The sequence below is a fragment of the Prunus dulcis genome, chromosome 2 (assembly GCF_902201215.1).
Source record: "Prunus dulcis chromosome 2, ALMONDv2, whole genome shotgun sequence".
In the NCBI taxonomy this organism is placed as follows: domain Eukaryota; kingdom Viridiplantae; phylum Streptophyta; class Magnoliopsida; order Rosales; family Rosaceae; genus Prunus; species Prunus dulcis.
In genome coordinates this window covers 18,748,651-18,818,330 of record NC_047651.1, presented here as the reverse complement: position 1 = coordinate 18,818,330, position 69,680 = coordinate 18,748,651, and the positions used below count along the sequence as shown (strand labels likewise).

The window sequence follows — 69,680 nt, the reverse complement described above, 5'->3', positions numbered from 1 at the left end:
CTTCAGATCCGCACCTCACATATTGTCTCCAAAATATGGCACACCCTGCCAAGAAATTTCTCAAGGCACCCAGCACCCTCCATCACTTAAATTAGAAGCTTGGCACACTATCATTCTATGATTTAAGGGCTAGTGAGTTGAACATAATTCAGCAAATGTGGATAAATGTACTACGAATTGACAGTGGCAGCATGCCGTTCGGAACTTCATCAGCCAAGTCAACCAATTGGCCAAACCTGAAACAGCAAAGAAGAAGAAGTAGCTCTCTGCGATGCTATGTTTCTCCAAAAACCAGAGCATGGACCGCCGCCACCTCGCACTATCTTCTCCCCATCTCTGCCACAACTTCTCAAGGCACCCAAAACCTATTGGTGATGCCTTATCCTTCGGCAAAACTATGCAAAGGCAAGAAGGCTCACCAAAATCGCTAACTCGTGAAGCCCAGCTCCAAAGCAGGCCCGGCTCCAAAGTAACAAAACCTTCCCAATTAATCTTGCCGAACGGCAAGTCCGATACGAGTCTAGCAGTAACCTCAATAGAATTGCTTCAACGAGCTCACCACTTGTCGAACGCTGGGACTTGTGAACCCACAAAACCAAAACCGATCCATGTCCTCCTTACCGAAGCAAGACTAGCCCCAAGGAGCACCCGAATTGCAGGCTTAGGCCCAACCCTTGCGAACCCAGCTCCACCAGCTTTCACCCTTTGCGAAAACCACCAAGCTCCAATCCCGGCTCGGCTCCCTTCCCGAACGGCAAGGATTGTGCTGAAGCTGCGAGGCTCTCCAACAAAACTCCTTTCGAAGATCAAGCACGACAATCTGCCACACCCATGAGACTACACGGTCCTCTCACAAAATCACCTTTGCCGAACGGCAAGGGCCGTGCTGAATTTATGAAGGCCTCTCGACTTCCTCAGCTCCAAAAATCTCGCAGAAGATCTAAATGCCGAACTGCAAAAGCTGTTCAACCCGAAAGTCTTGCAGAAAGCAAATGCACGAAAAGAAAAAGTCACAAAACTCCAAATCCTGCCGAACGACAAAATCCAGCTCCAAGCCTCACTCCTTGCCAAAGCCAAGGTTTATGAAAAGGCCTCAAAAACTTTCCAAATAACCCTTGCCGAACAGCAAGGGCTGTGGAGCACAAAATCTGCTTCAAACCTTCTCTGCCGAAGATAGAAGCCCTTCTCGAGAATGATCTTTTTTCAACACTGCGTTGCCAATGGTCCAAACTCAAATATAATCTGTCTTCAAAAATCCCAGGTCCAAGAAGCCCTCTTTCACGAAAAACCCACCCTTGCCAAATGGCAAGGGCTGAGCAAAGGCAATTGGCAGATCTTGAAAAGTCTTACCGAATATACCTTGATGAGGGCCAAGACCAAGGAAGCTCGCAAGACAGCCTTACCGACCTCACAAGCTCACAACATCATGGTGCCGAAGTTGGGGAACCTCACGAAATCACCCTTGCCGAAGCTTCCTTGCCAAAACTTTGACGAGAAAATTTCTTGCCGAAATTCTGGTGGCCTAACCCCGAGCTCTCGTGCCTACACAAAGAGCCCAGTTAGAGATGTCCGGCTCAAAATCACAGGCAACCCCGACTACTCCTACCGAAGATACGAATGTGAGGCCTCAAAAACAAAACTTTACTCACCCCAGTCGAAAAGGTACTTACGTCAACACTTGCCGAAGCCCCTAGCTGAATAGTACCCAGACCAACTTGCCGAAGACATCACAAGCTCTACTAAAACTTTAAATCAACCCTTGCCGTTCAGCAAGGGTTGTGCAGACAATAGAAGGCCCAGCTCCAACTAAGGCTTGGCTCCAAAACAAACTCCTAAGGCAAAGCTTCGTACACAAGCTTGGAGGCCCACGAAGTTGCGCCACGCCTCCTTTTTACCAAAGGCCCAAACCCAACCTCCTTTCAAGAAAAATCTTGCTGAACACCAAAAAAAACAAAACAAAACAAAACAAAAAATATAAAAATATAATATAAAAAAAGCCTCGCCGAACAGCAGGCACTGTGCAGAAGGAATAAAGGGACTCGTAAAGTACTCCCCAGGACACCCTTGCCGAAGCTTTAAGGCCGTAGCCCCCTGCTGAAGGTACTTAGGCCCTAGAGAAAATCATTCCCACTGGACCATGCCGAACGGCAAGGCCCATGCTTAGGCCATGGCTTACATCACGGCAAATTTCTCTTGCCTAACCCCTTGCAGCCCAGCTCCACAGAGCACAAACCCCTAGCCTTTGCCAAAGCCCAGCTCATGAGGCCCACCTACCAAGAACTTGGAAACTTGCAGGATCAAGCCCTTCAAGTTGTTGTCGAAGCCCTGAAGGCCAGCTCCAAGGACCAACCCTTGTCAAAGCCCAACTTGCGCAGTCTCGGCCCCCTTTACTGAACGACAATGGTCATGTACATGGCCCACCTGCCAAGCGCTCACTACTTGCCTCAACTCTCCACACCAGGGTTCACGCAAGTTCAAGCGACCCAGCCACCTTGCCAAAAGCCCAAACTTTGGCCACCATGGTCCCAGCCTCTTGCCATACGCCAAGCCAACTAATGCATGGTACCCTTGTCGAACAACAAAGGATTCGCTCAAGCAAAATGATGTGCTCACAGGTCTCAACCATTGCCGAAGCCAAGACCAGGCCCAGCTCCATGTGGCCCAGCCCATCCCACTTGCCGAAACATCGAGCCACAGCCACAAGGTACCCAAAAAAAAAGAAAAAAGAAGAAGCTATTTTTATTATTATTTCTCCAAATAATAATAAAAAATGCACACTTGCATTTTTTCCTTCAGCACCCTTGGCAACTCCCTTTTTGCCTTCGGCACCCCCCGCGCCTAGCCACATCGCCTTGCGACATGCAAGCTTTGGTTCGCCTTCGGCACCCCCGTGCCTAGCCATATCGCCTTGCGACATGCAAGCTTTGGTTCGCCTTTGGCACCCACGTGCCTAGCCACATTGTCTTGCGACATGCAAGCTTTGTGTTGCCTTTGGCACCCCTGTGCCTAGCCATATCGCCTTGCAACATGCAAGCTTTGGTTCGCATTCGGCACCCATGTGCCTAGCCACATTGTCTTGCAACAAGCAAGCTTTGTGTTGCCTTCGGCACCCTCGTCCCTAACCACATAGCCTTGCGACATGCAAGCTTTGTGTCCCCTTCGGCACCCACGTGCCTAGCCACATCACCTTGCGACATGCAAGCTTTGTGTCCCATTCTGCACTCATGTGCCTAATCACATCGTCTTACAATATGCAAACTTTGTGTTGCCTTCGGCACCCACATGCCTAGCCACATCGCCTTGCGACATGCAAGCTTTGTGTTACCTTCGGCACCCCCGTGCCTAGCCACATTGCCTTACAACATGCAAGCTTTGTGTCGCCTTCGGTATCCCCATTTCTTTCGGCACCCCCATGCCTAGCTACATCGCCTTGCGACATGGAAGCTTTGTGTCGCCTTCGGCACCCACGTGCCTAGCCACATCACCTTGCGACATGCAAGCTTTGTGTCCCATTCGGCACTCATGTGCCTAGCCACATCGTCTTGCAACATGCAAGCTTTGTGTTGCCTTCGGCACCCACATGCTTCACATCGCCTTGCGACATGCAAGCTTTGTGTTGCCTTCGGCACCCCCGTGCCTAGCCACATTGCCTTGCAAAATGCAAGCTTTGTGTCGCCTTTGGTATCCCCTTTTCTTTCGACACCCCCGTGCTTAGCCACGTTGCCTTGCAACATGCAAGCTTTGTGTCACCTTCGGCACCCTTGTGCCTAGGTACATTACCTTGCAACATGCAAGCTTTGAGCCTTCGGCACCCCGTGCCCTTCGACATTTTATCTTGTGACATGCAAGCTTTGTGCCTTTGGCACCCTCTTGCCAAGCCACATCGTCTTGCGACATGCAAGCTTTGTGTCGCTTTCGGCACCCTCGTGCCTAGCCACATTTTGTGTCACCTTCGGCACCCTCGTGCCCAGCCACTTCACCCTGCGACATGCAACTTTGTGCCTTCGGCAACCTTTTAACCTTCGGCACCCTCGTGCCAAGTTTTCTCCCTCCAATGTCCTTCTTACTCGGGGACTTAGGGGACTATGGGCAGTGCACTATACAGCTTGGAAGATGAATTATGGTGCTGCTCGGCCAGTGCACTTAAAATTACAAGTCCCCAATGAAGAAGTACCTTCTTACTCGTGAACTTGGGGGACTACTGTTGGTACCGTAACTGAACGAGCAACCAGCTAGGCTAGATCATCCACGTGCCATGCTGAGTCAACTTTTCAAGTGAAACAGTAAATTGACTGTAACATTAATCTCGGAAGGGATTACCCACGTAATTCTCCTTGAGTCCAACAAATTTAGCAATCCAAGGCTTTGGGTTGATGTTTTGAGCCATAAACGACACGACTGCACTTAAAAGTTAACATCTATCAATTGATTGTGCTACCAGTAGCAATGTGATAAAAAAAAGAAACATAATCAAGTTTTCTTCTGTGTAGGAAAATCCATGAAAAAGAAAGATACTCAAGTTATCTCAGCAGCAAGGTGAAGACCGATCATACATGAAATGAAAAGAATAGTAGAATCATTCTCAATACATTTTTAACTGCCTATTTAACTAACAAAGTTCATTTTTGTTTGTTTTTCCAAAAAAAGACTAATGATGTTCCTTTGCACTGTTGAGGCAGCTTCTCAATTTCTCTTTCAGGTTGCCTTTTTGATCCAAAGATGAAGTCTTTCACTCAACCGTCAGCAGACTCTATGCCCTCTTAATCTGCAATCACAAATTCGGGTCATTAGCCTTCAAAACAGTTACCGTACACCACGTTTAGAAATTATTTAACAAAACCGATATCTATCAAAAGAAGCTATGACAATGGCCAATTACCAAGGAAGAAATTGAAAGTTTTCTAAGACAGAGAAAAAAGGAACTTGAAAGAAGAATCTCAGCTTAGCTAAAAGGCATCCTGCCTTATAATATAGATGGAGGGACAAAACGGCTTTGTATTAAACAATCTAGTCTTTAACTACCTATACCTCACACATTCTTTCTGTCGTTCCTTCTCCCCAAATTTAGTCTGATATTATATCCTCAAATCACATGTCATATCCTCTAATATTCTCACTAAGAAACTCCTTTCATGTCTGCACCTATTGCTTTCGTAAGACCTATGTCAAGCAAAATGTATTTGCTAAGGTGACTATACAAGCAAATACAAACTGGTTAACATTATCATTTTCATAATGCGATATGGCAATCGGAGGGACGTCATATATACAAGCCAGAAACACTAAAACAGAAAACAAGAACGTAAGCACAGCAAATACACAATCAGTTCAAATCACATAACCCTAATTTGGTCCACAACTAGCAACTGGAGTTCGAGGAGAAAATTAATTGTAACACCAGGACACCAGGATTGATTTCTCATTATCTCCCTACCATTTCTCAAGAAGATCCAGTAGTCATTTTACAGAAAGAAATCACGAGAAGAAGAAAGAACATAAGTCAATGAGGGAAAATAAAAAGTACAGACTTTGACACTTGTTGGTTTTAGACAAAACAAAAGCAATAAGACAAAAATCCAAATCATGATCAACAAGTCACGGAGAATAAAATAAAAATAAAACCTTGATTTTCGAAGAATAAAATAAAAATATAACCTTGATTTAGGAACAAGATTTCGCCGCTGTCGATAGCCTGGTGGATTGTGCCTTCAGTGAATGCACTGTGGCGTTCTATAACAACTCCGAACCAGGGCCTATACCTGTCGATGAAGAAGCCACGGAGAATCATTATGACACCGAAGGCTGCCACTGATCTCTTACCACCTAGCTCATTGAAAATCTGACATAATTCACGTATTATACATGTATAACTGAATAAAAATAATACATTTTTTAAAAATAAATTAATAAAAGGTATAGCCGCACGACTGTACTCAGTTTTCCTTAATTGTTTTTTAAAAATAGTATAGCCGGGCGGCTATACTCTTTTTTGCAATAAAAAATAGTATAGCCGCGCGGCTTTCCCGCTTTGACACGTGGGCTTAGGCCTCGTTGACACATGGGCTTAGGCCTCTTTGACACATGGGCTTAGGCTATGGGCCGGTCTTTATATATATATATAAAAGTATAGCCGACCGGCTACACGATTTTTTTGAATTTTTAAAAAAACTGGTATAGCCGGGCAGCTTTACCTCTTTGACACGTGGGCTTAGGCCTCTTTGACACATGGCCTTAGGCTATAGGCTGGTCTTTTATATATATAAAAGTATAGCTTGACACGTGGGTTTATGACTCTTTGACACATGGGCTTAGGCCATGAGCTGGTCTTTTTTTATATATAAAAGTATAGCCCTATTTTTTTGAATTTTTTAAAAATAGTATAGCCTTGCGGCTTTACCGCTTCGACACGCGGGCTTAGGCCTCTTTCACATATTGGCATAGGCCATGGGCCGGTCTTTTTTATATATATAAAAGTATAGCTGTGCGGCTCTACTCTTTTGACACGTGGGCCTATGCTCTGGGCTGGTCTTTTTTATATTATAAATAGTATAGCCGTGCGGCTATACCCTTTATTTAAAGAAAATCTTTTTTTGTTTTGGTTTTAAAAAATCTTCACAATATAAAATTAGTTTCTTTACTCTTTATTTTTTGGGCCTACCTCTTTAATTAAGTAATATCTTATCCTTTTTGAATTACTTTATTTAGTAATTATATTTTAATTACTATTTGATGCAAAAAAAATTAAAGAAAAAGTGCACAAAATAATTAATTTCTATTTATTAAGTGTTTTGTGAAATCGTTTGAAATTAAATTTCTCCATAGCCCAAGAGCTCAATCCGTTACTATTAGGCCATTACTCGAGTAACTATTGTCCCTTTTCGAATTTTTACTCTTCTAGAATTATTATACGTATAAATATCTTGGTACTTTCACGTTTAATAATGTATTATACATGTCTGCACGTATTTCTCATGTTTAATATGCGTATTTTTTACAAAAATTTCAATTAGGCACACAAAATTCACGTATTATATACATATTCTCACATATTATTGAATAAAAGTAATATATCTATATTTTTAAAACAGTATAGCCTATACTCAGTTTTTCTTAATTGTTTTTAAAAATAGTATAGCCGTGCGGCTATACCAGATTCCACGGCTATACCAGATTCTTCTTCCTTTTTTTCTTTTTTTTTTTCAAGAAATAGTATAGCCGGCTATACTCGTTTTTCCACTTTTTTTCAAAAAAATAGTATAGCCGCGCGGGACCCTTTCGACACTTGGGCCTATGCTCTGGGCTGGTCTTTTTTATATTGTAAATAGTATAGCCGTGCGGCTATATTTTTTATTAAAAGCAATTTTTTATTATTTTGGTTTTAAAAAATCTTCACAATATAAAATTAGTTTCTTTACTCTTTTTTTTTTTTTTTTGGGCCTACCTCTTTAATTAAGCAATATCTTATCCTTTTTGAATTACTTTAATTAGTAATTATATTTTAATTACTATTTTGATGCAAAAAAAATTAAAGAAAAAGTGCACAAAATAATTAATTTCTATTTATTAAGTGTTTTGTGAAATCGTTTGGGTGTCTCAATTAAATTTCTCCCAAGAGCTCAATCCGTTACTATTAGGCCATTACACGAGTAACTATTGTCTCTTTTCGAATTTTTACTTTTCCAGAATTATTATACGTATAAAGATTTTAGCCCTTCAAGATCTCCATGATACATCAATCGACCCTTTTTTATTTTTTACTTTTCCAAAGTTATTACCCGTACAAAGATTTTAGCACTTTCACGTTTAATAATGTATTATACCTGTACACGCACGTATTTCTCATGTTAATACACATATTTTTTACAAAAATTTTAGTAAAACACACAAAATTCACGTATTATACATGTATTACTGAATAAAAATAATACAGTCCTTAAAATAAATAATAATAAAACGGTATAGCCGCATGGCTGTACTTAGTTTTCCCTAATTGTTTTTTAAAAATAGTATAGCCGGGCGGCTATACTCGTTTTTGCATTAAAAAATAGGATAGCCGTGCGGCTTTCCTGCTTTGGCACGTGGGCTTAGGCCTCTTTGACACATGGGCTTAGGTTATGGGCCGGTCTTTTTATATATATATAAAAGTATAGCCGCCCGGCTACACAATTTTTTTGAATTTTTTTAAAAAATAGTATAGCCGCGCGGCTTTACCTCTTTGACACGTGGGCTTAGGCCATGGGCCCTTTTTTTATATATATAAACGTATAGCCGCCCGGCTATACTATTTTTTTGAATTTTTTAAAAAAATAGTATAGCCTTGCGGCTTTACCTCTTTGACACGTGGGCTTAGGCCTCTTTGACACATGGGCTTAGGCTATGGGCCTGTCTTTTTTTATATATAAAAGTATAGGCGCCCGGCTATACTATTTTTTTGAATTTTAAAAAAAATTGTACAGCCGTGTTGCTGTACTCATTGTCCCTTTTTTTATTATTTAAATACGCTTTACTCTTTTGACACGTGGCACCTAGGGGCTGGGAGTGTCCTTTTTTTAAATATATACATTGTATAGCCGCACGGCTATACCCTTTTTTTATTTTTAATACTTTAAAAATGTATAATGTGTTTCTTTACTTTTGTTTTTTGACCTACTTCTTTAATTTACTGTACGTAATCAAGTAATAACTTAGCCTTTTTTAATCACTTTGCTTAGTAATTATTTTTTAATTATTATTTAGCATAAAAAGATTGAAGAAAATGAACACAAAGTAATTAATTTCTATTTATTAAGTCTTTTGTGAAATCGTTTGGGTGTTTTTTGAATGTAAAAAATTTGTTTCTTTACTTTTCTTTTTTGGCCTACTTCTTCATAGCCCAAGAGCCTCAAGGCCCAAGTCCCAAGTCTTTGATTAATATAATTATTATTAATGAAAGCCTAATCCAATGCCAAGGCTATTGGCCCAACTCTCCAATGTTAACCACACTTACTAATCCATCGTAGTGCTTTGCTTATAAACACCTTTATAAGAGTGTGGTTTTTCAATGTGGGATTTTCATAAAGGGCACCTCAAAAGATAGGTCTACAGAGAAATCTATATTTTTATTGTTGGTGCAATTTGAAAATATATTTAAAGCCCTTCAAGATTTCCATGACGCATCTGTAAATGCCCTTCAAGGTCTTGCAGGATTGTCAACTACAACCAACAAGAACAATGAGGATCATAACTTTCGTAATCTCGTTCAATTGTATGGATATCAAAACCATGAAGGTGAGACTTTTGGGAAGTAATACTAGACAGGAAAAGTACCCTTGCTACAGGCATAATTGGCAGGTCATTAGCAGCAAACCAGCAAGCAATACTAATGGAAATAGTTCTCACAAATTTTCAATTGCTAACACAGGATTGTGATCTAGTGGACTCGGCGGAGAAGATACAACAGGTAAAAGAGAAGAGAACAAGAAAATCCAGAAAAAAGACCATGACACAAAGCAACTAGCATATGTATGAGCATAACACATAAAAAAAACAAAACTAAATAAAACTAAATACCAACCAGAGGATCAGCAGAGCATAAGCATATGTTAGAAGTTTAAGTAGCAGATTATTCATTTCCATAACAACCAAGACTTATATATATACTGGGATCCTTTTTTTCTTTTAAATTTTTTTCCCCGATTTTTGTTTATTGATAAGAGTAGTTTAGAACATTATCCATTACTATTAGGACATTACCCGAGTATCTATTATCCCCTTTTCATTTTTTACTTTTCTAGAATTATTACCCGTATGAATAATTTACCACTTTAATGTTTAATACACGTATTTTTTTACAAAATTTTCAATAATACACACAAAATTTACATATTATACACAAAATTTTCACATATTATTGAATAAAATAATATATATTTAAAAAATTAAATATATTATATTAAAATATTATTTAATGACCGAACTTTTCAGTTGTAACTTGCCAAATTTTTTAATGTACTAAACAAAATTTTACTAGTTTGTAGAGTTGAAATAGTACAAAATTAATTATATAAATATTTACTCATTGGTCCTTTTAATAGTTATTTATTATTATTATTATTATTATTATTTTTTACTAAAGAAACTTGTACTCGACTAAGATGGGTTTAAAATGGGCTAATTATAAATACAACACCCAACCACAAACCCCGATTATTGGGCAAACAAAGCACAACAACAATTTCACCAAAGATTGGCTCCATTTCCTTGAGCCAATTTTACATATTAAACATGACCTTAATGGCATTGCCTCCACCAGCACTGGTTTCAAATGCTTTTTTCACTTCCTTTTGAGAGAATCCAAAACGATGTGTTATCAGGGGCTTCACATCAACTTTACTACTTCTCAACAATTTAAGGCACAAGGACCACGTGTTCTTGTATCGGAAAATTACAATCACATCGACCTCTCCCTATTAAAATCACGAAATCTTAAATAATATGAAGAATGCGTGTCACAAGTGAGTCATGTCTCATGCCTTTATTAGAGATGTGACACCAAATACAATACAAATAGTTTTACAAACTGAACAAATGAATTAATCAATTTAAACCTGGCAGCAGCTGAAGTGAGTGGGAGAGTCAACTCTCTCTAGCCCATTCCCACATGGCAAACTTTGCCACCTAGCACTCAGAGCTGTCGCCATGGTTTTATTAAACCCTGCACAATCGAAGCTTACATCCACTCGAGTTCCCATAGCTTCTTTTATTTTAGCAACTTCTTCAGCAACCTCCTTCAAAATAATTTACATAAACTCATTAAAAAAAAGGGTTGATGTCACCCTACAAATCCCGAACATGTGACAGCAGCATGTACCTCAATATTTGTGGAAACTTTGACGATCTCATGTGCACCAAGAGCCTTTGCAACGGATAAACGGTGGTCATTCACATCCGCCATGACAATTCTAGGTGCTTCGAAGGCACGAGCAGCCAACAATGTAACAAGTCCTATAGGTCCTGCTCCCATGACCAAAACATTTGTTTCTGGACCGACATTAGCCCGACGACAAGCATGAACACCAACACTTAAGGGCTCACACATTGTCCCCTCCTCCAAGCTCACATTGTTGGGTAGTTTAAAACACAGGTCTCCAGGATGGACAACCTGTGAAATAAAATATAAGAAAACACCATGTATCTCAAACACCTGCCTCAAATTTGAATTGCCCACCAAAAAAACTATAGTATCTCAAAGTTAGTGTTGTTATTTGTACTATTTCAACTCACAGGACCAGACCAATTCAATTGGACAATAGTTAGTAACAAGCTCTGCGAGTTCATACTTGAACTGCATCAAGTGGTATCAGAGCGTCCTTTCTGCATTTTGCACCCTTCCTTGAGTTTAAAGCAAAGAGCTCTCATAGCAGATGCTGCACGTGCCCTGGACAAAGCAAAAATGATGCCGCATGGCTATACTTTTTAATTACATTCGAATATTTTAAAGGTACAGCCGAGCGGCTATACTCTTTAAATATATTCCAACGAACACGAAGCTTGCACTCGCAGAGGACGGAACTTTCTCTCCCAGTCACTGCTTCGTCCTCCGGGTTCGGCACCGAAAAAAGACCCAACCCGCCTACGACCGCCTAGCGACCGCCTAGCCTCCTAGCCACCGCATAGCCACCGCCTAGCCTCCTAGCCGCCTAGCGCCCGCCTAGGCCGACTTTTCAGTTCTCGCTCTCCAGCATCCAAACGCACTCTTTCTCTCCCCTTGTCGTCAAGGTCTGTTGCCTCTGTTCATTCATTGTAAATTTTAGTATTCAATTGGTCATAGCTTTTTCAATTTTTCAATTTTCAATTTTGATTGAAAGGCTAGATAATGTAGGGGTTTTAATTTGTTTGAACATGCTCTTGACAATTGTTGTATGAGGGCACCTGTCAATTGTCGTAAATCAGTAGAAAATGTGCTCTTGAATTTTGTTAAGATTATATTGAGAGCCTAATGTTGGATTTTGAGATTGCAGTTTAGGAGAGCCTCTCAATATATAGACAGGGGCACAAATAACTATATATAATGACTCTTAAAAGACCTCGACCCTCAAGTTTAGATTTGAACAAGTGTCAAAGTATGTACTTTTACTCTTTTGGCTGCTGATTATGGCTTTGAGCCCAATGCTCTGGACCCTGTATGTTCTTTGTTCTTTGGGCGATTTCTTTGTGTAAAATTACTATTGGATCCTGTTAAGAAATGGTAGGGAGAAAATGAAAATTAGTCTTGGGGTTACAATTTTCTCTTCTTGTTTGCACTTTTAGTTCAAAATTTTGGGGTCTTTAGATTTCGGGCTTGAACTTGAGTTGCTAGTTGTGGACCAAATTTGGGTTATGTGATTTGAACTGATTTTGTTATACGACGTCTCTCCTGTTGCCATATCTCATTGTCAAAATGATAATGTGAACCAGTTTGTGTAGTGGACTGCTTGTAGGAGTGTTCATGAAACTAGAACTATATGATGCTCAATGGAATAGTGACAAATTTTCCGAGTTAGAATTTAGAAATAGGTGCAGACATGAAAGGAGTTTGTTATTGCAAAGTAACTTGCCTGCTAGAGGTGCTGTTGATTGTCTTTTTTAAAAATTTGTTTCTGTCTGTAAGGATAGCAACTTGGCCTTTGAAGCAGATTATGGCTAAGATTAGTGCTGAGGTATTATTAGGTAGTTCAAGACTAGATTGTTTAACGTAAAGCATGTTTTGTCTCACCATCTATATTATAAGGCAGGATGCCTTTAGCTGAGCTGAGATTCTTCTCTGCGTTCATGTTCCTTTTTCCTCTGTCTTAGAAAACTTTCAATTTCTTCATTGGTAATTTGCGATTGTCATAGGTTGTTTTGATAGATATCGGTTTTGTTGAATAATTTCTATACTTGGTGTACGTTAAGTGTTTGGAAGGCTAATGGCACAAAGTTGTGATGGCAGATTAAGAGGGAGTCTGCTGAAGGTTGTGTGAAAGACTTCGTCTTTGGATCAAAAAGGCAACCTGAAAGAGAAATTGAGAAGCTGGCCCTTAACAGTGCAAAGGAATATCATTAGTCTTTTTTTTTGGAAAAAAATAAAATGAACGTCCTTAGTTAAATAGGCAGTTAACAATGTATTGAGAATGATTCTCCTGTTCTTGTTAGTTTTATGTGGTGATATTTCATGTTTTGTTTCATTTCATGTATGATCTTCACCTTGCAGCTGAGATAAAACCAAATTCAGTATGGATATGATTCTTAGGCATTTGAGCAGTGTTTTATAATTTTGGAATCCTTTGCATTATTTGGAAATTGTCACATAACGATAGAAATTCTTATTAGATCGGTTAACAGATAGTCCTATTCGAAAAATTAGCGACACATGTGAATGTTGTCATAGATATGCAAATACAATTATCAATTAGTATTTTTTCTCATGCGATACGAGATTATACATATAAAAATAGAAAATAGATGGTTTCAACTAAGAATATCTTTTAAAGGAATATTCTTTTTATCTACTACTGAGGGGAGTGAAGGTAAAGACATACATCTCCAATGTCCTCTCCTTGACCTCCTCTGTTTGTACACAGACTTCATAAACAAATTCACTTGAAACACAATACCAAGCAGAGAAAATGGATGAGGTTGGTCTTCAAAATCTCTTTGCCTTAGAATCTGACCACATGCCCTCACAAAATTCCTTAAGTTGCTCAAAATCTCTTTGCCACATAAGCCATTTGTCTTGTTTTATAGGTAAAAAATGAAATAGAAATGAATACTTGTGAGCTCTGTTTCTTCAATTAATTTCTCTCTTCTTGCATATTGGTCTAAACTTGTCATAATTTATGAGGCACAATATTCTTGCAACCTTTACGCTTTCATACCATACCTTGCCATTCGATTCTTATCCAAGCCAGATAGTAATGAATAATGTTATAAAATACTTTTATCGATAAACAAAAATCGGGGAAAAAATTTAAAAGAAAAGAAGGATCCCACTATGTATATATACTCGGTGTTTAAAATTTTTTTTTTTCAAAAAATACTTGTTTTGACCTGTGGCGCATAAATAGAATTATTAAAGAGTATAGCCGTGCAGTTATATTGTATAATACGTTAAAGGTATAGCCGTGCGACAATAGCATATGAATATCAAAAAGTGTAGCCGTGCGGTTATAAGCTATAAATAGAATATAATGACTATGAGACAAAATGGATCTCCTTGAATTCATTCGAACACAGGCCGTCTTCTAGCCCCTCTCTCTCGCTCTGACATAACCGGCGACCTCTCTCTCTCTCTCTCTCTCTCTCATAGCATGAGCGCCTAGCGCCGCCTAGACCGCCTAGACTGCCTAGCCCGCCTAGTGCCCGCCTAGGCCATTTATTCAGTAATATTAACAATATGAGTGAGTGTGTTCAAGGATTTAACTTGTAAAGAAGATTTCCGAAAAACATCAGATAACCAAGTTTCGACACAGACTTATCCTCTCGGGAACCACCCATTGCCTTTCCAATTCCACCAACTGCATAACTATTCCACCTTTTGGTTTTGCGTTTTAGTATCGCAACTTTGATTAAGAACGTCAATATATGGAGATGAATCGAAGTGCTGTTTCAGTTTTTCAGTTTCTTTGTTTCTCTTACTCTCTGTTTTCTATGTTTCTCCGTCTCCGGCACAGTCGGATCGCCACACTCACATGTAGATTTGCGATTTGCAGATTGCCATGATCGCTATGTGTGGTGGCTCCCGTGGGAATTGTCTCTGATGGAAAATTGAGGAGATTCTGTCTGCGACCACTCTATCATGTTTGCGTTGGTCATTGACCATTAACGTATTATTCTTTTTCATTTGGTTTTGATTTCACAATTGTGTTTCTTATTTCTTGCTCTTGTGATTGTCGATGATCATACGTCATCTAATTGGTTCCTCTTCCATTAGTGGTATGGGATTTTGTTCTGCACATTTCTTCATATTTTACTGTTAGAGTTGCTTTGTTGTGGCCTCCTCTGCCTTGTTGGCCATGTTATGTTGTTACATTTAGAACGATCATCTTGGTGTTTTCTTTGTTACTTTTGTTTTCCTTTTTTTGTGTCATTGTGTTTATTTTTCTTGTTTTGTGGATTTAGTTTTCTTTGTTTTTTTTCTGCAGCTTGGTTTTAGCAAGCTTTGACGGAAAGTGGAATGACGTTGACGGAAAGTGGAATCCCAGCTCAGTTGAATTGACCAAACTACCCCTGCCACGTCATTAGTTTAATGAAAATTGGAATGGCATTGACGGAAAGTGGTTAAGTGAAACACGAAACATTGGTCAATGGGGCAAAGTGGGTCATTTTAACTTTGAAGGGGTAAAATGAGAATTGACCAATGTTCAAGGGGCTTCTATTTATAAAGTCCAGCCGGGCGGCTATACTTTTTAACATATTCTTTTTATAAAATCCAGCCCGGCGGCTATCCTTTTAACATATTCTATTTATAGAGTATAGCCGAGCGGCTATACTTTTTAACATATTCTATTTATAAAGTCCGGCGGCTATACTGTTAGATATTCTATACTAACAGTATAGCCGTGCAGCTATACGTTTTGATATTCTATTTATATAGTATCGCCGCTCGGCTAACCGTTTAACATGTTCTATTTATAGAGCATAGCCGCGCGGCAATACGTTTTAACATATTCGATTTCTTTATCCATCTAAGAGTTTAATCCAACCAAATTCTCTCTCTCCCTCTCTCTCTCTCTTTCAAATTCCAAGAAAATGGCGAAAGGTGAACGCAGGGTGTTGCTGGTATTGGGGGACTACGTGGAAGACTACGAGGCGATGGTTCCATTTCAAGCACTGCAGGCATATGGAGTGTCCTTTGATGCCGTCTGTCCTGGCAAGAAAGCTGGTGATATCTGCCGCACAACCATTCATCAACTTTCTCCTGCTCACCAGGTCACCCACCTCTGCTTCTTTTGCCTTTTCTTTTTTCTATTTTTAATGAAAATCGTTTTCTTTAGCCTCATTACATCACTTGAGCACTGTCAATTGGTCTTTTCCATGCTCCGTAATTAAGCACACTCAATTAGATTGAAGATTAATGCTTACTTCACTTGAATTTGTAAACCCAAAACAAGAAATTTGTCTCAAAGATTGAAGATTAATGTTGCCTCCTCAAAAATTTGGAATCTGTTGGGACTGGAAATTAGTTTGTCAAGTTTACGAACGAACATCACGCTTTCAAGTTTAGTTTTTTGCATCAGCAAATCGTTGGTAGCCTTAATTATAGACAAAATGAATAAGTTATATTGTTGATTAGAGCCACTCTATTAGATTGAAAAATAGCAATCCGTAGGTTATAGTTCTAGGTTGTGTGGACAGCGAGACTAAAGTAAGCTCAAACAAGAACACATGTTAGGAGTTTTGTTAGAGTGCTTGCTCATTCATTATGAGCTAGAGAACCAACCTGTATTGAGCTTGAGTTCTGGGGACAAGACAGCGTGAACAAATTATTGGCTCCAACGTCACTGCGTACACCATGTTCAATAAACAAAATTGCATTAGTGCCCTCGTCTCTAAGTGAAAATAATCTGATAATGGGCTACCTAGGTTTGCTGAATCGTGATCTGTGTTTAATTTACAAATCTTCAAATGCTACATGTCTTTCTGGTCCCCCTTTGTTTTAATATGTTTTGGTTTTCTCTATTTTTTTCTTTGGTTGCAGACTTATTCTGAATCACGTGGTCACAATTTCGCACTCAATGCAACATTTGATGACATTGAATTTAACAAATATGATGGATTAATAATACCAGGAGGATGGGCACCTGAATATCTTGCTTTGGATGCGTCGGTTTTAGAATTGGTGAGAAAGTTTTCTGACTCCTGAAAGCCAATTGTTTCAGTTTGCCAAGGGCAACTTGTCCCAGCAGCTGCAGGCTCGGTTAAAGGTAGGAAGTGTAAAGCCTTCCCAGCTATCAGACCTGTACTTGTTGCTGCAGGTGCTTATTGGGTGGAACCCGAGACCTTGTTGGTGTGTGTTGTTGATGGTAATATAATTACTGGGGCTACATATGAAGGCCATCCTGAATTAATTAGGCTTTTTGTGAAGACACTAGGAGGTAACATAACTGGTTCAGATAGGAGGATCCTGTTTCTCTGTGGGGTAAGTTTTATTTTCCTTTGTAGTGCAATGAGAAATATGAAATTGTGATGCCGATCAATATTGAGTCTATATAGTATCAAGATTTGCCCTTTTACAGATACTTCTGAAAGATGGTGAAAATAACCTGAATAGGCTTTACCAGATTTGCCACAATTCTGGTGTGATAAGGTTCCATCGCTCATTCCTATGTGTTTTTTCAATGTTATGGTGGTATGATTCATTGGTCTGCCTACCTGGGTCCGTTGCCCATTGGAATACTTGTTTGTCAGGTCATTTGTGTGAATTGTGAACTTGTGAAAGTAAATCCAAACATGCATACTGGTTATTTCTCAAGTTGTTTGAATTATGGCTTCTAAACATGATACATAGACAAGTACATCCTTTATGAATTTTAAAAGACTTCTTTAGTTTTATATTTCTCACAGTTACTAAGCATCATTCACTCTCTCTCCCTCAACTCTTGTAGGACTTCATGGAAGATTATGAGGTAATTGTGCCTTTTCAGTCTCTTCAAGCTCTAGGATGCCATGTTGATGCAGTTTGCCCCAAGAAGAAAGCTGGTGAAATCTGTGCAACTGCTGTCCATGATTTTGAAGGTGACCAAACATACAGTGAGAAGCCGGGCCATAATTTCACTTTAACAGCTGACTTTGAAGCTCTATATGTCTCAAGTTATGATGCTCTTGTAATCCCTGGAGGTCGAGCCCCAGAATATTTGGCATTGGATGAGAAAGTTATTGCATTAGTGAAGCAAATTGTGGAAGCCAGGAAACCAATTGCAAGAAGAGAGAAATTAACTGAAGAAACAGAGCTCACAAGTATTCTTTTCTATTTCATTTTTTACCTGTAAAACAAGAGAAATGGCTTCTGAGGCAAAGATATTTTGATCAGCTAAGGAATTTTGTGAGGGCATGCGGTCAGATTCTGAGCCAAAGAGATTTTGAAGACCAAATTCATCCATTTTCTCTGCTTGGTTTTGTGTTTCAAGTGAATTTGTTTATGAAGTTTGAGTACAAACCGAGGAGGTCAAGGAGAGGACATTGGAGATGCATGTCTTCACCTTCACTCCCCTCAGTAGTAGATAAAAATAATATTTCTTTAAAAGATATTCCTAGATGAAACCATCTATTTTCTATTTGTATATGTATAATCTTGTACGACATGAGAAAAAATACTAATTGTATTTGCATATCTATGACAACATTCACATGTGTTGTTAATTTTTGGAATAGGACATGTTAACCGATCTAATAAGAATTTCTATCGTTATGTGACCATTTCCAAATAATGCAAAGGATTACAAAATTATAAAACACTGCCAAGAATCATATCCATACTGAATTTGGTTTTATCTCAGCAGCAAGGTGAAGATCATACATGAAATGAAACAAGACATGAAATATCACCACATAAAACTAACAAGAACAGTAGAATCATTCTCAATACATTGTTAACTGCCTATTTAACTAAGGATGTTCCTTTGCACTGTTAAGGGCCAGCTTCTCAATTTCTCTTTCAGGTTGCCTTTTTTATCCAAAGATGAAGTCTTTCACACAACCTTCAGCAGACTCTGTCGCCCTCTTAATCTGCCATCACAACTTTGTGCCATTAGCCTTCGAAACACTTAACGTACACCAAGTATAGAAATTATTCAACAAAACCGATATCTATCAAAAGAACCTATGACAGTGCAAAGGAAAATAGGAGGCAAATTCCCACCATAAAAGCTTGAAATACTTAGCCAAATAATTGGTAAGCAGAACAATGGCCATGTTGCATTACTTTCCAAAATGCTTATAGACCATTTACTATTCAAAACCAGATATTAAGAAACTGCAAAGGAAAATGCACGGGCTGTATATCTCAGTAGCATACTAGCAAATCATGTTAATGAATCACAAAACTGCAACTCAATCAGTTTTATCAGCTAGTTTCCCTCCAGCATTCATGGGTAAAGAGAAATCTCATATACCTGTAATGCATCATGTATGCTGCTGCCACTGGTTTGACTCAAAAGGAAGCGGAGCGGGTGAGCCTTGGCTTGGCTATCTTCTTGTCCTCTTCAAGAGAGATGAGTGAAAGATTGGCTGGGTTCTCGATCATCAGTTTAGCTAACAGATATCCGGAGATGCTCCAAGTCTGGTACTTCCTCGCTTGCTTCCCGATATATCTCCCTGCCTTGCCGTCATAGTATTCTGGCCACCCGTCCTTTGAGAGCCTCTGCTCCACCTGTTCAATTGCTCTCTTAGCAGTCTGAGGCCTCCCCGTCTTGATACATGCTGCAGTAAGCAACCACAGCAGTGCTACAAGACAGATGCAATAACATTAACCAATTGTTTTAGAACAAACACATTCAGAATTCTGTGAACAAGCATCAAAATATCATGAATAGAACAACCATTTGGCAAGCTTTCCCAAATTACATTCAGAAATGTATCCCACAACATTTATATACCAGAAGATTTCGATTGGAAAAGTGGTTACCATCAGCAAATAAAGACGTTTAAAATAAAAGATACTATGTCAGGTAAGTAGTACTTGTAGCGTTTTTTTTGGACGAAAGTAGTACTTGTAGCCTAGTTTAATAAAAACAATAACTAGCCTACTCATATAAAGTGGGTACTAATGTTCATGAAATGTAATTGAAAGGTCTCAGTCAAATAGAACTAGCACTAGGCTTCAAGTAGCAAAATAGAACTGCAAATTGTAATATCAAGCAAATAGACACAGGGGACATTATCTGAAAGATTTAAAAATCAACGAAAACTAACAAAACCAGCCTTGAGCCACCAATATTTAAAGCAAAAACTTTTATACTTTAATGGTGAAAATGACTACTAGAGGTGCTAAAATGAATAAACATAGCATGTAACAGAGACAAATCAAAACAAGACATGAACAAAAAGAACAGAAAAGATAAAGAGCTAATGCAAATAGCACATTGTGATAACACCATCTCCATGAGACTTACTTGGCCAAGAGCCACCATTGTGATAACTCCATCGTGTGTTCTTTGGATCAAACCCCGTGACAGTCCTCCACTCATGTCCCTCTAATGCTGGGTATACAATTTTCAGAGGCATCTCCCCGATCAAGTCCTCCCACCGCTCCTCAATCAAGTCCATAATAGCTGTAGCTTGCTCAGGTGTTGCTAGGGAACTAAGGATGGCAATACAATTCCCAACTAAAAACCACCTGAAGTCCATCCGAGCTGGGCTAACATTGCCAATCAAATACCCTCCTCTCAACGGCATGAAATCAAAAACCCAGTCAGGGATGGATTCTGGAATCACATTAAACTTGTTGACTGCAGTATGGGAATACTCCTCGGTTTTGTAGCGGTATATGTTGTTTAGCTGTGCAAAATCAAGCCAGTAATACTTCTGAATGTGAAAGCTCAGAGCTGTGATGCGCTTATCTATCCGCTTAAGAAGTTCCTTACCACCAAGCTCTGGCTTCAACAGTTGCCTTGCACACCTCAATGCGAAGTAGAAAAGTGACTGAATCTCAATTGGATAACCATAAATCCCCTGTTCAAAAAGCAAGCAAAGTTGGTGAAATTCAATTCATTGGAGCCTCTAATTCTGTTATCCCTTGAAGTCAGGTATCAAGTAATCTTATAAACAATCTGTACGCCATGAAAGTGCAAAAATGACAATCTAGCTTTATCTAGCTGCCCAAATGGCGGTTGTCTCAATATTAAATCAAGCTTTCAACACATATATGTGTGTATTAGTACGTATGTATATATGTTTTGTCATATACAATGCATATGGCCTTTTGGATTATTTATCCATACTCATACTCATTATACTATGCCAAGAATCCTAGAATCAAAAAAGAAAAGACTCACCATCCTCCTATCAATCATGCTACAGCCATCTGCACAGAGAAGTGTCGGGAATGTGTCAAAGCCATCTGACAAGCATAGGTTGAGAATTAGTTTCATTCCCTTCTGCACCTCAGGAAGCTCTGCCAGTGTATGGTCACGAGTGCATTTGGTGTATGATCTCAGTAAAATGATCCACCAGAACCCAGAATCGACAGGAGCAACTCTTCCAATTGCGCTGCCACCAAAATCTGCAACTAAAGTTTCCTTCCCACGATATTGATCAAAGAGAATCTTAAAACTTGCAGGCATAACACCTTCTCCAAGTGTAAAATTATCAATCCTCTTCTCCCACCCTTGGAGGTGGAGGGTCTTTAGGAGGAAATTCTTTACAATATCTAGTTCAGGGTCTTTTTGCATCAGGCAGGCCAAACCAGTAGGTACAAAATCTCTCACAAACACCTGCAGGTTCATATGATAATTAAATCTCTCACTACACATAAATTTCTCATCTTAGTCGCTATTTATTATGATTAATGCGTAACAATTTAAGCAATATAAAGGACATTACTTATGACCAAGTGATCAAATCTACAACAACAACAACAACAAACAAACAAACAAAAACATATCAATTACATGAATGCACTGGATCAAATTTAATTTATCAAATCTCTTTTACACTAACATGGGATTCATATACCAGTGCTTTACCTAGATCCAAATGGTTATTGATGTACACAGCGCTTCAATTGCCTACCCAATCTTTGATATGTTATTTGTATAATGTCATCTATCAGCAGAGAAACTAATAGGCTAATTTGTGCCACAAATTATTAAATGCATGACTCCAAACAGACACAAACACTAACAAGTACTCAAATTCCAGTAACTAAATTGCAATTCATACCAACAGAGATCAAAGAGATATGTGCAATATGAAAACTAATCAACAATTAACGAGAATCGTTTGGTATACCTGATTGTAGTTCAAATCTTCGGCCATTGGATCCATAGCTGCAAGAGTGCCCACCGGCTTGCCTTTGAAGTACACGTAGGACTTCTTGAGTCTCTCCCATGCCTCCTCCACCATCGCTGTGCCCTCTGCCGTACTACCACCACCGTTGGATCGCATCTTCGGCGAACCTTCAACCTTCCAAAGTTCAAAGTTCTCAAGGCTCGCTCCCACACTTGGACTCGGCTTCAGCACCCCTGGCTTCGCCACGCTCACACTATCCGAAACGTTGTCGTCGCACTGGAACTTCGCCGACTTCTTCGCCGGCTGCTTCTCACGCATTTCGTTCAGTCTCGGTGCATTGACATTTTCCAAAGATTCTATACACTTCTCGGAGCTCGCCATCTCCGTCGGAATTGAATCAGAGGTGATTGAACTTTCTTTCTCGCATGAATTTGAATTTTCTTTCTCGCATGAATTTGAATTTTCTTTCTCGCATGAATTCGAACTTTCTTTCTCGCATGAATTCGAACTTTCTTTCTCGCATGAATTCGAACTTTCAAACAGTAAGGAATCCGTTGAATTCACACTTGAATTTGCACCTTCATTCTTCAAATAGTCCGAATCTTTCTCCGCCGTCTTTGTCTCAGGCGATTCTTCAGATACCGGAGCGACTTGTGGCTGAGGATCACCGGACGACGAGTCGGATTCCACAAAGAGCTGCGAGTCTTCAAGTTTCTTTTCTTGTATCGGAAAACGGCTCAGCTTCTCCGGCGAGACGTCCTTGTCTGCGGAGTTCTCAATCACCGCCGGCACCGGAGCGAGAGGCTGAGCTTCCTCTGCTTTCTTTGTTTCGGTGAGGAGATCTTTGAGCGTTTTCGCCATTCTGTACAAAATGGAGAAAAAATTTGAAACAGAGCTAGAAAATCAGTGAACAGAAACGAAAATGCAGAAGATTTTAGAGGAAGAAGCTGACGCTTTGAGTGCGAGAGAGAGACCTTCTTCAATTAATCTCGCAGCGTAGAGAGAAAAAGTGTGTGTGTGTGTGTGTGTGTGTGTGTGTGTGTGTGTCCGTACAAAAGTAGAGAGAGTGTTGAGTTGGGTGTGCGAGTGAGGAAAGGATCATGGAGGGCGCTGGTTTCAGTTTGGCAGTTAGAAACGGAATTGAAGAGAGCATCTACGAGGACTCGTTTGGGAGGTGGGAATATTTTCATTTCTATGGGCGTATTTTCGACAATCAGCATTACTGACCGTTCGTCTACGCGGGAACGCTCCCACGAGCCCAACAAGGATCTCCTACAATACTTCATTGCTCAAAAATTGGATGAAATGTAAACTATAATAAATTATCAAAAAGCCACTTTTTTTTTTTCCTGTATTTTAATTCTGGAAATTTAACTCATGTAAAAAAAAATTTTTTTCTAATTTAAGGACATATTCAAATTTTCATGCGTGTATTTGGTATATGATATCAGTAAAATGATCCAGCATAAGGCCTCATCATTTGGTCCGCGGGCTCATGGGCCAATGGAAGCCCGCCCGGCCCATCGAAAAAAAAGTCCGACCTGGCCCGTTATGGGCTTTGAGATGGCCCTCCTTGGGCCGGGCTAGGCTTGGGCTTGGCTATTTGAAGTCTGGCCAGGCCCAATTAAGCCCAAGAAAGCCTGGCCAGCTCACAAAAGCCCGGCCCGTTAGGCCCGCATATATATATAATTATGTATAAATAAGAAGTTTAGGTTTAGGATTATATCACTTAAATCACATATATAATTTGTTTCATTTCATTTACTTTTCTTTACTCATTCCTAGTTTATAATTAGATGATTAGCACAGTAATTTGTGTCAATTATTTATTCGTACCATCATTTAAAAAAATATTTTTTTGATACTTAGTATTTTTAAAAATTATTTCTTAAAACGTATTACGATCTAATTATGTAATAACCTCAAAAATAATACTTGGTTTTATTAGTTTTGTGAAAAATCTTATAAGTTGTGTGACTTTATTAGGTGTTCTATGAATTTGGTTTGAAGTGAAAATATTGGAATTAAGTGAGTTTAATCTCAAATTTGGACTAAAATGTCTTTATGATTAAGTTTATGATTTTTTTTGAATGAAGTAGGGCCCGTTTAGGCCCGGCCCGTTAGGTTTAGCCCAGCCCGGCCAAATGGGCTTTCTCAAGCCTGGCTCATAGGTTGGGCTTGGGCTTTGAATTTTTTAAAAAAACTCGGCCCGATATTTTTTCTCTCCTCTTTAAAGTCCGGTCCGACCCAGCCCAAGCCCATTAAATTTGAACCGGACTAGCCCGGCCCGGCCCATTGACGAGTCAACAGCAGCAACTCTTTGCTACCACCAAAATATGCAGCTAATTGCAACTAAAGTTTCCTTCCCACAATATTGATCCAAGTGAACCTTAAAACTTGCAGGCTGAACACCTTCTCCTATTGTAAAATTATCAATTGTCTTCGCCCACCCTTGCAGGTGGAGAGTCTTCAGGAGGAAATTCTTTACAATATCTAGTTCGGCCTCTTTTTTCATGAGGCATGCCAAACCACCAGGTACAAAATCTATAAAAAAAACACCTGCAGGTTCATATGACAATCAAAGCTATCACAACACCAAAATTTCTCATATTAGTCACTTTGTTTCATTCATTCTATTTACAAAGGGCCCCCACTATCTTTCATTCAGTTATATGCACGTATTTCACCTTTAGCTAGTTTAGCAAAAGTTGTTCGGTTGATAAATTTTTCATTCGATTGAATTGAAGTTGAATTTAAATTATATGGTACGCAATCCATAAGTCGATATGAAACGGGCGTCAACGCTTACGTCACAGCCCACGGACAGGAGTTTAGGCTCATCTTGCTCAGGTTGGTGGAGCCCATCTCTTTCCCTGACAAGATTTGTGCGTTGGAAGCTGATTTTGAGGCCTAGGGGGCCTTTTGCCTCTGCTAGGCTGCTGGGGTGGATCTAATAGTGGTGTTAGGGGTGTACATCAGTTCGAAACCAATACAATTTAGTCAATCCGCATCCGATTCAATATAGATTGGATTGTGATTTTTTCAATCTGATCCAATCATATTAGATGTTTAAATCCAATCTGATCTGATCCAATTGATATTGGATTGGATTAGATGATCGGTTTTAATAATAATAAAAAGACAATAATAAATAATAAATATTTATCCTTATGTTTAATATAATCAAACATATTAATAGATATAAATGTAAAATATAAATAAAATATTAGAGAAAATTATTTTGATTATATAATATCACTTCTAGAGTTTGGACCTAATTTTAACACCCATGCACTCATATGTGGTTTGAACTTGTCTTGTTATTATTCTAGTCCTTTAGTTGAGACAACTTATGCAAAGTAAAGTAGGGGATCAACTATATTTAGGGTCTGTTTGGGAGTGTTATTGACATGTCAAAATGCGATGCATGACAATCAAAAGGTATTTTGATAAGTTTGGCATATATAAAAATTGCTTATGTTACAAAAACACTTTCTAGTGTTGCTTTTCTTTTTTGGACTCTTGATGTGCATGTTTTATAGTAAGAAGCTTAATTTTGGAACTTTTGTGGGACAAATTATGGAATGACAATTTTGGATCATCATATATAAGAAATTTTGTTATTTTGGATTTTCAGATGCGGCATTCAAAACTGATATCACTTTTTTTGGTTACAACAAATGGGATTTTGATTTTTAATTTGGATCAACTGTATATGACTTGATTATTTTTCTTCTTTTCTTTTTTATCATTTTAGATGAGTATTAACACTAGTAACTTGGAATCTCTGTTGTTTTTTAAAGTTGTGAAACCATGTGTTGTCCAAGTTCAGATTGTTTTGAACTCTTTTCTTCTAATATTAAGACGGATCGAGTTGATACAAAAGTTTCCTTGTCTGGGACAGTGATGCTTCTTTATACTCATTTGATTGTCCAAATTAATCATAATTTCCTAAAGGCACAGACAAAGTCGGCTAACTAGTGCCCACTTCAATAGACAACTCACATAGAACGAGCCAAAAAAAGTAAGCAAACATAGAAATTAGGGTACTAAATTTTAGATTTTTGAAATTCCAATCATGTTTGCTTAGTCTTTGATATATTAAAAAAAAACCCCTAATAATTTCTTACATGAATTTCATAAACAAAATACATCCGTTGGGTTCATACGCAAACGTACTCTTCTTCAATCCTCAAATGATCCATCAACACTTCTAAAGTCAAAGGCTCATTAATATTGCGCTTCAACTTGATGTTCACATGCTTCCAAGAGGCAGGGAGCTTGGATAAGATAGCAGATACATGAAATTTCTCACTCAACGTCATTCCAGAAGCCACAACTTCATCGAAAATGCGATTGAATTCTTGAATTTGCTCCACAAGTGGCTTTTGATCGACCATCTGAAAATCCATGTACTTTCTAACCAGATATTTCTTTGTTCCAAACATTAATTTTAGATCGTCCCACAGTTGTTTAGCAGTTGTAGTTTTCTTTCTCTTTCCGTAACGATGGAGGAGATCATCGCATAGATAGTTCAAGATCGTGCGAAGACCCAGAAAGTCATCCTTGATCCATTTCTCTTTAGCATCCTTCAATTCAGTAAGTCCTCCAGAAAATGCTACAGATCCTACAATAATGCTAGGGCATGGCTCATAGAGTACATATTCAACTTTTAATTCCTTGAGGAAAAACTCCATTCGCCGCGCCCAGATGGGGTAGTTCTTCCCATCAAGACGAACGGGGTCAATGGGAACAAGTTCTGGACGAGCAAGACCAGACATACCATATTCCCTTTGCTCATTATCACGTTCAGATCTCAACTTTGACTCAATCTTGGCGACCGCATGCATGTCTCGGGTCCTCTTATTCAAGTCTCTCCAGATGACTGAAAACATATAACATCAATACAAATCACATGAAATATAATTTAAACAGTAACTTAATGAAAGTATATACATATTTCTAACCAAAACCAGGACCAGGAGTCAGTAATTGCCATGAGAAAATAAGATATATTAGTGTATTGTACCACAGCCAGAAACCGGCATTCCATCTCTTCCTTCAAAAACTCCATAAAATCCCCCAATCTTCCATGGCGTTGGTTTTGGTAGCTAATAAAACAAGAGAATTAATTTAGATCACACACGCCCACTAAACACTCATATAGAATAGAACCAAAAGAAACCTATTATATAAGAATTCAATTTTCCTTCCTTTCCAAGTAACCAAACTTAGAAATTAGGGTTTCACCTTCGTGTCCTTGAGCTCTTCTACACCGTTCCGGCCCTTGCCAGACGGATCGATTCCAAGTCGCTCTGTGTCCATGTCTCCGAGTGTTTTTATGCTTTGAACGTTTGATTTGAAGCCTTTATTATAATTTGTCAGGTAAAAAAATGGTTGATGGCATGATCCCTACCCTAATTTAAATTCTAGTAATTCCAAACATGTTGTTTGTTAATCCAAATCACGAAAAACCTGGTCAATTGGCAACACGTCTCCTATTCTTGTTGGCCACGTCAAAGTTAAGTCTCACAAATGAATGAGAATAGTGATTTAAATTAAGATTTTAAAAAAGATAGCAAACAGTGAGTGAAAGAATAATGCCTTGTGACGTGTTTAAGAATAAATCAACTGATTTACAATAAGCTTATCTGCTAATTATTCAAAACATGCCGACCTCACAATACCATGTGTCACAATAAATATTTACAGGGGAATTTTTGTTGATCTCTTTCGAATGTGCAGTCTATGATCCAGAAGAGAGTTTACAACATAGGACGATAGGGGAAAAAGGGAGGGCTTTTGGGATCAACACTTTGCGAGTTACTTAAGGATTGGCTACTTGTGATCACACCACTACCAAAAAAAAAAAAAAATCACACTAGCTATTGATGTTCAATTGATCGTTTCTTGTCACACACGGTTTGGATTACTATAGGAGTGAAATTGCTTATATTAAAGCTACATGAACCAAAGTGAAGAATGGCTGAATTTATATATGCAAAAAATAAAACGGATTACTTGCCAAAATAATATTATGAGAGACATTGTACAAAATTATGAATGACCATCTTACAAAATCTTTAACTATTGATATGGATTTTGAAACTGAGTTCTGAATCTCACTCATCCTTAACTTCAATTGTTCCAGCTAACTCCCCACATACAAATTATATGACTCATAATGCCTCATTTCCGTCTAGTTGTACAATAATCATCAATTAGGTAACATGGCACGTAAATGAATCCATTGTTTTACTAAAATGCATGCAACATGTGCAGAGAATAATTCCACTATGTTAGGCATCTAATTATAAGCTCATCTGCAAATATGGGCTTAGCCAGGTTGGGTAGAACGGATGTGCTCCCTACTCTGCATCCAAGTTTGACTTTCCATCCACGAAGTATAGATTAGTTTAAAGTAGAATATCACTTCTATCCAAAAATCATAATAAAATTATAAGCTCATCCACTAGCTATGATAATTAATTTCCTTGTTTCTCATGTTAATTCCTTATTATATATTTTATTATATATTATAGATTGTAATAATAATATTTTTGTTGGGAATTGAATGGGTAGGGATGGCAGATAACTGAGGATGGTATCCCTATCCTGAACCCGGCCTGATAATTGATGTATTTATTTTTAATTGATAAATTTATAATGTGATATAATTAATATAAAAATTAAAAAGTTATCCTAAACTTTGTAAGATGTTAAAGCTTTGGACATTTTATAGTTTTGTCCAATTAAATTGAGATGATTTTGAAAGGTTGAGTGAAATTTAAGTGTTAAATAGATTTTACTCAGACGGAGATAAGGATGATAATTTCCCGAAATTTCATACCCGGAATGGGGAGCGGGGACATGGATAATATTTTCATACCCAATCCCTAATCGACCCTGCGGTTGATGGATGTGAACACTAGTATTACTGCTAAGTTTAATTAATAAAATGAAATAAAAATATTTTTACTAAACTCTACACTTAGAAAGGTAACCTCAGTAATATTGAGTTTGAATTTTCTCCAATAGGTGATTACAAACATGTTAATGATTAAACAAATAGTTAGAGCAATTGAATAATAATAAAAATGTCATCAATTTTAAAAGAAAATCAAAGCATGGAAGGTCCCATTAAAACTCGAAACATGTATAAAAAAAACCAAGCTTACTCTACTACTTTCCTTTTCTTGTGATTAACTAATTGATGCGTGATTGTTGTTCAACAATCAAGCGATGAATTAGTTTTGTAACAGGCAGATGCTCCTCGCGCATCAACTCGATGCACACATCCTCCCAAGATGGGGGGAGCTTGGAGATGATTGCATTCACATGAAATTCCTCATCTATCTCCATCTTGTTACACCTAACCAGATAGAAGAACAATGAACCCATTTCTTGAGCTTGCAGCCACATTGGTTCCTCCTCCTCGAGCAAATCAAATTCCATGTACTTTTGAACCCGAGATTCGTGTGCTCCAAACCTCAATTGCAGCTCATCCCACAGTTGCTTGGCACTTGTTTCCTTCCTCCTCTTTGAGTAATGAAGAAAAAGATCATCACATAGATGGTTCAAGATTGTATGAAAACACAGGGTGTCATACTCGTTCCATTTCTCTTCGGCAGCCATTGATCGAGCAATTTCTTCAACACTTGCATCTGTTTCTACCACAAAACTTGGGCGTGGCCCATAGATCACACCTCTAAGATTATCTAGGACATGTTCCTCCATACTACATCTCCAAGTACCGTAGTGCTTCCCATTCAAACGAAGATTGTCAACGTCAACAAGTACTTTATCATGAGCACAACATGAACATGCCAACACAACACAACAGCAATGCAAATTAAAATACAATCATAACACGAAGCTAATGTGTATATATATTTGCATTCATTTACCTTTGGGAGTAACAACTTGATATCCGTCCCCCCGCTGTTAAAAAATTAATAATTTAGATCAGAAACCCACAAACTAAGACACCATAAAATTCTCAAACTCTTAATTCTTTCTACCAATAAAAAAAATTCCTTCCAGTTCTTGCACTTTCCAAGTAAACAAACCTAAAAATTAGGGTTTTACCTTTGCTTCCTTCATGAGGTGCTCTGCGTAGCGTAGCATATAGTCATTGTTGGGTTGGTGTTGAGCCTATTATTGAACAAGTCAATTTTTCTTCAGTTTCATACACTTTCCAAATAAACAAAAGAGGAAATTAGAGTTTCACCTTCATTTCCTTCCCCTCTTCTCCATCGTTCCGGCCTATACCAGACGGATCGATTCCGAGTCGCTCCGTGTCCATGTCTCCGAGTGTTTTTATGATTTGAAAGTTTGAAGCCCTTATTATACCTTTATCAGGTAAAAAAAGGTTGGTGGCATTTGTGGTAAATGTAATTTTACTCAAAATTCTAGTTTGCTCCCTACCTTAATTTGAATTCTAGTAATTCCAAAAATGTTGTTTGTCAATCCAAATCACGAAAAACCTGGTCCAATTTTCAAACTTTTTAAATCCAAATTCTAGAAATGTGATCTGATCCTATTCTTGTGGACAACGTCAAATTTTCGTCTCACCTATTAACCAAAAATAATAATTTAAATTAGGATTAAAAAATAATTAGCAAAACAGTAGGACTATAATGCCACGTGTTTAAGAATAAATCTTTTCCCCTTTCTCTTTATAACAACTACAGCAATACAATGGTAATACACAATTCTACCTGCAGCCCATATAAAGTAAAATTCTTTTCTATTTTACACAATTCAAAGCAAGTCAAAGATGTTGCTAAATCCGAGAATACTCAAATTTATCCACAGAATATTGTGTTTTCTCCTTAGTACTAGTCACAGACTCACACAACTTACACAACTTTCATTGTTATCAGCTTGTCATTTTCATTTCATTTGCGTATATAAGCTATAGCCAGACATAATTGTATTGCAACTGCTGATGAAAATAAGTTTCTTTTCAATTTTGAAGTTGAAATGTTGAGGGAAACTAAAGATTAGTATAAATACTGTAAAAATCTAGCCAGGTTAATTCCTACAGTTAAAAAGCTAGTTTTATGGCTAAAAAACTAAAGGCCCAAACCGTCAAGGGCTTATTCACTACTTGCGAAAGCCCAAATGGTAACCCAAAAGGCCCAAAAGCCTTTTAAACACAAGCCAGCCGCAAACATTGACTAGCTTTGAATACAAGTGTCCAATGCTACAGTTCACTGTTTCGAACACAAGTGTCCGAAGCTATATTCCCTCTTCGGACATAAGAGATGTCCGATGTTACAGCCACATTTCAAACAAAAAATGTCTGAGTTTACAACTAAAACCAACTTGAGGAGTTTAATGCCACGTGTTTAAGAATAAATCTTTCCCCCCTTTCTCCTTAGAGCATCTCCACCCATAAGGGCTAAGTCTAGGGCAAGGGCAAGTAAGGTCTGCCATTATTCACGTGAATAGGGTCAGCCTTGCTATTTGTGGTTCCACCCATGAGGGCTAAGTCTAGGGCAAGTCTAAGGCAAATATTATTCATTGTACTTTATTTATTTTATTTTTTTATACTTTAAACCGTTAATTTTGATAATGTTTTGTAATTAAATTTTCGGATAAGATTTTTGGTTGTCACATTTTCATTATGTTTCAGAAAAGATTTTCGAATGAGAATCTCGGTTGCCACGTGTCTTATTCCTGATAAAATTTTCGGATATTCATTAAAAAAAAATTATAATCTCATATTTCATATAAGATTTTCACCCTCTAAAATTGTGCCACGTGTCCCATGTCAGATAAGATTTTCAGATATTTTTAAAAAAAATTATAATTGCAGATTTCAGATAAGATTTTCACCCTCTAAAATTGTGCCACGTGTCATCTATATCTTCTGAATCCCTCTATAAAACTACACCATCAACTCATACCTCTCACACCATCTCTTATCTATTCCTTCATTTCTCAGATTTTACAAAACACATTCTACTCTCAATGTCAAACTTGAGGAGGGTGTTGGAGAGGCAATAGAAAGAAAGGGAAGAAATCCGGAGTAGACGTGCTGAAGAAGATTGGGACGCCGATGAAGAAGAGGAACAAATGCTTGCAGCAGCGGCGTGTATGCTTAATCAATCAAGGCAACATCATCGTCCTCGTGCCCCAAATGTGGACAGACGTAGGGAGTTTCGGGGTAAGAATCTCTTGGATGATTACTTTATCCCAAATTCGTTATATCATGTTTCTAAGTTTCGAGAGAGATATAGAATGTAGCCACATTTGTTCCAACAAAATCGTGCATGATATTTGTAATTACGACAAATACTTCATTCAAAAGCATGATGCTGTTGGATTTTTGGGTCTTATCCCGGAGCAAAAACTTACAGCTGCTTTGCGGATGCTTGCTTATGGGGCATCTGCAGAGCAAGTGGATGAGATTGCAAGGATGGTAAAATCAACTATCCTAGAGTGCTTGGTGAGATTCTGTGATGCAGTGAAAAATTTGTACACGAGCGAGTACCTTCGCAAACCTACGCCGAGGGACCTACAAAGACTGCTACAAAAAACAGAGGCTCGAGGTTTCCCAAGCATGATTGGAAGCATTGATTGCATGCACTAGTAGCGGAAGAATTGTCCTACTGCTTGGCAAGGAGAGTACGGGAATCGGAAGGGCCAAAAAAGTATAATTTTGGAGGCCGTAGCTTCATTCGACTGTTGGGTTTGGCATGTCTTCTTCGGAGTTGCCGGATCTCAGAATGACCTCAATGTCCTTGGTCAATTCCCAGTGTTCAACGAGGTATTGCAAGGTCATTCCCCCCATATCACGTATCAAATCAACAATGCCGTATACTCTAGTGCATACTACCTTGCCGACGGAATTTATCCTAGGTGGACAGCATTCGTGAAAACAATTCTGAATCCCCAATTCACGTAAATAGTGGCTGCCCTAGCTCCACCCTTGCCATGGCTAAGGGCAAATGGGTGGAGTTGCTCTTAGCCATGGTAAGAGCAGGTCCATCGCTGAGGGTTGGCCCAGGCAAAAGGCAAGAACCAGCCCGAGTCCAGCTCCAGCGCAGAGAAAGAAGCCCGGGCAAGCTGCGGGTCCCACGAGCCCGGGCAGGCCCAAGGGCGAAAATCGACTGGGCTCGAGCCCGAGTTCAGGTGACGTCAGCGCTGACGTCACGACGACGTCAGCGCAGTAATTTCAAATTTTTTTACTGTTGGCGCGTGTAATACACGCGCCAACGGTAAAAAAAATTTGACTGAAGTGCGCTGACGTCGTCGTGACGTCAGCGATGACGTCAGCTCTAACGGCTACTGCCACGTGTCGTCACCGGGTGGCTCCGATTTGATTTTTTTCAGCAATCCTACGGTTCTCTTTTTTTTTTGGCCAAAAAAATTTAAAAAAAATCCGAAAAAATTCTGAAAATTTTTTTTAAAAAAAATACCAAAAATTTATGTATTTTTTCCCTATAAATACCTAACCATTTTATCTACTTTCAACACCAAATCTTCATACAATTTCTTCTCCATACAATATTTTCTACTCTCCACTCACATAATTCATTTTCCACACCAAATCTCCATACAAACTCATCTCCTTCCAATATTTTTTACTCTCTACTCATATTTTCCACTTTCCACACTAATTCCATACAAACTCTTCTCCTTCCAATATTTTTTACTATCCACTCACATTTTTGTACTACTTTCCATTTGTAGAAAATAAACAAATGTCATCTTCTGTCGAAATCGGAGGCTCGTGGTCAACCCAGGAAGATATTGCGTTGTGCGAGTCTTGGGTGAACGTTAGTCATGACCCTATCACGGGCAATGAGATGAAGTTCCATCATATGTGGAGCAAAATTCATGGAGAATTTTGTCAAAGATCGGGTTCCATTCGGACCGGAATGGCTTTGTCTAGTAGATGGAAAATTCTAAACAAAGAGTTAGGGAAATGGAGAAATGCCTTGACAAAAGCAAAGGAGAACATTCGGAGCGGTGCGAATCTTTCCGATGAGGTAAAATATTTTTAATTGCCATTTTAATCAATTTAATGTAACTTTTTTTTTATTGCATATTCTATTTTTTTTTTGTTGCACAATGTTTATTTTATTTTTGCATTTCCTAATTGGCTTTATTTATTTACATAATCAATTTTATTCTTGCATTTCAAAATAGTTTATAATTTCATGCATAATCTTTATTTTTGTTTTTGCATTTTCAATTTGTCTATATTTATTTACATAATCAATTTTATTCTTGCATTTCAAAATAGTTTATAATTTCTTGCATTGTATATTTTTTTTAATGCACTTCCAATTATTTATTTTGAATAGATCATACAAGCACAAATGTGGTTCGGTGCCACGGGGCAAGGGAAAAAAAGTTTTGTGCATTTCCAATGTTGGGAAATTGTCAAGGATTGTTCCAGATTCAAAATTATTCCTACCGCACCCCCGGTTGTGTTGCATGAGACGCCGCTCCATGAATCGCCATCAACCGATTCGCCATTGGACTCCCCAATGGAAACGGAGTCACCACTCCCACGTCCGCCGAGACCTATTGGGAGAAAGGCGGCAAAGGCCAAGAGAGGGGCCACTTCAAACATTGATTGTGTTCAAATATTCGAGCAAATAGCTAAGAACAACTCTCTAAGATTGGAGAGAGACTTGAGGAGAGATGAAGCGGACAAGGCACGATTGGAAGCCTTTGCAATTGAAAAGCAACATGCAAAAGAAAAAGACGATGATGAAAGAGAGATGAAAATCATGGCCATGGATACGAGCCATATGTCTCCTGAAACAAAGGCCTATTGGAAGCATAAACGAAGGGATGTGATGAGAAGAAAACTTTTCCATGACGACGGACCTAGCAATACGGATTGGCTAAATGATGAAAACCATTAGATTGTATTGTTGTATTTTTTTTATAATTGTTGTATTTTTTTTAAATTGTTGTATTATCCTTTAATTTGTTGTATTGTTTCTTTTTTATTCAATCAAAAAAGCATTCTATAATTGGACTATTTATTAAAAACATTTGAGCATTCCTCACAAAGATTAATTAAAAACAAACCTTCATTTATTGCAAACAACACACAAAACAAACCATACATAAAAGCATAATAATAAAAAAGACCTCGCAATAATTCCACAAAACACAACACACAAAAACAAAGCATAATTAAAAACAAAGCATAATTCCAAACAAAGCACGAATCTAGCCTTCATCCATTGTGATTGCCTTTCATCTGCCACAAGTGCTCGATCAAGTCAACTTGACGTCTTTCGTGAACATATGAAGATTGCATTTCTTGATAACGATCAATCATGGGGTTGTTGAATCGACCATCCTGAAGTAACGGTTCGGGCTCCATTGGTAGTCCATTTGGTCCCATCGGCCTTTCATATATTCTTGTCAACGCCGTGTTCATAGGATCGGGTTCAAACACCTCTGGAGCATCGTAGTCATACTCATCCTCCACAATCATGTTGTGGAGGATGATGCAAGTCATCATAATACTCCTCAGCACCTCCTCGTCTAGCATCCGAGCAGCACCCCTGATAATTGCCCAACGAGCTTGCAAGATACCGAAACACCTTTCCACGCCTTTCCTGTAACCTTCTTGAAAGGAAGCAAAGCTTCTTTCCTTCTCGGATTGGGGATTCGGAATTGTTTTCACGAATGTCGTCCACCTAGGATAAATTCCGTCGGCAAGGTAGTACGCACCAGAGTATACGGTATTGTTGATTTGGTATGTGACCTGAGGGGAATGACCTCGCAATACCTCATCGAACACCGGGGATTGACCAAGGACATTGAGGTCATTCTGAGATCCGGCAACCCCAAAAAAGGCATGCCAAACCCAAGTGTCGAATGAAGCTACGGCCTCCAAAATGATACTTTTTTGGCCCTTCCGATTCCCATAGTCTCCTTGCCACGCAGTAGGACAATTCTTCCACTGCCAATGCATGCAATCGATGCTTCCGATCATTCCTGGGAAACCTCGAGCCTCGCCTTTTTGTAGAAGCCTTTGCAGGTCCCTCGGAGTGGGTTTGCGAAGGTACTCCCTCGTGTACAAATTTTCCACAGCATCACAGAATCTCACCAAGCACTCTAGGATAGTAGATTTTCCCATCCTTGCAATCTCATCCACCTGCTCTGCAGATGCCCCATAAGCAAGCATCCGCAAAGCAGCTGTAAGTTTTTGCTCCGGGATAAGACCCAAAACTCCAACAACATCATGCTTTTGAATGAAGTATGTGTCGTAATTACAAATATCATGCATGATTTTTTTGAACAAATGTGGCTGCATTCTATATCTCTCTCGAAACTTATGAGCAGGATATAACGAATTTGGGATAAAGTAATCCTCCAAGAGATTCTTACCCCTAGACTCTCTGCGTCTGTCCACATTCGGGGCACGACGACGATGGTGTTGGCTTGATTGATTCATCATACACACCGCCGCTACTTCAAGCATTTCTTCCTCTTCTTCATCGGCGTCCCGATCTTCTTCCTCACGTCTACGCCGGATTTCTTCCCATTCTTTTTGTTGCCTCTCCAACACCCTCCTGAAGTTTGACATTGAGAGTATAATGGGAAATTGTAAAATCTGAGAAATGAAGGAATATATCAGAGATGGTGTGAGAGGAGTGGTGTTGATGTTGTAGTTATATAGAGGGATTCAGAAGATAGAGATGACACGTGGCACAATTTTAGAGGGTGAAAATCTTATCTGAAATCTGAGATCACTATTTGTAAAAAAAATCTGAAAATCTTATCAGACATGGGACACGTGGCACAATTTTAGAGGGTGAAAATCTTATCCGAAATATGAGATTATAATTTTTTAAAAATATCTGAAAATCTTATCTGACATGGGCCACGTGGCACAATTTTAGAGGGTGAAAATTTTATCGGAAATCTGAGATTATAATTTTTATTAATGAATATCCGAAAATTTTATTTGGAATAAGACACGTGGCAACCGAGATTCACATCCGAAAATCTTATCCGAAAATTTAATTACAAAAGATTATCAAAATTAATGATTTAAAGTATAAAAAAATAGAAAATAAAGTACAATGAATAGTAATTGCCCTAGACTTGCCCTAGACTTTGCCCTTGTGGATGGAACCACAAATGGCAAGGCTGACACTATTCACGTGAATAGTGTCAGCCCTTGCTTGCCCTAGCTTGCCCTTGCCTTAGACTTTGCCCTAAGAGCATCTCCACCCACAAGGGCTAAGTTTAAGGCAAGGGCAAGCAAGGGCTGCCACTATTCATGTGAATAGTGTCAGCCTTTGCATTTGTGGTTCCACCCATGAGGGCAAAGTCTAGGGCAAGTCTAAGGCAATTACTATTCATTGTACTTTATTTCCTATTTTTTTATACTTTAAACCATTAATTTTGATAAGTTTTTTAGATTATATTTTCGGTTGTCATGTGTCACTATTTATTATAAAATTTTCACTTAAAATTTAAGATAACATTTTTCGGATAAAATTTTCAAATAAAATTTTCGGATAAAATTTTCGGTTGCCACGTGTCCATATTTGTTATAAAATTCACATCCCACTCATCATACAATTGAAATACCTACTCACTCATCATACAATTGAAATTTGGTGTGGAAAGTGAAAAATATTGGAAGAAGATGAGTTTGTATGAAGATTTGGTGTGGAAAGTGAATAAAATTGTTAGGTATTTATAGGGAAAATATCCAGAATTTTTTGGTATTTTTTTTAAAAAAATTTGAATTTTTTTCGATTTTTTTTGCAATTTTTAAAGCCAAAAAAAGCAAGGCCGTCAGATTTCTGGAAAAAATTGCATTGGAGGGTCCGGGACGCGCCACGTGGCATATTCCCGTTGGAGCCTTCGGAAGTGACGTCACCAAACTCGGGCTTCAGCCCGGGCAAGACTTGCCCTTGGGCTTGATCGGGCTTGTGGGACCCACCACGAAACCGAGCTGCAGGCCTTGCGCTGGAGCCATCTCGGGCTAGCCCAGGGGGCCTTTCACCTGGTTTCCTATGCGTGCTGGACGTGCTCTAAGGGGTGGAGTTGCTCTAAGGGGGGAGCTAGGGCAGCCACTATTTACGTGAATAGTGGTTGCCCTTCCAAGTAGTATTTTGTGTTTCCACCCATTGCCATGGCTAAGGGCAATTACTATTCATTTTTTTGTTTTTTTCACTAATTTTTTAATGAAAATAATTAATTTGGATAATATTTTCAGATAAGATTTCCGGGTTCCTACGTGTCAAGACTATTCATAATCGGATAAATTTTCCGGATAAGATTTTTGGATTCAAATTTCGGATGAATTTCAAAATTCAAAATTCAGATAAATTTCGGTTCAAATTTTGGATGAATTTCAAAATTCAAATTTCATACAAATTTGGATTCAAATTTCGGATGAATTTCAAATTTCAGATAAAATTTTCTTCCAATCAAATCAAGCCACGTGGCAAGTCTATCTTGCCAAAATTTTCTATAAAACCAGAGGCTCAGCTCATACCTCTCACACCACATCTTTCTATATTTTCATTTCTCAGAGTTTAGAATTCATACTTCATTCATTCTCAATGAAAGATTTTAGGAGATGCTTGGAGAGGCAAAAGCGAGAAACAAATGAGAGAAACCGTAGAGCAGATGAAATCAATGAGTTGCAGAGACAAATCGATGAACAAGTCGTCATACCAGTGGCTTTGCAAGATGAAGAGAACCAAGGTCGCTGCCCTGGTTCACAAGTCGGCCACCGTCGGAATGTGGACAAACATAGGCATTCTCGGGGTAAGAATCTTTTGGAAGATTATTTTATCCCAACTTCTTTGTACTCTGATATTGATTTTCGAAGGCGATTTAGAATGCAACCTCATTTGTTCAATAAAGTCATGCATGATATTTGCAATTATGATGCATACTTTGTTCAAAAGTGTGATACTACTGGGGTTTTGGGGCTTCTTCCGGAGCAAAAGCTTACAGCTGTTATACGAATGTTGGCGTATGGAGCATTTGCTAATCAGATGGATGAGATTGCTCGGATGGGGAAGTCCACTACGTTGGAGGCTTTGGTAAGATTTTTTCAAGCAGTTGAAACTTTGTACACTAAGGACTACCTGCGTAGACCTACTCATAGGGACCTCTAACGGCTTCTACAAAAAGTCGAAACTCGAGGATTTCCAGGAATGATTGGTAGCATTGACTGCATGCACTGGCAATAGAAGAATTGCCCAACTGCCTGGCAAGGTGATTACGGAAATAGAAAAGGCCAAAAAAGTATCATCCTTGAAGCCATTGCTGGCTTCGACACATGGGTTTGGCATGCCTTCTTTGGAGTTGCAGGATCCCAAAATGACCTCAACGTGCTGGGTCAATCCTCGGTCTTCCAGATGGGGTATTATCTAGCTGAAGGCATCTACCCGAGGTGGACCACTTTTGTCAAATCCATTCCGAATCCCCAATCCTAGAAGCAAAAATTATTTGCTACCTATCAAGAAGGATATAGGAAAGATGTCGAAAGGTGTTTTGGCATCCTTCAAGCTCAGTGGTTGATTATTCGAGGTGCGGCCCGTATATTTGATGAGGAGATCCTCAGAAGTATTATGATGACTTGCATCATCCTCCATAATATGATTGTGGAGGATGAGTACGATTATGATGCTTTAGAGGTCTACGAACCTGATACAATGAACACGGCCTTGACACGAATTTATGAAAGGCTCATGGGGCCAAGTGGAGAACCGTTTGAGCCGGAACTGTTGGTGAGGGATGGTCATTTCATGACCCGAATGATAGATCGATATACAGAGATGCAATCTTCGTATATTCATGAAATGCGTCAAGTTCACTTGATGGAGCATCTATGGGCTGTGAAAGGCAATGAAGATGAATGATGGAGCATAGATGCTTTGGTTATGTTTTATTTAGTTATGGTTAGGTTGTGTTGTATTTTTATTTATTATGGTTTGGTTGTGGTTTATTATTATTATTGTGCCTTGTTTGTATTTTTTAATTTTAATTTAATTTGTTTGAAATATGGAATATGTTGAATAAAAAGGTAATTTATTGAATGCTTTGTTTATTAAATAAAAAAATCTAATACAAGTCATTAAGAATTACTACTACTAAAATAAAATACATGAATTACAACAACTTTAATAGAAAACATGAAAAATACAAATACAAAGTCTTCTTCTCATAACATCCCTTCATTCTAGCTTCCAAAATTGTTTTGTTTCAGGAGACATATGACTTGTATCCATCGCCATGGTTTCCCGATCCGTCTTGTCTATATCTTTTTTTCGCAAATACTTCCTTTCTCGTGCATACTCGGCTTGAAAGGCCAACTCGTTATCCTGGCGTTTCTGCTCCATTTCAATTCTTATGATGTTTTTCCTTGCAATTTCCTCCACAAATTTTGAATTATTATTGCTTGAATTACCCGCTTTCTTTGCCTTCGCGGCCTTCCGGCCAATGGGCCTCGGCTCCTTTTCGATGGTTGAGTCTAGACTCATAGGGGAATCGAGAGGTGAATCTGATGTCATTAAATCACAGAGTGGCGTCTCGTTTAACACAACGGCGGGACCTGTCGGAATAGTTATGAAGCGTTTGCAATATTTCACCACCTCTCAACATTCATGATGGTTAAAACTTTTTTTGCCACCCCCGGTTGCATCGAACCACATCTGTGCTTGAATAATCTATTTAACAAAAAAAATTGAAATGCAATAAATATTTAAAATATATTGGATATGCAAGTAACAAAAAAAAAATAATGGAAATGCAATTAACCTTACAAATAAATTAGAAGTGCAAGAAAATTAAGAAACAATTGGAAATGTAAGAAATATTAACAACATATTGAAAATGCAAGAAATATTAATAAAATATTGAAAATGCAAGAAATATTAACAAAATATTTAAAATGCAAGAAATATTAACAAAATATTGAAAATGCAAGAAATATTAACAAAATATTAAAAATGCAATAAATATTAACAAAATATTAAAAATGCAATAAATATTAACAAAATATATATATTAGGAGATTAAACTTAATAAAACAAAAATTATAAAATACTTACGTCGTTAGTACGATTTTCCCCGCTTCTATAGTTGTCCATCGATTTTGTCAGGGCATCTCTTCATTTTTCCAACTCTTTATTGAGAATTTTTCACTTACTAGATAATGTCATTTCCGTACGAGTAGACCCCGGAATTTTTTCACAAAATTCGGCATGAATTTTTTTTCACATATGAAAAAATTTCATATCATTGCCGAACACGGGACAATGACAAATATGGAGCCAAGCCTCACATAAGGAAACATCTTCCATGGTGCTCCAAGCCCATCCGGTTTCGATAGAAGAAGCCATAAAAATATGAAATAAAAATACAAGGTGAAAAAGAGGAAAATGTTGAGTAAAGAGTGAATAATAGTAGAAGTATAATGAAATATATGAGGATTGATGTTGAAAGTGACGGGTATTGATAGGTATTTATAGAAAAAAAAAAATTGAATTTTTTAGAATTTTTTAAAAAAAATTTTATTTTTTTTCATAATTTTATTGCCCAAAAAATGCTAGCCGTTGGATTGGATTCGGAAAAACTGATCGGAGCGCTGGGGCCGCGACACGTGGCATCTTCCCGTTGGAGCTGACGTTAGCGCGAGCAGCGTGACGCAAGCGCTGACGTCATCGCCTGCGAGCTTCACCTCGAGCTGAACTGGCCTTCGGGCTGGCCAGAGTTGGTGGGACCCACTCCCCTCCCCCCTCCCCCCCCCAGGCTTGGGCTGACCGCTAGAACGAAATTTTTTTCCCCCCTAGCCTTGGGCTTAGCTGCTGGATGGAAAGGCTCTAAAGGAGCCATGCATGCCATGCCACGCAAGCAACTTATTCGTTGGTCACTCATCTTTGTGTCATAAAAGTTAGAAATACAAACTTTTGCCCTTCACTTGTATTATAATAAGTTGACGGGTTATATCACACATTTATATTTTAACAGTCCTGATCTTTTGGATTACAGAGGTTCAAGAGATTTGTGGTCATTCACCGTTGGATGTAAATTCAACAGCTCACTCACTCTTGCACTCTTTTTAAGAAACTTTTTTAAATCATTGGATTAATATCCAACGGTGGGTGACCACAATCTCTTGAACTCTTGTGGTCCAAGAAATTGGGATTGCATATTTTAATATCATACAATTTCAATAATTGAGTTGTAACAATTGTTAATTTTAAAGATGGGTACAATTTTGAGTCAATTCGACCAAATCGTATAATCTAATTATAAGATGGTTGGATTGGTTTGAGTAGGCTTAATAATGAGCAGATTTTGAGTTCAATAAATTATAAATCAATATATACAGGGTATGTTGCGGGTTGAAACCGAAACTTAAAAGTATGCTTAATTTTAAGTTAATTTAACCGAAAACACTACAAAATAATACTTACAGAAATTATTTTAAAAAAACTTAGAAACACAATTCAATAGGTGAAAAAAAGATTCATTTACAGATGTTGCAAACCACCAAGTAGCATTTGTAACTTTTGACCTTTATAAAAACAACAAAGCAACCAAATCAGTTTTTCCAGCCTTCAACTCTTTCTTTCTCCAGTCTGTAGAGGGAACATTACAGACGAAGCAAAGCAAAGAAGGACAGCGTGTAAGGCAGTGGAAAAGAAGAAAAATACTGAAAAATGGATTTCGTATCTCTGCTGGTCCCCTTTTTCGTGTTGAAGCTTGTCATCAAGTTAAAGCACAATTCCTTCATCATTACGAGTCTCTTCCACGCAACCCTACATCCCCACCACCGCCACCATTAATTCCCTCCTCTACCCGACACACACATTCTCACTCTCTCATTACTCTCTCTCTCTCTCTCTCTCTCTCTCTCTCTCTCTCTGTGCAACACTGCACCTTTCTCACCACATTTGTTAAATTGCGCGGGTATTTGGTTCCGTTTTGCCAATTCTGTTGTGAGTTCTTTATATTATATCGAATTTTAGCTTGAATTCTGGGTATCTGACTTCTCAGTCATGCCAGCCTTAGCCTCACCCAAAACACCATCCCAGACCATTTTCGTGCCCGACCCGACCCCTAAAATACAGCACTTCAATTGTACCAAAACCCCGTCACCTTCCACCTCACGAACGAAAGCCTCCAGAAAAACCCAACCCGTCGATGAGACTTCGCTCGACAACCCGGATCTAGGTCCGTTCTTGTTAAAGCTCGCCCGGGATACTTTCGGGTCGGGCGAGAGCCCAAACAAGGCGTTGGACTACGCCATTCGGGCTTCCAAATCATTCGAGAGGTGTTCGGGTCCGGGTCTGGACCTCGCTATGAGCTTGCACGTTGTGGCGGCGATATACTGTAGTTTGGGGAGGTTTGAGGAGGCTGTTCGGGTTTTGGAGCGGGCAATTGAAGTCTCGGATCCGGAAAACGGGCCGGACCATGCGCTGGCTAAGTTCTCAGGGTACATGCAGCTGGGTGACACGTGTTCGATGCTGGGACAGCTTGAGCAGTCCATTTTATGTTACGAGTCGGGTTTGAAGATCCAAAGGGAGACTCTGGGCGGGTCGGATCCGAGAGTTGCAGAGACTTGCAGGTATGAGCTCTATTTTCTCAGCTCAATAGGCTCATTTTAATGCTAAAATGCGCCTTGTTTTGGGTAGGAAAAATGATAGACTGGTAGTAATGTTGGGCCCACATGTTTCTCTGATTATTTGGGTTTGGGTGGATTTAGTTGTTGCATCGGGATGTGGGTTGCATATAGTCTTCACACCTTCGTGTTTCTCAATGTTAATTTCAAAATAATTAGCTAAAAAATGTTAATTTCAAAATAATTAGCTAAAAAATGTTAATTTCAAAATAATTAGCTAAAATTGTTAATTTAATAATACTAATTAAAAATTGATTTGGTTGATGAGGTTTGTTGAAAACAATGGCGGATTTTGAGCACACTTGATTAGTTACAAATTTTGATTATGTAACAAGTCATTTGTAATTTCTCATGTATTTTCAAAGTAACCGCATTTCATTCTTTGATCATTGAGGCTTCAAAAATATTTTGGTGAAATAAAATGAGTGAAAATACCCGAAAAATTGTAGAAGGGTGCTGGAAACACTAACATAACTGCATTGCATTGTGTGTGAAATGGCATTGGAAATGAATGGCAGGTACCTAGCAGAGGCCCATGTCCAAGTAATGCAATTTGATGAGGCAGAGAACTACTGCAAGAAGACTCTTGAAATTCGAAGGGAGCATAGCTCACCTGCGTCTGTCGAAGAGGCTGCTGACCGGCGTCTCATGGCTCTCATCTATGAGGCAAAGGGAGATTATGAATTGGCACTCGAGCACCTTGTTCTTGCAAGCATGATTATGATTGCCAATGGGCAAGACAATGAGGTTGCCGCTATCGACATGGGCATTGGTGACATTTACTTGTCTCTTTGCCGCTTTGATGAGGCAGTTTTTTCCTACCAGAAAGCACTTACGGTTCTCAAATCCACAAGGGGTGAAAACCACCCTTCTGTAGCATCAGTTTTTATTCGCCTGGCTGACTTGTATTACAAGACAGGCAAGCTAAGAGAGTCCAAATCCTACTGCGAGAACGCATTGAGGATATACGCGAAACCTTTGCCTGGAATCATATCTGAGGAAATTGCTAGCGGGTTGACAGAAATCTCAGCCATCTACGAAGCTGTCAATGAGCCTGAGGAGGCGCTAAATCTCTTGCAGAAAGCAATGAAGTTATTAGAGGACACCCCTGCACAGCGGAGCACTATTGCGGGAATAGAAGCGCAGATGGGTGTTATGTTCTATATGGTTGGGAGGTATGGGGAGGCCTGGAGGTCCTTTAAGAGTGCTATATCAAAGCTTCGGGCCAGCGGGGAGAGGAAATCAGCACATTTTGGTATTGTGCTGAACCAGATGGGATTGGCTAGTGTGCAGTTGTACAAATTAGATGAGGCTGCTCGGCTTTTTGAAGAAGCAAGGGAGATTCTGGAGCAGGAGTGTGGCCTTTGTCACGTGGATACTCTTGGAGTATATAGCAACCTTGCAGCAACTTATGATGCCATGGGAAGGTAACTGATCTTTGATATTCATGTGAGCTGTAAGGGTTTTGTTTGTGCTTTCTGCTATGTTGAATGGAAAAGAAATGTTAACTTTCTCTAGGGTTCTTCAATCTAGAAATTATAATTGAATCATTCTTGATCCTATGATAAATCCTGCTCTAGGGGGTCTTACTATTGATGTTTAAGTTCTATAATGCTTTAGTTTAATTCCTCCATTGAGCATGAAATTCTGTTACTTATTACAGAGTAGAAGCTGCAATTGAGATGCTAGAACACATTCTAAAGGTGAGGGAAGAGAAGCTTGGGACGGCACATCCAGATTTTGACGACGAGAAGAAAAGACTGGCTGATCTTTTGAAAGAAGCAGGAAGGGCTAGGAACAGAAAAGGAAAATCACTTGAGAATCTACTTGGTTCCAACTCCCACCAAAGGACGAAGAAGGAAGGAGTGAAGAGGTGGGCTGGCTTTGGACACAAAACTTGACCAAGAATATGACTCTCTCCCTCCGGCTCTTTTTTCCCCTGCTGCAAGTTTTATTTATTTAGCAGATTTTGTAGATATCAATGGATGCTATTTCAATTTCCACTTGGTTTTCACTTTGCTCTCTTTGTTTAGTCACTCACTTGTTTCCTGGAGTTGCTTCTCGTGTGAAATTTAACCTCTTTTCTCGGTTATGTCATGTGTTTGCACTTACTGTTCTTGGTATCCTGTTCGTCTCTCTGGAAATATTGTATTGTGAAATTTAAACCTCATATCGAGAGTATTATCCCACATCAGAAATAGAAGCCCTGCATTAGTAATTTAAATTATTCTGGGCCTCTAACGGTCACACATACTTCTACCTCACCCAATAATATATGTTGTCAAAGTATTAGCTTGAGCGACGCTACACGTGTATCCTCGTAAATAGAAGCCTCAAAGTTACAGATAAATCCTTGCTTGGACGCTTACCAAGTGTGAAGTACGAAAGCTCACGGAACTTTCGTATGTGCTTGTAGTCTAGCTGCAGTCCAAAAACCACAATAGAAGTCATAAAAGCCTCCAAAACACCACGGAAATTGAGCTTTGGAAAATGGTAATCAAACTTGCTCCAAGCAAGTGCCAACACAATTTTCTACCACATGGTGCTGTCTTTGGTGTGGTTCCAGAATTTAATGAAAAGACAAACTGATCAGCAAAAAGTTGAACATCACCAAACAGGAGGTTTGTTTTATTGGAAACTGACTGAATTTCCAAAACTGCAAGATCTGAAAAATCCACATTGGGGGTTCACTGTTAGGTCCACTGTCCCAACAGTGAGGTTTCACACAAATTTCAACCCTCATATTATAGCTCAAAACTGTCCTCTAGTGGCCGCCTTCCTTGCACTTAACCTTTGAATTTTGGCACCCCATCTAACAACCTATTATTCCTTTCAACATGTTGGCAAACTTTAGCTGCTCTTCTCTTATATATATATATATATATACACAAACTGGAGAGCTTCTTTTGAACCATCCTTGAAATAACAAAACATGGACACCCAAGTAGCACCAATGCATAATAGGGTTCATCAACCATGCGCAGCTTGCCGGATGCTACGCCGAAGATGTGACAGAAATTGCTCACTTGCACCATATTTCCCAGGTGAGGAGATTGAGAAGTTTGCTGGTGTGCATAAAGTTTTTGGTGCTAGCAACGTGATCAAAATGATTCAGGTGAGTTTCTGTGGTACTTGAATATGCTTAGAACAGAGTTTTGTTAGAATTATTATTAATTAAACATCAGCTAAGATATGGCAATTGTATTTTGGAATCAGATGGTGGAAGAGACAAGAAGGGAAGATGCAGTGAAAGCTCTAGTTTATGAAGCAAGAGCAAGGCTCAGAGACCCTGTTTATGGCAGCACTGGAGCTATTTTCCATTTGCAGAAGATGATTGAAGAACTCAGATCCCAATTGGAATCAATAAGATCTCAAGTCTTGGAGCTGCAACAACACAGAGATCAGTTGTTGGGCATTCTCATGAACAATGTTCATTGCCTTGAAGATGATCTATTCTCCACCATGCATCATGACCCAATGTTTGGTGGTGACCTGTAATCCTGTTAGATATTTTAGATACTTATTCATGAACATATAAATGTGTCATATGTAATCAGTTTGAAGACTCCTTAATCTCCCTTTGGATAACTTGTTTTGGTTTGTAAATTAAGCCCTTTTTTTATAAAACACAATAAATGTTTGGGATTGATCCATATTTTTTATTTATCACACATCACTTTCAGTTTTAATTCTTGAAACAGAAATGAAACGATATTGGGGAGAAGAGACTCGAACCTAGAATCTAGGAACCCAGTGACAAGAATAGTGGTATTATTTGGATCCAATTTTCTTGATGTTAACTAACTTGTAGACTTTTAAAAAAAAAAAGAAGCTCCAGTTGGCTTCCAGGCCATACATGTTGGTAATGTATTGGAAAGGGAATATACAAGGTTATGTCATGTCCATTTCGCTTCAAATAGGCCATGATGATATTTGAAAATTGCACTTGCCTAACTAACAACGCCAATCTACAAAGTTGATGGCTTTTGCACGCATTTTTCAAAACAGCACACATCGGTGCACAATTTTCCAGTCAAAGTCCTCAAATGAGTCCAACTACAACAGGGAGTGAAAACTAACTTCTAGATACAAACTTTCCTTATCAGAAGCCACATTTAGTAAAATAGGGAGCAGAAAAACACAAATAAAATATGTGCATTTATTATTCGACAAATTTTTTATATATAAAAGAATACTTTTAAAAATTCGGTTATTGTAAAGAATTTTCATATAGATTATATAAAAAATTTAATGTGTAGTATTTTTATTTACTAATATGTGAAAAATAGGTTTATAATACGTGTATAATATATTGATTTTTAAAAACGTATTTTTTGTCATATCTTTAAAAAGTGTATGAAAAATAAGTAATAAAAAAAATGTATACATACATCCTATGTGAATTTGTTTCGTATTATACCTTTTTTTAAAAAGAATAATGCTACTCTTACCACATTTGTATACTACATCTTTATACCATCTTATGTGGCAGCTGAAGTGGACAACCACATCAATTAAAATTATTTGATATTTTCTTTTATTTTATGATTTATTCCAATATTTGTTTTTCTAATTGCCTTAATTAAAATACACTTCATTGATTTAATTGATGTGACATATAATATGGATATGCTACATCATGTGGTATAGAAACGTGGGATAAAAATGTGGTAAGTATAGTATTACTCTTTTTTAAATTTTTTTAAAGACTAATAATTAAAAAAATGACAACGGGGTCTAGTTTAGTGGAAATGGCTTTGATAGTATGTGTGAGAAAACCGCTCCTCCAATATCGCAACTACATATTAATACCTAAATTTTAAGGGTCGTTACAAATATCACTTGTATCAAAATATATAAAATTAAATAAAATTAAAGGCTTTTTTATTTTATTTTATTTGGTTGGTAAAGTGGAGGGAAAACGCCCAACAGAAACACTAATAAGGAACAATAATAAGTCTGGGTAAACAAACCCTACACATATCCTTAAAAATTAACTGATGCACAAGAGCAGGAGCAGCATCCCAAATATGAAGACCCAAAGGCTTGATGACCCCAATAGAAGCAAGCGTACCAGCAATAGAAGCTAGAGATCAGAGTGAACAACGGTTGAAGAGGATCACAACTAGGCGCATTCAAAAGATCTACCGCCAAACGGGAATCGGACTCCACAATAAGGGGAAAATAGTTGGATTGGTTAGCAAGCCGCAAGCCATAGAGGGTGGCCCACAATGTTAGAAGAGAATCCACCAACCCAGTCCCCATTGACATTTCTGATTAAACCACCAGCACCAATAATCCCTTCCTCACCTTTCCTGCAGCCATGTATTTAGTTTCCACCAACCAACAGGAGGACCCAAGAAGCAAAACCACCTTTCCTGCCAATGATTGTCTTCAAAAGCCACATGTGCCAGTGCCACAAAGCAAAACCAATCCCACAGATTAGGACTGTCGGATAGACTCACTAGGACCCAAGAGAGGCCTTCTTCTTTAGGCTTGGAATTCGTGCTAGGGGCTTTTACTTGTGAATGGGCCTCCGAATGAGCTTGATGCGCATTTGGGTCGGGTTTGGTTTGGAAATTAATTGTAGTCCGGAAATGTTATGGCGAAACTTTAAAAGGAACGACAGTGTTGAGAGTCGTTTACGTACGGACACCGAGCTCAAGAAAGGAAGTAGGAAGAAAGAGACTCAAAGTTGAAAGCTTCAATGGCGAGCCTTGTGTCCATTACCCTCTCTGTACCTCTCTCAGCTTCACATTGCTTCACAAAGGTAAGTCCACATTTACCGAACTTGTCGTCAACAAAAAAAACCATAGCTTTTATCCTTGAGCTGCTGAAACAATCTTAGACAACTTGGGATTTGAAAGCAGGAGTGGGAAAATGCTTCAGGAACAGGTTTTCTTCTTCAATCTCTTTTCTCAATTGCCAGTTATGCTTACTGTTATACTTGGATATGATTAGTTTTCATAAGATATTAAAAATCGCCCGCCTAGGCGTTAGGCGGGTCTGGGCGCCTGGGCAGGTCGGGTCCCTCTCTCTCAAGTATTTCGAACATTGGTAATTAGCAAAACTTGAACCATGCTTGAGCTTACTTAGATATTGGTTTTCAGTGTAATTTTATTCCGCCTGACAGCATATTCTCATGAACTTTGGTCTAGCAACCTACTTATAGCTGAAACCAGAACTACCTTTTTTTCAGTCAAGAAACCTGACCTACCTTGTAATTGTGGTACTCAACCCAAGTTTGAAACCATTCATGAAAGATTATGTGCATACCCTGAATTGGTCGTCTTTTAATTATTTGATAATAATTTCCATTCATTAGACGTGTCAGAGGAAGAGACTTAAGCCAGTGAGTAAGTAAGAAGTTAAAAGATGTTATGAAAGTCTTTTTCCAAAATGTGGCCATCTTTAGTGTAATGAAATGTTTAGCCATTAGTTTTTATGTTGCTTTAGAGAATTAATAGAAGAAAACATAATAGAGGAAGAGATGGAAGGAACAAATAAACCCAAAATCTATCCTTAACTCGTAGGACTACCAATCACAAACCAAATTTTTTGCAAGACAAGAAACCTAAGTATTCCTCTAACTGTTCCTCAAATCTAGAGAGTGCAAAACTTGATATTCGATTGAATCTATGCAGTCCTTGAGTAGTTAATGCCACTTTATTTTCGAGAGGAGAATGCAATATAATGATCTTCATTTTGTATTCGTTGTTATCTTAAAATTGTACTTTTCGCTAGTCAAATCTTCATTTAAAATCTCGTCAAGGTACTAGTAAGCTCTTTAAGAATATAACAGATCATTTAAAAAGGAGAGAAAATGCTTTGGCATTATTTTTCATGATAAACAGAATAAGCCTATCAAGATGCTATTCTTTAGTCAATTTTCAACTCTCAACCATTTTGTTCCTGCTTGCTCTGTTAAATTGCAACTGAATAGTGTGTTTAGTTTCTTTTCTGTTAATAGCCAGTCAACTGAGCAATGTATCTTTCTGCACAATTTAATAAATTTAAACTATAAGTAATTCAGTAAGGAAGTCTTTTAATTAAATGAATAATTCTGTTTCATTTGGTTGTTGGTTCTTGTGTCAATATGTAAATAACAGAAAGAAAAAAAAAAAATTTCCAAGGAATTTTTTTAGATTGGTAGTACTATGTCAGTTCACTTCTGTTAAAGGAAGAACTCCGAAAGTCCCACTCCCCTGCACATGAGCCAAATATCACTAATCAGCTTTGTGGCAGATGTAACGTTTTTCCTTGGGGTGCAATATAATGGGTGAAAATTAAGAATTTCCCATTTAGTGGAATGTAGTTCTTTTGATGAGGGTAATCTGGCTTTTGCTTAACCAGCTAAATATTTTTTTTCATGGAATGTTTTGTATGCTGCAAAGATGGAAGTGGATAAAATCATGCTCACAGATGCACCACTTCTATTCCCTCCTGAGCAGGTACGATTTGCCATTCAAGCTTCTAGCTGTTCAAGCTCAGAATTTGGTCATTAATTTTAAATATCAAAGATAAGTTTTGCAACTCAATTAGAAAGTTTTGCAAACGAATCGAAATGCTTCACCCATTTTAGGTTTGAGTATTAGGATTTGGTCGGAGAGTGCTAGGGTTATAGGAGCAGCATTTAATGAATTTTATGAGTTGGAAGAGAAGTTGGTCATTTCATATACAGTGAGATAGAGCCCAACCAAAAGATAAGAAAAATAATATGGCCTTTACTGAAGTTCACCATGCTAGGTAGAGTTTGGAATTTGGATCGTGGTTCAACTTTTTGATCTCTCTCTCTCTCTCTCTCTCTCTCTCTCTCTCTCTCTCTCTCTCTTGGATAATTTATACATCATCTTTAACTTGCCCATCTTAATTTGATGCAGTTGGCATTGGCTGCTTTGCGTAGTGCAAATCAGGTGCACAAAGTTGTTGACTTGAGAGGTTCTGATTTGAACTTTAGGTTTCCTATAGTTTTTATTAATAGTTTTATTTTTCTTTTTCCTGTACAGTTCTATTTCTGCCTTCCCCTCAACTTCCCTATTGGCTGCTCAATTAGAATTGATTACATTTGAAATTAAATTGTTGGGATGGGGAGGGGGGGTTTGTTGTTGGACGATACTAATAAACCTTCTTTCATGTATGCTCATTTTCAGATATCTGAGGAGCACTCCCTCTCGTCAGAGTTCTGAACATACCGTTTCAGAGCTAGTTGAATTACTTAATGCAATAGATTCTTGGGTATAAATTCGTTGCAATCTACATACAAGTGTGGTGCAAACTTCGTTGACTCTGCTTTAGCAGCACAAACATTCGTGAAAATTATATATCATAAAGCTAGATGATTAAGTTCAAGATTTTCGAAAAATTTAATCTGATAACCTTTTGGTTTCATTTTCCCATCTTCTTTTCTTCCTGGCTAATGTATATGCAGGCAAGAAAATACAAGTTTCCTTCAGACAAGGATCTCAAGCACATCAACCGAAAACTGAAATCTTGTTGGGGTCTTAGTTCACATGACGAGTATGCTATTCCTTATCTAGAAATAGTCACGTTTAATCTGGTGCCCTTTTGTTTTGTATTAATGCCAAACTTTGACTGGTTTCCAGAAGTAAGAAGTGGGATAAGAAATCGAAGCACAAGTCGAAGAGGAGCTCAAATGAAATGCAACCTGTACCTTCTCATACTGAAATCTCTCTGCCTTAACAGCCATGCATCGTATGTGTGATATGATTTTTAAAATTCTAACTCACAATTCCAATTATTAAGTTCTTAAATATGTTTGTTAATAAAGTGTAGTGTCAGGAATTAATTTGAGCATTGCTTCAATATGTGGCTATAGATAAATCCTTCAAGATGAAGTGACTGTAATATTTGCTCCAAGCTTTTTCCTTTATGGGATGGCTACTTCCCTCTTTATGATAAAATGCAATTACTCAGAAACCTGAAATTATTGGAATAATACCCTAGTCCTGTAGTTCCTAACTTCCTGTTGTTTAACTTCAACAGTTAGTTGTCAATGTAAACTTTAGCTGCTTAGGTGGATTGTGATCCATAACAAATGACCATTCGTATTGTCTATCGACCCTGATATACTATTGGGTAACCTTTTGCATCATGTTTGCTTTATTAATGTGCATCATTTGGCTGTCTTGAATTGTTTGACTGGATGTGAGTGATTATGTTGTGGAACTGTGGTTGTTAACACTCAATTTCAATCGGGAAATTTCTTATTGTTTCCAACTGTAATTTCATTTACAGCGATGTTGCTTATGTTAGTTCAAGTGGATCAATCATTGCTGCTGCTGGATATAATTCCAATAATGTTAATGTGGTTATATGGGATACATTGGCTCCACCTACCACCTCACGGGCTTCTATCCTCTGTCATGAATTGCTTTTTCAGCCGTAGTTATTAATTTTTTCGGTTCAGTTAATAATTTTTCTTCATCTTGTATATGCCTTGTCCTTTTTGTATGAAGGTTGTGCATGCTCTCTTTCTGTGTTTGATAATGACATAGGAAGTGGCTCTATCTTCCCCCTTATTGTGACTGGCGGAAAAGGTGGTGATGTTGGACTTCATGATTTCTGGTACATTGCTACTAGAAGGAGTAAAAGGCACAGGCATTCTGATATAGGTGAACAAGTCATGAAGACATCATTGAATTTTGATATGCATCCTGGGAATGCTACCAAGCTTGGGGAACAAAATCAAAATGGAATGCTTTGGTATACACCAAAGGCTCACTCAGGTATAACCTGACAAATTTTCATGCAAGATTAACTCTGAAATATCAGTTCTTTGTCCAATTATCATTTAACCTTTTGATGAATTAATCTGAATGAAGGGAGAGTCACCAAGAAATCTATAATCCCAAAATACCAGTTTGTTCTTAACAGGAAGCAAAGATGGAGATGTTAAGCTTTGGGACGCCAAGAGAGCTAAGTTGGTATATCACTGGCCGAAATTGCATGAAAGGCACACATTTTTGCAACCAAGCACTCGAGGCTTTGGTGGAATAGTCCAGGTAAGTCCTTTGTTCATGCAATAATGTGTGACTTAAAGTCTTATATCTGTAGTTAGACATGTTAAATGATTTCCCTTATGTCGAAAGGTTTTGCATATTGTACATTTTGTAGGAGGAGGTTTAGCCATAATCAGCTCATGCGTCTATTCAATCGTTTTATGACCAAGGTATATACGGTCTGGTTTAAGGAGAAAACACAATATTTTTTGGATAAATTTGAGTATTCTCAGCTCTGGCAACATCTTTGACTTGCTCTTAATTGTGTAGATAGAAAAGAATGTCATTTTATCTGGCTGCAGTTAGAATTGCATATTAGCAACGCACCTAGAGTGTAGATAAAAAAGGGAAAGATTGTATTGGTTACTGAAAATGTATAAGATAATGACAATGCATTACTTAAAAAAAGGCAATGTATTCAATTATTATTATCCTTCTTCTTCTTCTTCTTCTTCTTCTCTCTCTCTCTCTCTCTCTCTCTCTCTCTCTCTCTCTCTCTCTCTCAATATTGCTTTTGTTCTTGATAACAATGAAATCATTGAAATGCATAGGAAAAGTGGAGCAATGAAATTGTGGACTGGGGTATTCTAGAGAAGGGATAGATCAAAACAAGGTTGTGACGGGATGGCTGGATGGGGAATAAGCTTCAGCATAGGTGCCAGAGTATTCTTGAGAGGATTAGGAATTTAAAGATGAAGTTTCTGTCAGCCGTGAGTCGTGGGTTTTGAGTTGCAGGGTTTTGAAGCTTGAAAGAAAAAGGTTGCCTGAACTTTTTTCAGGTGATTGTTGTCTGAGAGTATTGTGAGAGAGGATGATCTCTTAGCTCAAATAGAGTATTGAAGCTCAGTATGGAGAGGGGATTTGAGGGTTTATGTCATTCTCGTATTTTATCAAGAGAAAGTGATGCTGAGCAGACCTAGACAGACACTCACACAAAGCTCACTAAAGAATGGGACTGTGCTTCGTCACTTATTGGTTTCCCAACAAAAAATGTTTGGCTTGTTTTGACCAATCCCCTATTTGCATTGCGATAAATTTGAGATACACTTTGCACCAATGATATTGCTTGTGTTGGTGCATAATTGGAAAAAACACGGAGCTATTTAAAACTGGTTGACAAATCCCTTAAAAAAGAACTTATAATCCAAAAGGTGTGTTCTTTTTTCAAAAAAAGTGCGCACAAAATGTAATTACCGCCCCACTCAATTTGTTCAGGTGGCTAATTGAATAGTGGCCACTAGTTGACCTAACGTTAAAAATTGGTATAGTTTGAGTGGGTTCTACTGCCGCATTTAGTAACGACTTGCAGCTATATGCAAGTGCATCATCATTCCCACTGGGTTTTGCAATAATGCTAAAAGGAAAATACTAGCCTCGTTTTTTGGAAGTGGGAATTCCTATTTTTTGTTAATCATAGTTTGATGTGTGTAGAGATTTGTTTTATGTTTTTTTGAATTATTTTTGCATATGTACCGTACTGTGATTTGCAAGAAATAGGAATACCTTTTTCGAGTGAACGAGGAAAATAAAGTCCATATCAAAATGAAAGAAAACATAGAAGTAAATAAATTCCAAAATTATGCATATATGCTTATATGTGTCGCATATTATCATATGCATGTGTAAGGCAATAGATGGAATCAATGTCGTGGAAGAACAAAAAAGTAACTAAAACCTGAGATATCTTAGAAAATAATTTCTTAAGACTGTACAAAAACTTTCGGCTTATGTCAATTAAGGTGCAATAATTATACCACTAACCATTAAATTATTTACGTGAATAATTACCCTATATATATGTAGATAAACAATTAGCTAAAAAAAAAATTGCAAATATTTCCTAAAATTTGTTAGAAAAAAATTATGTCCAATCTTATGATAACAACATATAATTGGTGGAAAATTAAGAACCGTGTAAACAATGAAGAAAATTTGCTCAAGTCAAAAAGGAAGGGAAACGTGTCAGGCAAAGCAACAAACAAGCAACAGCAATTCAATCCTTTTTTCATCTGTGGATCACCACCAAACTTTGTTTGCTTCATCTGCCAAAAAAAAAAAAAAAAACTATTAATTATAATCATTTTTTTTCTTAAAAAAATTAAAATTATATAACTGTATTAATAATGGAGTGAAACTATCTTTGTATGTACATATATTAGATGTTTTAAACAATATTACCATATTAATTAACAATCTAGTTTGTTGGGAAAGACCAAAAGAGGTAGATTCAAAACAAAGGAATTAAATTAAGAGAAAATTTAGTTATATACCTATTCTTAGTACTAATAATATAAATAAACCATACACCATTTAATTTCTATAAACAAACCCAAAAAATGACAGCTAACTCTATTGAATTTCATTTTAATTATTAAATTATTGTGATGCCCTATTAAGTGTTTTGGGTATTTTTATAAGGGTTTGGGGTTGTGGTTGTTTTAAGAAATTGATGGCACTTTTGTAATTTATAAGAAGTTAAAAACCTATTTGTTATGTTGTAAATGGGTTTTGAGTGTGTTTCTAAAGTTCATTATATATATATATATATATTATAATTTATATAGGTATCATAATGAATCTCTCTAAAATTAAAAGGAGCCAAAAATTTCATAGGTATGTGTCAGAGTTACCAAACAAAACATCAGTCTCAGGGACTATACACCTTGGTGGAGTGGTGATTTATCTATCCGCATATAGGTTTTTTTAAACCCTAATTTGAGCTCCAATAATTATTGAAGAAGTAGAACTTATTGGAGAAGTAGAACTATGGACTTGACAAGTTTACATTAGCAGTAATGAAATGATGCATACCAAATTACTATTTGTTCATGCATGAATTTATTGCCCTGAAATGTGCAACAACTATATATAAATTTATTTGATTTTGACCTATGACCAACAAAACAAATGCGCACATGAGATTCTTGACTATAATTTCAAAAAGAAAGATTTCATATATGAAATATTAAACAAATAAAATTAATTAGTTTAGCAATTAGGGAGTAGCCAAATTCTCTGAATTTTCTGAAATGGGTCTGGATATGGATTATAATTAATCTAATCCGATAATAATTCGATTTGACTTATTATTAGTATAATTTAGTTTTTTTAGGCTTTATATTAATATTTTATATATGTAAATGAGTAATTTTAATTTTATATGCACTAATAATACACTTACAACTAATTTTTATGATCAAATACCAAAAATTGATATAAAAAGTAAAAAAATAGGATAAAAGAACGAGGCTACTAATGAAATTTTAATTTTTTATACATCACAAAATAAATCAGATAATAATCTAATCCGATCCGAATTCGACGCATAACGGATATGGATTGATAGGTGCAATCCGATAGTTCAAATACGATCCGAATTTGATAATCCGATTATAAATGAATTCAGATTTGGATCGAGGGATATCTTATCCGAATTCGACCAGTTTACAGGTCTACAACTAATGTTTCTTTTATCCCAAAATAATAATAAAAATAATAAAACAGTGTTTCTTTTATTAAAAAATAAATATATACAAATTTGTTCATTATAAATTTTCAGTATTACATTAATTTTTTTTATAAAAAAAAAAGTGAAAAAAAGGGGTAAACCACAACACCACGGGACGGTGAACAGTTGCAGTGGGGGTTCTATTTGTTTGTCTTAAGTTCTTTTAGTTTTTTTTTAATTATTTTATACCCAACAAATTTGTACTTCTTATGGTTATTGGTTACAAGTTACGAAAAAAAAAAAATTTGGTTAATTGGATTCATATAAAGTTTTACAACTTGATTTGGTTAGTTGGGTTAAGATTACTTTATCTAAAAATTGAATAAGACATTTCGACCCAAAAAAACATTGAATAAGACAAAGTTTCCTTTTTTTCCTTTTAAAAGACAAAGATTAAATATGAATTCCAACAAACAAAGAATAAGTAATTCGAACTAGAGTTGGGATTAAGGGTCATCATTAGGCCCGCAAGCCTATGGGTCGATGAGGGCCCTCCCGGCCCGCTTGGTTATGGGCCATGGGCCGACCCGCCCCGTTGTTGAGTGGGCCGAGTTTGGGTTTGGGTGTCTAAAGTCTGGCCTGTTTAAGCCCAACAAAGCCCGGCCCACGGGCTTACATAAATATAAATATATATATATATATATATATAAATTCCAAGTTAAATGAAATATGGATAAAATCATTATCTATTATCATTGTAAGAACTAAAAAAATTGAAGTATGAGATAAAATATAATTTTATTAATATGGGGTTGTATATCTATATCTTTATATTTATGGAAAAAAGAAAAAAAAGAACTATGATGTTATGAACAAAGAAAAAAATGGAGACATAAACATATAGACAAATGTAAATAAAGAATTATGAAAAAAAGAGGAAACATAGAAACACACCAAAACATAGAAAAAAAGAAAAAAAGAACTGACAAAAAAATAAAAATAAAAAAAGGCCCATTTAGGCCCGACCTGATGGGCTTTTTCAAGTTTGGCCTATGGGCTAGGCTTGGGCTTTGAATTTTCAAAAAAACCCAGTCCAGCCCAGCCCGTTATTTTCTCCCTCCTCTTTAAAGCCCGGCTCGGCTCGACCTAAGCCCATTATATTTGGGCCTGGCTAGCTGGCTTGGCCCATTGACGAGGCCTAGTTAGGATAGGACTATATATTTTGGAAGGTTTGAATGTCGTCGATCTCTTCTAGGGTTCAGGTGTCTGTTTCTTCTTGGGGTTCATTGTTAGTTTCTTTGAAAGGTTCAACTTCAAACAACCCATAGTGGAACGTAAAAGAATTGCACTGCCTCTGTCTGGACTTACACGCCTCTCTGTCTCAAGAATGGGAGCCTCACCGTCAGGCCGAAGCTTCACTCTCTGAGGCGTCTCAATGCCCAACTACTCCGTTGCCCTCTTCAACATCGTCGCTGAGGCCGTGTACGATGAAAAGATCCGACAAGCCGTTAGGGGTCATAGGCTCAGCCCGTTTGAGCCCAAGAAAGCCCTGCCCGGCCCGTCCGTAAAAGCTCGGTCGACGGGCTCACATTCATATAAATAAATATATATAAAAAACCCAAGTTAAATGAAATATGGAGAAAATCATTATCAATTATCATTGTAAGAACTAAAAAAATGAAGTATGAGATAAAATACAATTTTATTAATATGAGGTCATATAACTATATCTTTATATTTATAAAAAAGAAAAAAAGAAAAAAAAAGAGAACTATGAAGTTATGAACAAATAAAAAAATAGAGACACAAACATATAGACAAATTTAAATAGAGAACAATGAAAAAAAAGGGGAAATGTAAGAACCCAAAACAAAATATCTAAAAAGAAAGAAAATATCTAAAAAGTAAAGAAAATATCTTTTAGCGAAAGGACCAAATTGCCCTCGCATATTTTAATAGGGGAAAATTTGACTTTTTAATCGAGAAAGAATTTGGGAATTTCTCTTGCGCCATTGCGTAGAGCGCGGCGAAAGGAGTTCGTTGACACGGAGTAGACTAGAATCGGAGCTGTAACGAAGAAGTTATGGTCTAAAAACCGCGAAGGGCAAAATGGTAATTTGGTCAAAAAGTCAGATTTTTATAGCTCTCTCTCTCCTCTCCCCCGTCAGCCTTTCTCTCTCATCCCGTTTTGGCTGGGCAGCGACCTCTCGCCCTTCAAACCGGTCCCCCGGCCACCACACTTGGGGCCGATCTCTGGGACCGGTCCCAAATGAACCACGACACGACGGCGAACAACCCCCCACCCAGTGCCCCCGCTGCCGTGGCCGGAGTCGGCCGGAAATAGCCATGGAAGCCGACGGTTCGTCCGAATGCAACTCGAACTTCCAGTTCAGATTTCTCCCCCGTTTCTCCACCAAATCGATCGAGTAAGGCACCAGGAGCCCGACAGGATTTTAAAAAGAGACCTCTGAGGGATCGAAGTAGCTCGGACCATCAGTGAGTGGACCTTCTTTCATAAATCAAATTTCATGAATGAATTGATGTGCTTTTATATGAATTGATGTGCTTTTATATAAAATAGATTTTATAAATGATTTTATATAAATGAGTTTTATAAATTAGTTTATTTGAGTAAGTTTCTTCATTCAGTCTTTGAGTAAGTTTTAATACGATTTTGAATATGAGCAGTACAGTAATAATTCTATAAATCGGTGCTGCTTATTTACCAGTTACAGAAATAGAGTTTGAGTTTTGAATCAGTTAAGACCGCAGCACGACTTGAGTTTTACAGTTATTATTCAGATATTTCTTTTTTAAAAGGACATTATTTTAAAACCACCTCGTACCCGTTTTTCTTTATGGTGATTACCCAGAGTCGGACCGATGTCTACGGACATCCAGTCTGATTATAGTTCAGTCAGTGCACTTGACTTGCCTCCCGAGTTTCGGGGACGCTCGGACCGTGAGTGCCAGGATTTGCGGCTCGGCAGACTTGGTGTCCCGAGACCTGCCAGGATTGCGGCTCGGCTGACTTTATGTCCCCAAGACCTGCCAGGATTGCGGATCAGGTTGACTACGGTCCCCTGCACCTTGCCAGAGCGACTCGAGTTGACTTGGTGTCATCGAGGAATCTGCCGGCGGGACAGGCTGATCATAGTCCCCTGATTTCGCCAGTTTGCGGCTCGGGTAAGTCTGTGTGCCGCCCGAGCCCTGCCAGGGAATTGACGGAAATGACAGGGGTACATACTGGTGGTATTTTCAAAGGATTCTGAGTTTCTTTATTAAATGTTGATTTTCAGCTATTATAAATCAGTTTTTCTGATTTTTTTTGGACATAGATCCCTTTATATTTATTCAATTATGAAAGGTCTGAGTACAGAGTTTTTATACGCAATTGATTTCAGTACTTTTATGAAAGCTTTGAATTCAGTGGTTTTTGTATGAAACTTTCGAGCTTGAATATGACTGATATAGAATGCCTTGAATTGACTATGCGTGATGTAGAAAGTAAGTATTCAGTTTTATTTAGTTAAATTTCTTTTTTACAATGGGGGATATTATGTTTATGAGAATTGCTTTGAAGAACATTATTTTTGGTCCACTCACATTTTTCGAACTGTTTTTCGCCCCCAGGCCATAGAGGTACGCGGGATCCACCACCGGGCCAGTCATAGCTTCCGCGCTTCAAGTCAGGTAGAGTTTATAGAAAATCCCTGAAACCTTGAACTTTAGAAAATGCTCTGATATCTCATTGAAACTGAAAAACTGGAGTTGGGATTTTATTATTTGAATTATTCTGGCAGTTGGTGTGGATTAGTTGAATGTTTAACAGGTGTAAAGTTTTGGGAATAGTCAAAATACAGGGGAGACTCTGCCGAATTTTCGGCAGAAGTCTAAGGGAATTTTAAAGAAGAATTGAAGCAAGAAGGGTAAAAAGGTCCTTTGTGCCCGACATTTGCCAAGTGTCGGACACGCACGGGACTTGGCTCGAATTCCAAAGTGGAAATTGGGTTGGGTCCTGTCAGGAAACATAGAAACACACCAAAACATAGAAAGAAAAAATAAAGAACTGACAAAAAAATACATATAAAAAAAAGGACAAAAAAAAGACCCATTTAGGACCGCCCCGATGGGCTTTTTCAAGCTTGGCCCATGGGCTAGACTTGGGCTTTGAATTTTTTTTTTTAAAAAAACCCGGCCTAGCCCAACCCATTATTTTCTCTCTCCTCTTTAAAGCCCGGCCATGCTCGGCCCAAGCCCATTAAATTTGGGCCTGGCTAGCTGGCCCGACCCATTGACGAGGCCTAGTTAGGATAGGACTAGATATTTTGGGAGGTTTCAATGTCGTCGATCTCTACTAGGGTTCGAGTGTCTGTTTCTTCTGGGGGTTCATTGTTAGTTTCTTCGAAAGGTTCAACTTCAAACAACTCATAGTGGAACATAAAAGAATTGCACCGCCTCTGTCTGGACTTACACGCATCTCTATCTCAAGAACAAGAGCCTTACCGTCAGGCCGAAACTTCACTCTCCAAGGCGTCTCAAAGCCCCAACTACTCCCTTGCCCACTTCAACATCGTCGCCCAGCCCATGTATGATAAAAAGATCCGACAAGTGGTTAGGGCCATAGGCCGAGCCCGTTTGAGCCCAAGAAAGCCCAGCCCGGCCACATGCGTACATATAAATAAATATATTTAAAAAAAACCCAAGTTAAATGAAATATGGAGAAAATAATTATCAATTATCATTGTAAGAACTAAAAAAATGAAGTATGAGATCAAATACAATTTTATTAATATGAGGTTATATAACTATATCTTTATATTTATGGAAATTTTTTTATTAAAAAAAAAAAAGAAAAAAAAAAGGGAGATCTATGAAGTTATGAACAAAGAAAAAAATTAGAGACATAAACATATAGACAAATTTAAATAGAGAACTATGAAAAAAAGAGGAAACATAGAAACACACCAAAACATAGAAGGAAAAAAAAATAAAGAACTGACCAAAAAATATATACAAAAAACCAAAAAGACCAACAACCAAAAAAAAAGTACATCGATTTAGCTCCGCCCTGATGGGCTTTTTTCAGCTTGGCCCATGAGCTAGGCTTGGGCTTTGAATTTAAAAAAAAACTCGGCCCGCCTAGCCCGTTATTTTCTCTCTTCTGTTTAAAATCAGGCTCGACTCGGCCTAAACCCATTAAATTTGGGGTGGGCTAGCTGGCCCGACCCATTGACGCAGCCTAGTTGGTACATGACTAGATATTTTAGGAGGTTTCAATTTCGTCGATCTCTTTTAGGGTTCGGGTGTCTGTTTCTTCTAAGGGTTCATTGTTGGTTTCTTCAAAAGGTTCAACTTCAGACAACCCAAAGTGGAAAAGAATTGCACCGCCTATGTCTGGACTTACACGCCTCTCTGTCTCAAGAATAGAAGCCTTGCAGTCTGGCCGAAGCTTCATTCTCTGAGGCTTCTCAATGCCCCAACTACTCCCTTGACCTCTTCAACATCGTTACCAGCCCGTGTACGATGAAAAGATCCGACAGGCGGTTAGAGGCCATAGGCCGGGCTCGATGGGCTTTTTCAAGCTTGGCCCATGGGCTAGGCTTGGGCTTTGAATTTTCAAAAAAAACCGGCCTAGTCCACCCCGTTATTTTCCTTCTCCTCTTTAAAGATCGGCCCGTCTCGGCCCAAGCCCATTAAATTTGGGCCGGTCTAGCTGGCCCGACCCATTGACGAGGCCTAGTTGGGATATGACTAGATATTTTGGGAGGTTTCAATTTCATCGATCTTTTCTAGGGTTCGGGTGTCTGTTTCTTCTGGGGTTCATTGTTAGTTTCTTCGAAAGGTTTAACTTCAAACAACCTAGAACGGAACCTAAAAGAATTACACCGCCTCTGTCTGGACTTACACGCATTTCTATCTCAAGAACAGGAGTCTCGCCGTCAGGCCGAAGCTTCACTCTCCGAGGCGTCTCAACGCCCCAACTACTCCCTTGCCATCTACAACATCGTCGCCCAGCTCATGTAAGAAGAAGAGATTCGACAAGCAATTAGGGACCATAGGCCCGACCCGATGGGCTTTTTCAAGCTTGGCCCATGGGGCTTGGGCTTTGAATTTTCAATAAAACCCGCCCCAGCCCAGCCTGTTATTTTCTTTCTCATATTTAAAGCTCGGCCCAGCTAGGTCCAAACGCTTTAAATTTGGGCCAGTCCAGCTGGCCCGGCCCATTGACGAGGTCTAGTTGGGATAGGACTAGATATTTTGGGATGTTTCAATTTCGTCGATCTCTTCTAAGGTTCATGTGTCTGTTTTTTCTGGGGGTTCATTGTTAGTTTCTTCGAAAGGTTCAACTTCAAATAACCTAAAGTGGAACGTAAAATAGTTGCACCTTCTTTGTCTGAACTTACACGTCTCTCTGTCTGAAGAACAGAAGCCTCGCCGTTAGGCCGAAGCTTCACTCTCCGAGGCGTCTCAATGCCTCAACTACTCCCTTGCCCTCGTTAACATCGTCACCTAGCCCATGTACGATGAAAAGATCCGACAGGCGGTTATGGGTCATAGGCCCGGCCCGATGGGCTTTCTCAAGCTTGGCCCATGGGGTAGGCTTGGGCTTTGAATTTTCAAAAAAATCTGGCCCAACCCAGCCAGTTATTTTCTCTCTCATCTTTAAAGCCCTGCCGGGCTTGACCCCAGCCCATTAAATTTGGGCTAGTCTATCTGGCCCGACCCATTGACGAGGCCTAGTTAGTATAGGACTAGATATTTTTGGAGGTTTCAATTTCATCGATCTCTTCTAGGGTTCAGATGTCTGTTACTTCTGGGGGTTCATTGTTAGTTTCTTCGAAAGGTTCAACTTCAAACAACCCAAAATGGAACATAAAAGAATTGCACAGCTTCTGTCTGTCTCAAGAACAGGAGCCTCGCCGTCAGGCCGGAGCTTCACTCTCTTTGGCGTCTTAATGCCCCAACTACTCCCTTGCCCTCTTCAACATCGTCCTCCAGCCCGTGTACGATGAAAAGATCCAACAGGCGGTTAGGGGTCATATGCCCGATCGGTTTGAGCCTAAGAAAGCACGGTTCGGGCCGCCCATAAAAGCACGGCTCAAGGGCTCACATTCATATAAATTTATATATATATATATAAACCCATTAAATGAATTGTGGAGAAAATCAGTATCTATTATCATTGTAAGAACTTAAAAAAATGAAGTATGAGATCAAATGTGATTTTATTAATATGGGATTGTAAAACTATATCTTGATATTTATGGGGAAAAAAAAACTATGAAGTTATGAACAAAGAAAAAAATGGAGACATAAACATATAGGCAAATTTAAATAGAGAACTATGAAAAAAAGTGTAAACAAAGAAAAATAATAATATAAAGAACTGATAAAAAAAATACATATCAAAAATGAAAAAGAGAAAAGAAAAAAAAATTGGCCCATTTAGGCCTGGCCCGATGGGCTTTTTCAAGCTTAGCCCATGGGCTAGGCTTAGGCTTTAAATTTTAAAAAAAAATCAGCCCAACCCAGCCCGTTATTTTCTCTCTCCTCTTTAAAGCCAGGCCCGGCTCGGCCCAAGCGCATGAAATTTGGGTCGGGCTAGCTGGCCCGGCGCATTGACGAGGCCTAGTTGGGATAGGATTTAGGGTTTAGGCCCGACATGATGGGCTTTTTCAAGCTTGGCCTATGGGCTAGGCTTGGGCTTTGAATTTTCAAAAAAAAAAACCAGCCCAACCCAGCCCTTTATCTTCTCTCTCCTCTTTAAAGCCAGGCTCGGCTAGGCCCAAGCCTATGAAATTTGGGCGGGGCTAGCTGGCCCCGCCCATTGACGAGGTCTAGTTGGGATAGGGCTAGATATTTTGGGAGGTTTCAATTTCGTCAATCTCTTATAGGGTTCGGGTGTCTGTTTCTTCTGGGGGTTCATTATTAGTTTCTTCGAAAGGTTTAACTTCAAACAACCCAGAGTGGAACGTAAAAGAATTGCAACGTCTCTATCTGGACTTACACGCCTTTCTGTTTCAAGAACAAGAGCTTCGCCGTCAGGCCGAAGCTTCACTCTTCAAGGCGTCTCAATTAACTACTCCCTTGCCCTCTTCAACATCGTCGCCCAGCTCGTGTACAATGAAAAAATCCGACAGGCGGTTAGGGACCATAGGCCCGGCCAGCCCATAAAAGCCCGTCCCACGGGCTCACATTCCTATAAATATATATTTTAAAACCCAAGTTAAATTAAATATAGAGAAAATCATTATCTATTATCATTGTAAAAACTAAAAAAAATGAGGTTGTATAATTAATCTTTATATTTATGGGAAAAAAAAAACTATGAAGTTATGAACAAAGAAAGAAATGGAGACATACACATATAGACAAATGTAAATAGATAACTATGAAAAAAAGAGGAAACATAGAAACACACCAAAACATATAAAGAAAGAAAAATACAAAACTCACAAAAAAATACATATATATAAATAAATAAAAAAAAAAAAGTAGGCCTATTTAGGCCCACCCCGACGGGTTTTTTCAAGCCTGGCCCATGGGCTAGCTTGGGGCTTTGAATTTTCAAAAAAAATCCGGGCCAGCCCAGCCCGTTATTTTCTCTCTCCTCTTTAAAGTCCAGCCCGGCTCGGCCTAAGCCCATTATCTAGGCCTAGTTGGGATAGGACTAGATATTTTGGGAGGTTTCAATGTCGTCGATCTCTTCTAGGGTTCGGGTGTCTGTTTCTTCTGGTGGGTTCATTGTTAGTTTCTTCGAAAGGTTCAACTTCAAACAACCCAGAGTGGAATGTAAAAGAATTGCACCGCTTCTGTCTCGACTTACAAGCTTTTCTGTCTCAAGAATAGGAGCCTCGCCGTCAGGCCGAAGCTTCACTCTCCGAGGCGTCTCAATGCCCCAACTACTCCCTTGCCCTCTTCAACATCGTCGCCCAGCCTGTGTACGATGAAAAGATCCGACAGGCGATTTGGGGCCATAGGCCAGGCCCGATGGGCTTTGCTTATTTTTCAAAAAAACCCGGCCTAGCCCAACTCGTTATTTTCTTTCTCATCTTTAAAGCCTGGCCTGGCTCGACTTAAACCCATTAAATTTGGGCCGAGCCAGGTTAGGATATGACTAGATATTTTGGGAGGTTTCAATGTTGTTGATCTCTTCTAGGGTTCGGGTGTCTGTTTATTCTGGGGGATTCATTGTTAGTTGCTTTGAAAGGTTCAACTTCAAACAACCCAGAGTGGAATGTAAAAGAATTGCACCGCCTCTATCTGGACTTACACACCTCTCTGCCTCAAGAATAGGAGCCTCGCGTCAGGCCGAACCTTCACTCTTCGAGGCGTCTCAATGCCCCAACTACAACCTTGCCTTCTTCAACATCGTCGCCCAGCCCGTTTACAATGAAAAGATCCGACAGGCGGCCTCCTTCAACTTCAAAAACCAACTCAAGTCTCAATGGGGCCCCGATTCTTCCTCAAAAGACGAGCCCACCATCTCCGAAGTAGAGAATGAGAAGATTAAAGCCAGTATCGTCTCCCTCATGCTCTCCGCCACACACAAAATCTGGAGCCAGCTCACTGAAATAGTAGTCCTCATATGCAAGCACGATTGGCCAGATGGGTGGCCCAATTTGCTTCCCGACCTCATTTCCCGCCTCCAAAAAGCTAACGCCGATAACGATATTCTCGGCATTGCTAACTCTATATTTAAGAGTTTTGGGTATGAGTGCAATCATTTGAAATACTTTTGGAGCATTTTGCCACACCCTTTTCGGACATTTTCATTGAAACCGCGCGTTTGATAGAACCTGTCAATTCCCGTGGTGAGTCCCTTAAGCTACTGTTCAAGTCGCAGATATTGTGTTGTATGATTTTTTACTATTGAATTTGAATTTTCAAGATTTTCCTTAGTTTTTTGAAGGCACTATAAATGTTTGGATCGAGGAGATGAAACCGCGTTTAGCCACTTATTATTCCGCGATTGAGAGTAGTGTAAGAACCCAAAACAAAATATCTAAAAAGAAAGAAAATATCTAAAAAGTAAAGAAAATATCTTTTAGCGAAAGGACCAAATTGCCCTCGCATATTTTAATAGGGGAAAATTTGACTTTTTAATCGGGAAAGAGTTTGGGAATTTCACCTATGCCATTGCGTAGAGCGCGGCGAACGGAGTTCGTAGACACGGAGTAGACCCGAATCGGAGCCGTAACGAAGAAGTTATGGTCTCAAAATCGCGAGGGGCAAAATGGTAATTTGGTCAAAAGTCAGATTTTTATAGCTCTCTCTCTCCTCTCCCCCGTCAGCCTTTCTCTCTCATCCCGTTTTGGCTGGGCAGCGACCTCTCGCCCTTCAAACCGGTCCCCCGGCCACCACACTTGGGGCCGATCTCCGGGACCGGTCCCAAATGAACCACGACACGACGGCGAACAACCCCCCACCCAGCGCCCCCGCTGCCGTGGCCGGAGTCGGCCGGAAATAGCCATGGAAGCCGACGGTTCGTCCGAATGCAACTCGAACTTCCAGTTCAGATTTCTCCCCCGTTTCTCCACCAAATCGATCGAGTAAGGTATGGTTTCTCAGCTATTTTTCGTGTTCTAGGTGATGGGTATATGGGCTTCGATCGATTTTAGCGTTAAGGGGTTCGATTTTCGACTTGAAGTTTGGCCGAAACTTCGGCCCTTCGAAACTACCATTTCCGGTCACTTTTTGGGGGTAGTCCAAGAACAAAAGTGACTCCAAATGGGGTGTTTTACCTAGGGTAGGAGTTTGGAGTCTCGGTTCCATGATTTTTCGGCACACCCGAATCGCTTTGGACACCCGATCTGCCCCGCGCGTGTGGCGGCGCGTGGGCCAGGGTGGTGGCATGGCTCTGGCCAGTTTTGAGGTCCTCGTGTAGTCACGAGTGCGTGGGATTTCGCGGATCTCAATTCGGAGTCCGTTTGAGCCCCGAACGGATTTTCCATATTGCGCGGTCCGTGGATGCAGTGTCATGTGATCATTGGATCGCGCTGAATTTTGGATATGTCGGTCTACGTGATTTCAGGATCGCGTAGGATTCGACGGATTGCGAATCGGAGTCCCGGATACTCCGGAATCGCGAACCCTGGGGCTAGGGTTAGGGTTTTAAGCGATAACGCGATTTTGGCCAATCCGACCGTCCGTTTCGGGCCAAATTCGCAGAACATGGTTCCCGTCCTATGAGAAATCTTCAGGGAAGTCCAGATTGGCCATCGGAGACCGTGGACCCCACGGGTCCCGGGTCGGCCGATCTGACAGTTATCGTTTAGCTGAGTATCGGACCTCCCAAAAACTGGTCCAACTGTCTGAAAATGCTAATGTGGGTATAGGAGTAATTTGAGTTGAAAAGCACGTATTTTTAGGAGCCGGGGGCAGGGTGTTTAGTTGAATTTCGTTTTATTCAGCAGTTTATTAATTTAATCTTTCGGGGTAATCAGGCACCAGGAGCCCGACAGGATTTTAAAAGGAGACCTCTGAGGGATCGAAGTAGCTCGGACCATCAGTGAGTGGACCTTCTTTCATAAATCAGATTTCATGAATGATTGATGTGCTTTTATATAAATAAGTTTTATAAATGAGTTTATATTGATTTTATATAAATATGTTTTTAGAAATGAATTTATTTGAATAAGTTTCTTTATTTGATCTTGAGTAAGTTTTATTACGGTTCTAAACTTGATCAGTACAGTAACAGTTTTATAAATATGTGCTGCTTATTTAAAAGTTATAGAAACAGAGTTTGAGGTTGAAATCAGATGAGACAGCAGCACAATTTGAGATTTCAGTTTTAATCGGATTTTCTAAAGGAATCTATTTTAAACCCACCTTGTACCCATTTTCTTTATGGTGATTACCCAGAGTCGGACCGATGTCTACGGACATCCAGTCTGATTATAGTTCAGTCAGTGCACTTGACTTTGCCTCACGAGTTTCGGGGACGCTCGGACCGTGAGTGCCAGGATTTGCGGCTCGGCAGACTTGGTGTCCCGAGACCTGCCAGGATTGCGGCTCGGCTGACTTTATGTCCCCGAGACCTGCCAGGATTGCGGATCAGGCTGACTACGGTCCCCTGCATCCTGCCAGAGCGACTCGAGTTGACTTGGTGTCATCGAGGAATCTGCCGGCGGGACAGGCTGATCATAGTCCCCTGATTTCGCCAGTTTGCGGCTCGGGTAAGTCTGTGTGACGCCCGAGACCTGCCAGGGAATTGACGGAAATGACAGGGGTACATACTGGTGGTATTTTCAAAGGATTCTGAGTTTCTTTATTAAATGTTGATTTTCAGCTATTATAAATCAGTTTTTCTGATTTTTTTGGACATAGATCCCTTTATATTTATTCAATTATGAAAGGTCTGAGTACAGAGTTTTTATACGCAATTGATTTCAGTACTTTTATGAAAGCTTTGAATTCAGTGGGTTTTGTATGAAACTTTCGAGCTTGAATATGACTGATATAGAATGCCTTGAATTGACTATGCGTGATGTAGAAGGTAAGTATTCAGTTTTATTTAGTTAAATTTTTTTTTTTTACAATGGGGGATATTATGTTTATGAGAATTGCTTTGAAGAACATTATTTTTGGTCCACTCACATTTTTCGAACTGTTT

The 69,680-nt window shown here is 38.7% G+C and overlaps 7 protein-coding genes, 1 long non-coding RNA gene and 2 pseudogenes across 12 annotated transcripts in view; 5 read left to right on the top strand and 5 right to left on the bottom strand.

The window, feature by feature from the left end:
- LOC117618318 (cytosolic invertase 1-like) overlaps positions 1-6,227 on the bottom strand; it is an 11,320-nt gene extending 5,093 nt beyond the window's left edge. Inside the window, exons 1-2 of the mRNA XM_034347908.1 lie at positions 6,192-6,227; positions 5,760-5,839 (exon numbers count right to left, since the gene is read on the bottom strand). Of these exons, the coding sequence (XP_034203799.1) occupies positions 5,760-5,839; positions 6,192-6,227 (116 nt within the window). The remainder of the gene's footprint in view (positions 1-5,759; positions 5,840-6,191) is intronic.
- Positions 6,228-10,217: 3,990 nt separating this feature from the next.
- LOC117618317 lies at positions 10,218-11,316 on the bottom strand (annotated as a pseudogene).
- A 221-nt stretch (positions 11,317-11,537) lies between these two features.
- Positions 11,538-13,252, top strand: LOC117619540. Its single transcript, XR_004584581.1, has 2 exons — positions 11,538-11,757; positions 12,950-13,252. It is a non-coding gene; the product is annotated as an uncharacterized LOC117619540 (long non-coding RNA).
- A 2,495-nt stretch (positions 13,253-15,747) lies between these two features.
- Positions 15,748-18,071, top strand: LOC117618572 (annotated as a pseudogene).
- Positions 18,072-18,495: 424 nt separating this feature from the next.
- Positions 18,496-22,059, bottom strand: LOC117618571 (alkaline/neutral invertase CINV2-like). The gene is made up of 5 exons (XM_034348204.1): positions 21,946-22,059; positions 20,991-21,428; positions 20,109-20,667; positions 19,110-19,440; positions 18,496-18,723 (listed from the first exon to the last, which is right to left on the bottom strand). The coding sequence occupies exons 1-4, from the start codon at positions 22,057-22,059 to the stop codon at positions 19,148-19,150; spliced, it is 1,404 nt and encodes a 467-aa protein (XP_034204095.1). The 3' UTR covers positions 18,496-18,723; positions 19,110-19,147.
- A 4,010-nt stretch (positions 22,060-26,069) lies between these two features.
- On the bottom strand, positions 26,070-27,281 carry LOC117619872. The gene is made up of 3 exons (XM_034349927.1): positions 27,196-27,281; positions 26,975-27,056; positions 26,070-26,830 (listed from the first exon to the last, which is right to left on the bottom strand). The coding sequence occupies exons 1-3, from the start codon at positions 27,268-27,270 to the stop codon at positions 26,109-26,111; spliced, it is 879 nt and encodes a 292-aa protein (XP_034205818.1). The 5' UTR covers positions 27,271-27,281; the 3' UTR covers positions 26,070-26,108.
- Positions 27,282-29,057: 1,776 nt separating this feature from the next.
- Positions 29,058-30,253, bottom strand: LOC117619645. The gene is made up of 4 exons (XM_034349644.1): positions 30,176-30,253; positions 30,034-30,099; positions 29,853-29,886; positions 29,058-29,744 (listed from the first exon to the last, which is right to left on the bottom strand). Exons 1-4 carry the CDS (start codon positions 30,248-30,250, stop codon positions 29,152-29,154), a joined length of 768 nt encoding a protein of 255 aa, XP_034205535.1. The 5' UTR covers positions 30,251-30,253; the 3' UTR covers positions 29,058-29,151.
- Positions 30,254-42,531: 12,278 nt separating this feature from the next.
- On the top strand, positions 42,532-45,714 carry LOC117619372 (protein KINESIN LIGHT CHAIN-RELATED 1-like). The gene is made up of 3 exons (XM_034349304.1): positions 42,532-43,537; positions 44,110-45,018; positions 45,255-45,714. Exons 1-3 carry the CDS (start codon positions 42,969-42,971, stop codon positions 45,490-45,492), a joined length of 1,716 nt encoding a protein of 571 aa, XP_034205195.1. The 5' UTR covers positions 42,532-42,968; the 3' UTR covers positions 45,493-45,714.
- A 725-nt stretch (positions 45,715-46,439) lies between these two features.
- Positions 46,440-47,240, top strand: LOC117619581 (LOB domain-containing protein 1-like). The gene is made up of 2 exons (XM_034349573.1): positions 46,440-46,706; positions 46,808-47,240. The coding sequence occupies exons 1-2, from the start codon at positions 46,524-46,526 to the stop codon at positions 47,087-47,089; spliced, it is 465 nt and encodes a 154-aa protein (XP_034205464.1). The 5' UTR covers positions 46,440-46,523; the 3' UTR covers positions 47,090-47,240.
- Positions 47,241-49,179: 1,939 nt separating this feature from the next.
- Positions 49,180-54,802, top strand: LOC117617622 (cyclin-H1-1-like). 5 transcript variants are annotated; one of them, XR_004584366.1, is made up of 9 exons: positions 49,180-49,486; positions 50,986-51,042; positions 51,472-51,529; positions 51,742-52,108; positions 52,195-52,303; positions 53,107-53,337; positions 53,486-53,613; positions 53,726-53,780; positions 54,162-54,802. XR_004584366.1 is itself a non-coding variant. In XM_034347073.1 (6 exons), exons 1-5 carry the CDS (start codon positions 50,915-50,917, stop codon positions 52,289-52,291), a joined length of 432 nt encoding a protein of 143 aa, XP_034202964.1. In that variant the 5' UTR covers positions 50,636-50,914; the 3' UTR covers positions 52,292-52,303; positions 52,847-52,972. The 5 variants fall into 5 exon arrangements, 3 of the variants coding, with proteins under 3 accessions (XP_034202964.1, XP_034202963.1, XP_034202966.1); XR_004584365.1 differs by lacking the exon at positions 54,162-54,802 and having other exon boundaries at positions 49,189-49,486; positions 53,726-54,013; XM_034347073.1 differs by lacking the exons at positions 49,180-49,486; positions 53,107-53,337; positions 53,486-53,613; positions 53,726-53,780; positions 54,162-54,802 and adding an exon at positions 52,847-52,972 and having other exon boundaries at positions 50,636-51,042; positions 51,472-51,504; positions 51,742-51,826; positions 52,020-52,108.
- Positions 54,803-69,680: the final 14,878 nt, after the last annotated feature.

Bases quoted from the DNA above. Each gene is read 5' to 3' on its own strand.
- LOC117618571 (XM_034348204.1), bottom strand. From the start codon at position 22,059: ATGGTGGAGGAGGCATGGGAGAGACTCAAGAAGTCCTACGTGTACTTC. The intron at 21,429-21,945 runs GTATACCAAACG...ATGAACCTGCAG, and splicing joins AAGATTTGAACTACAATCAG to GTGTTTGTGAGAGATTTTGT. The intron at 19,441-20,108 runs GTAAGTCTCATG...TCTGTCTTGTAG, and splicing joins CAATGGTGGCTCTTGGCCAA to CACTGCTGTGGTTGCTTACT.
- LOC117619872 (XM_034349927.1), bottom strand. From the start codon at position 27,270: ATGGACACAGAGCGACTTGGAATCGATCCGTCTGGCAAGGGCCGGAAC. The intron at 27,057-27,195 runs GTGAAACCCTAA...TTGTTTTATTAG, and splicing joins AAGAGCTCAAGGACACGAAG to CTACCAAAACCAACGCCATG. The intron at 26,831-26,974 runs GTACAATACACT...ATATGTTTTCAG, and splicing joins AATGCCGGTTTCTGGCTGTG to TCATCTGGAGAGACTTGAAT.
- LOC117619645 (XM_034349644.1), bottom strand. From the start codon at position 30,250: ATGGACACGGAGCGACTCGGAATCGATCCGTCTGGTATAGGCCGGAAC. The intron at 30,100-30,175 runs GTGAAACTCTAA...GTTCAATAATAG, and splicing joins AAGAGGGGAAGGAAATGAAG to GCTCAACACCAACCCAACAA. The intron at 29,887-30,033 runs GTAAAACCCTAA...ATTTTTTAACAG, and splicing joins ACCTCATGAAGGAAGCAAAG to CGGGGGGACGGATATCAAGT.
- LOC117619372 (XM_034349304.1), top strand. From the start codon at position 42,969: ATGCCAGCCTTAGCCTCACCCAAAACACCATCCCAGACCATTTTCGTG. The intron at 43,538-44,109 runs GTATGAGCTCTA...AATGAATGGCAG, and splicing joins AGAGTTGCAGAGACTTGCAG to GTACCTAGCAGAGGCCCATG. The intron at 45,019-45,254 runs GTAACTGATCTT...TACTTATTACAG, and splicing joins ACTTATGATGCCATGGGAAG to AGTAGAAGCTGCAATTGAGA.
- LOC117619581 (XM_034349573.1), top strand. From the start codon at position 46,524: ATGGACACCCAAGTAGCACCAATGCATAATAGGGTTCATCAACCATGC. The intron at 46,707-46,807 runs GTGAGTTTCTGT...TTTTGGAATCAG, and splicing joins ACGTGATCAAAATGATTCAG to ATGGTGGAAGAGACAAGAAG.
- LOC117617622 (XM_034347073.1), top strand. From the start codon at position 50,915: ATGAGGGTAATCTGGCTTTTGCTTAACCAGCTAAATATTTTTTTTCAT. The intron at 51,043-51,471 runs GTACGATTTGCC...AATTTGATGCAG, and splicing joins TTCTATTCCCTCCTGAGCAG to TTGGCATTGGCTGCTTTGCG. The intron at 52,109-52,194 runs GTATGCTATTCC...ACTGGTTTCCAG, and splicing joins GGTCTTAGTTCACATGACGA to AAGTAAGAAGTGGGATAAGA.